This window comes from Anopheles merus, unplaced genomic scaffold (genome assembly GCF_017562075.2).
Source record: "Anopheles merus strain MAF unplaced genomic scaffold, AmerM5.1 LNR4000291, whole genome shotgun sequence".
NCBI classification, from domain to species: Eukaryota; Metazoa; Arthropoda; class Insecta; order Diptera; family Culicidae; genus Anopheles; species Anopheles merus.
In genome coordinates this window covers 1-55648 of record NW_024427871.1, presented here as the reverse complement: position 1 = coordinate 55648, position 55648 = coordinate 1, and the positions used below count along the sequence as shown (strand labels likewise).

At 43.0% G+C, this 55648-nt stretch overlaps 2 protein-coding genes across 2 annotated transcripts; both read left to right on the top strand.

Moving 5' to 3' along the window:
- The first annotated feature begins 33057 nt into the window (after window positions 1-33057).
- Window positions 33058-33512, top strand: LOC121602080. The gene is made up of 2 exons (XM_041930844.1): window positions 33058-33214; window positions 33278-33512. Exons 1-2 carry the CDS (start codon window positions 33093-33095, stop codon window positions 33510-33512), a joined length of 357 nt encoding a protein of 118 aa, XP_041786778.1. The 5' UTR covers window positions 33058-33092.
- On the top strand, window positions 33342-34185 carry LOC121602081 (putative nuclease HARBI1). Its single transcript, XM_041930845.1, has 2 exons — window positions 33342-33724; window positions 33794-34185. Exons 1-2 carry the CDS (start codon window positions 33557-33559, stop codon window positions 33896-33898), a joined length of 273 nt encoding a protein of 90 aa, XP_041786779.1. The 5' UTR covers window positions 33342-33556; the 3' UTR covers window positions 33899-34185.
- Window positions 34186-55648: the final 21463 nt, after the last annotated feature.

The following is a 55648-nucleotide window of genomic DNA, read 5'->3' as shown; positions in this document are numbered from 1 at the left end:
TTTAATTTAAATTGTGCTCCATAATTTTTTTCTTCTTGTTAATTCATTAACATTATGTTTCCTTTTTTCGTGTTTAACCATTAGTATCCTGAAGCATTTCCTTTATTTTTAATAACAGCAGCACACCTTGCCGGCATAGAATCAACTAATGCCTGGCAACGGGAATCAGTATACTTTCCATGAGTCCCGAAGTACTTTCCATAAATGTTCCAAATTTATAGGGTTAGCTTCAGAAACCGTGTATTTTATGTCCTTCCATAAATGCAAAAAGGATTGAGGTCTGGAGACTGCGCTGGCCACTCCATAACATCGATGTTATTCGCAATAAACCAAGACTTAGCTCGTTTGCTAGTATGCTTCCATCCCAACATCCCCAAGCCATGATTTTTGCTCCTCCGTGTTTATTTTTTTTACAGTATACTGGGTGCGACAGGCAACCTTTGGTGGACGTCTTACATACTCTCGACATCCTTTTGATCCAAATAACTATTTTAGACTCATCAGTCCACAAAATGTTACGCCATTTCTCCTTGGGCCAAGCAACACGAAGCTTTGCAAATTTCAGTCGATTTGAAACGTTTCGTTTTGTTAATAACGGTACTCTCCGAGGGCTTCGGCCTAGCAAGTTAGCTTCTATCAAACGTCTCCTAATAGTCCACAGTGCTTACCGGTAGCTCTAGGTCATTTTTTATTTTTTTTAGATTTCGTAAACGGATTTTGCTTCCCATTTTAAAGCTTACTAATCATTTTTGCTGAACATTGTAACGTATCCTGAATATCTGTATATGTGTAATGATTAGACTTAATTGAATTAATTCAATCAACCGATGAACTCAAACTGAGCACAATCCGAAGGCAGAAGAATAAAGGTAGAAGAATAAACCGACACAGAAGTAGACTGAAGATGTTGCCGGTATGACGATCCGTAAACGAATGACGTTTATTGTTCATTGCCGCGCGCACGATGATCATAACAGCGGTCATGATCAGTTTGACACACGAAGCACAGTGGCCCCATCGTGGTCATACACTCTTAAAAATTTTTGCCGAATCTCAGTTGTGCAGATCTCGGCAAAGATCTCGGTTAATTTCTGTTGCCGACATCTCGGTTAATGTCATTTTGTTTTGACGTTTACGTTTAACCGAGATATTCGGTTAGAACAATCGAGATTTCGGCAAAATATAAAAACATTTTATTTTTATTTTAGTGATTTTATTTGCGTATCAAATGGGTTTTTTTATGTGATGGAAAGCGTTGGGACAGGCGCCGATTCAACCGCCGGATGGGGCACAGCGTTTGGATGTGGTACCGTTACAAAAATGAGCCGGACAAGGAGCGGGCACTGTTACAGGCACGGTTCTGTAAAGCGGGCAGAGTGAACAAGTCTGAGTAAACCCTTTTTAGATTTCATGTGATCGGTGTTGATACTTACCTCGTGTAGGTGACCGAAATGAATCCTGGAGGTCTGAACGGTCTGGCAAAGGTTGAACCAACCGGATTAGCTTCCACATCTGATCCTTAAATAGGGACTGCTCCGAGCGACGCTCTGAAGAGCACCGGTTGCGTGCGCTGATGGAGTTTCCTAGCCCCAACCCCGCTTCATACCTGTGCTCGATCGCACGCGACTGATTCTCTTTTTTTCACGCGAGAGACTCTTTTTCACTTTTTTTTTTTACATTTTTTATTTTACATCAATTCTTCACACTCACTCCGAGGTTTTCGTTTCATTAGCCGAAATTAACAGAATGGCGAATGACAGATAGAATACCGAGCCTCGGCTAATCCAAGTAGTAAAGCTGAATTCTCGGTTATTTTGACGGATTATCTCGGTGACAGCAGTGTTAACGTATGTGCTCGGCATGTTGTGTTGCCGAGTTTCGGAACAAATTTTTATTTAACAGATATTTCAGTTTTAAATGGTACTGATTATCGCTGTACTGGGTTTTTTCAACTGACATATCAGCAAGAATCGAAAGAGCCGACGGATTTCGGCAGTTTTTTTTAACCGAGGTCGTGAAATATTTTTAAGTGTGTAAGATATTACATATGTTTTACCCTTTACTCTCATTCTTTTTATCAAATCTCTTTTCTCATCAGAGCAATGTTTACCTCGTCCCATTCCTGTTCATTATTGAAATTTTTGTTGAACTAAGCGAACCATTGAATGATAATATTGAACTTGCTATACGTTTTAAACACGTTCTCAGCACGTAACACAGCACAAACAGCTGCTTTTCTAGACAACGAACGATACTTATCGATCAAATGATAAGCACTGCTATTATAATGATCAACTGCAAACCTGTTTCAATAAGCAAACACGAGCCCCACCCAACGAAAAGAGACGGGAATATAAATGATAGTACTTCTTTGAAACGTGAGATGACACTACTACATTCTCAGGTGATAAGAGATCAAATCGTAGATCATATATATACAAAAACCGGTATCAGTATTCTAATTGTGTGGCATACTGCTATTTTAATGAACACAATTGTAGTATAGTGTACGGCTTCTAAAATATAATTATTACATTATCGAACATTATTTTGAATAAAATACACGATATCATAGATTCCAACTCTTCAACTTCGGTTATAAACTTTATATTCATAAATATTCACATACGTCTTTTTTGGACTTACGCCTTGCTTTGGGACATTTTTTCGGTCCTAAATGTAGAGAATGGAAATAGCATAAGAGGAGCGAAAGAAGAGAGAACGTAAACTTGTACTAAAACATCAGAAAGTATTAATTTTACATAGAAGAACGTAACCGGCTTTGCGACGTAACAGAGATTTCAAAAAGCCGGCGAATCAGAAAGATGGAATGGAGAAGCAGAGAGAGAGATAGCAATATCAGGCGAAATAAAACCCATACGTAGGAAACGTCAGGCTAGGAAAAGGAAGAAAATATCAAAGAAGGAAACGGAGTCAGTCTTGTGTTTAGAGAAGTCGAGGACAGACGTAAAGGAAGAACAAGCTAATTATAATTAAAGAACCCTTTAATTAGAAGGAACTTATATGAAATAAAAAGATGTCTAAAAGACCTTAAATCACGACACCAAATACAGTCGTATCTCGGGGACACCTGTATGTTGATTTAAAAAAAAAAGATAGCTTCTTGTAATATAATTGATATAGGCAAACATTAAAAAAAATCGCGCTCCTTAATGCAATTGAACCGCATATAATATCCATTCCAGGATCCGATGGTGAAGGACCAACGAGTTCAAAACATTGCCTTCCATATCCAAAGCTAGGACCGTAGAAATATCTGAACTTAAGTGCATTTATATCGAAACTAGTAAATAATTTGTTTGAAATGTTTACTAACTAATCAGGCGCTATATCCGCTTTGCCGTCCTAGCTTGTCCTGAAGACCTGTGTTGCGTACGACCTCATTATGAAGTAAAGCATATATGCGGATGTAGCAAAGTAAACACTTCAAGTTAAGACACTTCAGGTTAAAACAAAGTTCAAGCAAAACACGGCTCAAGCAATAGCGCGCGCTTCAGAACGCAACAAACGCGCATATAGAGATGAGAACCTAAATAAAGTAAGCGCATTCGAACACAAACCTCAGATCGCTCGTTTCTTAATAGTCGGAGGCACTCTCCTTTCGACGAAGGAAAAATATACCCGACTAGGTGTAAAGCACCGGCGTTGGGCGCTGCGACGGAGCAACACATCCGCCAGCATATTAACCTGAAAGAACTTTACGGGGTATTTTGTGGCTAATGGCATGAGCTAAATACTACCAGCACTTCGAATTCTGATTTGTATGATTTAGAAACCGAGATCTTTTTGTTTATTTTTTTTTACAGTCCTCCCATGTTCTTCCAATATTTTTCCATATGTTTCTCTTGTCCTATTAGCTTTCGCGGCTAAGGAAGTTTCGTCAGTTTTAAACAGGGTTCATGTCTCATTAGTAGTTGCCCCTTTCTCCTAGGAAATAGTATTTCCACCTTTTGATCACTTATCACATCCAATATCCTGTAAAACAAGCAGGTGCCCCGGACTGGGATAACTGCTCCGGCACCAGTTCGTCAGACTCTTCAAAACGGCGCTGGTTTTCTTGCAGGAGCAGGGTTTGCTGTTTCCTTAGTCGTCTGTAGATCTCCACGTTTCCAGGCGCAAGCTGCATGCTGCATTCTTCTCGGATAGTGCTCGTCTGCACTCTTCGTCGAACCATTCCTTTTCTCTCGCGACGCTTACTTTTTTTTACTACATTTCACCATACGCCAGTGGTCTGCGAAGGGCATCCGGCAATGTTTTAGTTGGCCGGGAGCGCTTCCCCGAGTGCTGTCACGTTCCCCTCCGCCACATCTGCACACTTCAACCGGTACACGTTGAGTCTTGGGGTAGGCTGGCTCCGTTGGTTATCAATCACGGTGGTTTTCTGGCGCAGCTTCACCATGACCATGGCTGTACGGCTAATTGAGCATCCTGACGGAAACGAAGACCGACAGGATACAATGGCTGGGGCATGTTATGAGGATGCCGGACTCATGTCTTATCAAGAAGGAGTTCAACAGCTCAGCAGGAAGCGCAGGACACACAGCACATCAGGTGAAGCAAGATCTGTAGGAGATCCGGTGTCTACATCGATGGGAGGCTCTGCTTGGAAGTCTGTATCATACACCCTATGTTATGTTTAAACACTTTTGCTTTATTCAACACTTATTAAACATACGATATAAATAAAATACTAGATGACAAACACTTTAAACGCATACTGTATGGCCGCACACCAGCCGCACCGAGCGCCCCTGCCGAGAGCTCCTGCTCGATCGGCTCGCTAACACACTCTAACTGTGCGCTCGGCACAGTGAAATAATTTTATTTTTTAATTTCTCGTAGAATTTCATCACACGAGATTCTTTCCGTCCAAGAACATCCTGTGATCTAGTGATGGGCGTTTCGGAGCGCACCAACGGCTCCGGACTAACGGGTCCGGAGCCAGCTACGCTCCGACGGCTCCGTAGCCGCTCCGCTCCAAGGGCTCCGCAACCGGTTCCGGACTAACAGCTCTGCACTCACCTCACGGCTCATTCCAACAACTGCGGAGCCGGCTGCGAGTCCACTGTTCCAGAGCCGTCGACGAATCAACGGCTCCGAACTAACGGTTCAATAGAGACAGCATTGCATGCTAGCCTAATCAAAAAACGAATATATCTTCTCGTGGAAGCTAACACACGATGTGATTGCAGTATTGACATGTATGACGTCATAATATTTTTCATGTTTGATAGAGGCAGATAAACCCTATCCACATTATTTCACTTTTCATACAAATATATATGATAAAGAAGGAGAAAGAGATGAATATGAGGGTCACCGAGAAGAGCACTTGTGAAGGAAGAGTAGTGGCTGAGCCGGGGAGTAAATGTTGAACGGTCCTGTTGTAACAATTATAATTAGGAAATAAACTATAAGTATATTTGTGCTTATGCATAGTTTGTTATTTAAGTTTATTGTCCGCGGTTCCATGTCGGTTCGTTGCAGTCGTCATGTTCGAGACGATCGTCTATGCTGCCACTGTTGCCGTTCCAGTTCAAGAAAACAAATATTCATTCCGTTTTGGCTGCAGCCTTATTCCTGTGGGGGACGATAATGCATGTCACCTTGGGTGTAGCTTAAGCAGTGTTTTAGTAAGGACATACCACACAAGCTTCTACCTTATCATCATCTCAGCACCGCAATTTCGAAGGAGGGATACGCATCATCATCGCTGCCGCAAGTTCGTCAGTGCCGTCACGGTCCTAGTTCGGGTCAAGTGCAATAGCGGAACGAAAGTGTTGCCGGTAGCATTTTTTGCACCAACTCATCACAGGTCCCTGACCAACATAGTCAAAAGGGTGTCATCACATCGATACTCTTTCACTGAATTGTTCCGTGTCCGTTCCAATCCGAATAAAGGACGAGCTGTTATGCGCGAAGCGACATGGGATCTGGCCACTTCTCATACGAGGGCAGCATCTGGGACAGCACAATAACCCAGTTTGGACACTGTGTTGCTGCTGGACGGCATGAACTCTCGTCCACTGAAGCTAGGACAGCAATACCAAACCTGTAGAACAATTGAAACTGATGAGACAATCCGACGATATCCAGGGCATGTAGCAAAATTGACTTAGCATTAACCAATCCAACATAGAAGTCATATTCTATAAATGATATAACTAGTTAGCATGAAGAATAATTGTAGCAGTAATTTCGTCTTCTGTAAAGTTATTTATGTTGCTCGTGCCAAGCAACAGCTGGTCGGCATCTATTTTGACAGAAAAGTTGTAAACAAGGTATCCATAATGGTGACCCTCTCAAACGCTCTGTCGTAACCTGTATAGAGTCTAATAACCTTGATGCTGTGATGATTCTGCTGTGCCGCTCCCTGGGACGGCGGCAATAGTGTGACGACGATGATGATGACGATGATGATGATGCCGCGATGATGATGGTGCCGCGATGATGATGACGATGATGATGATGCCGCGATTATGCTTGCCCCAGGGCAGCAGCGATTTATCTTCGATGACGGCGGCAGAGATGAAAATACTCGGGCGGCATTGTTCCTCGCCCTCCTACGATGCGTTGGCTGCAGCCGGGGGAGAAATATGTATCCCGTTGGAACGGGGCTGCAGCCAGGGCGGCATGGCACATCGCCCTTCATTTATTCTGTGGCTGCAGTCGGAGCGCAATTGGCGACGCCCGTTCAACTGCAGCCGGGACGGCATGCTACCTCGTCCCATCTGGACACTGTGGCTGTAGCCGAGGCGCAATTGGCGACGCCTGTTCAACTACAGCCAGGGCAAAAGCGTTCGCGCCGATGTGGGCTGCTGTGTTGCAGCCGATGCAACTTGTGCGTTGCCGATCCTTCTGTGCTGCCGAGGCGGAATGTTACGTCGCCGTGGTGAGAGGCAGGGCTCGAGCCGCGGCGGAATTGCTGCCTCGCCGATGATGCGCTGAGCTCGAGCCGGGGCGGTATTGCTCGTCGCCGATGGATCGTTGTTTTGCTGTGTTGTGACGAGTAGAAAACGCCCTTAGGCACTCAGGAGCCGCGCGCCTCGGAACGTGAGTGTGTTCGGGTTTAGCCAGGGATACAAACGTGAGGACACTCTCGGATAAGCGGTCAAGCTAGTAGGAACGCGATTAGGAAGTAAGCGGAATAAAAAGTATCCTGTTAGCTGTATAAGTAAACGCGTGTTGTTTAACGTTTGATATTACGACACCACCCGAAAACGTAACAGTGGCGACGAGTGATAAAAAAAAGTGATGTTAAAAGAAAATTGTATGTGTATGTGAACATTAACATTATTCCGTGATAAAATTGGTGTTAAAGACAATATAGCAGCGAGTGAATTGTACGAGAAAAAAAAAGAACTATCAGTGAAAGAAGTATTGTGAAGAAAAGTGGACAAAATTCCGTCTAAACGCAAGCGCAGCAGAATGAATCCAAGTGGCAGCGAATCATCGGAAGAGGAGCAACGACGGCTTTCGCAGATGTTTGGCAGCAGAGCGCAGCAGCCGTACTCCAGCCTGCAAGCGGATCGTCCAGTGCGTTCGTGTTGGGGTCATTGGACCAGCAAGCGCGCGGTCAAGTGGCGTCAGTGCAGAATCCGCCATCGCTTGTAACAGCGCCGGCACAAAAGGCGGGGTGCCGCCATCGCTGAGTGCTGCTCCCGGGCAGAATGCGACGATATCGCCATCGTATAATACGGGACAAACGCTTTCTTCCCAACCACAAAATGCTTCGTCACCCGATCTAATGCAGATGATTTTACAATTGCAGATACAAATGAACCAGTTGATGATGCAGAAACAACACCAGCCAGAGCGTCAATCTGTGTCCGTTCCAGTGCTTAATCCGGAGCAAATACTGGATTCGTTAAGTTCCCATGTAAGAGAATTTCAGTATGACGAGGAAGCTAAATTACTTTTGCGGCTTGGTATGCACGATATGAAGATTTTTTCGCAAAAGATGCATCGAGGTTGGAAGATGAAGCGAAAGTGCGTTTGTTAGTCAGAAAGTTAGGTGCTGCGGAGTATAATCGTTACGCTAATTTTATATTGCCGAGGTATACGCGAGATTTCAGTTTCCAAGAAACGATAAATAAGCTAACGGCTCTGTTTGGTAATAGGGAATCTCTATTAAGCAGAAGGTATAAGTGCCTCAATACAACAAAGGCTCGTGGGGAGGATTATTTGTCGTATGCGTGTCGTGTAAACCGTGTGTGTGTAGATTTTGAAATCGGCAAGATAAGTGAGGAACAATTAAAATGCCTAGTGTTTGTATGTGGAATTAAAAATGAAGAAGATGTGGAAATAAGGACACGTTTGCTATCGCGTATCGAAGATCGTACAGATATAACGCTAGAAAGCTTGACCGCCGATTGTCAGCGTATTATCAATTTAAAAGAGGACAGTGCTATGATAGAAAAAGTTCACGAGGGTAATGTTTATGCCGTAAAAAAATGTTAAACAGCAACAGGGGTTCCAGCACAGGCAACGAAGCAAGCAACAGTTAAAGTTTTACCGATCATGCTGGTCATGCGGAGGACAGCATTTACAACGTGATTGTACTAGAAAGCGTATTGTGTGCAACGTGTGTGGTAAACAAGGGCACATAGGGAAAAATTGCTTTCACCGAAGAAAACCGTTTGGATTCCGTCGAAGGAATGATAGTGCAGATCTACGTGTGGTTCGAGTAAATGCTATGAGCGTATGTGGTCGGCGGAAGTTCGTGCCTGTAAAACTGTTTGTTATAAGGTTTGTTACTGTGAGGTTACAATTAGATACAGCTTCGGATATTACGGTTATAGATCGTCAGTTATGGAAAAGAATTGGGAGTCCATGTTTAAGGCCAGTGACAATAAGAGCCAAAACAGCATCTGTGCTAGGTTGCAGCTAAACGGAGAATTTAGAGCACAAGTTGGGATTAAAGAAAAAAGTCTAGTAGCAACAATACGAGTGGCTGATGCGAATTTACGATTGCTTGGTACAGATTTAATCGATCGTTTCAATCTGTGGTCTGTACCGATGGATAGATTTTGCTATTATATTTCGGAAAATCGAGAGAGGCCAGCGGAAGTGTAATGTAGATAGAGCAAATTAAAGAGAATTTCCGACAGTTTTTCGCAACACATTGGGATTATGTACTAAGGCAAATATAAAGCTGAAGTTAAGAGAAGGTGTTGCATCTATTTCCGTCCCAAGCGGCCTGTAGCTCATGCCATGGAGAGTGCCGTAGATGATGAGTTGAATAGATTAGAAAACTCGGAGTTATAACACCTACAAATTTTTCTGAATAAGCGGCTCCCATAGTAGTAGTAGGAAAGCAAATGGGCAAATTAGAATATGAGGCGATTATTCAACAGGGTTGAATTCATCTTTATGTGCTCATGAATACCCGCTTCCATTGCCCGATGACATATTCGCAAAGCTATCAGGATGCCACATATTTAGCAAGATAGATTTATCTGATGCGTTCCTTCAAGTTCAGATAGACGAAGATTACCGACATATTCTAACAATCAATACGCATCGTGGCCTATACTACTATAATCGCCTCCCACCAGGCATAAAGGTTGCCCCAGCAGCTTTTCAGCAACTGATCGACACAATGCTAGCTGGAACTAAGAGAGTGTGTGTGGGTATATGGATGATTTAATCATCGGAGGCGCAACCGAAGCAGAACATGATAGGCATTTAAAGGATGTGTTAAAGCGAATCGAGGAATATGGATTTACGATCAGAAACGAAAAATGCGAATTTAAAACGAATGAAATAAGATACCTGGGGCACGAAATTGATAGTCAAGGTTTAAGACCAGATCCAAATAAGATTGCAGCGATAAGGAATTTACCGGAGCCTACAAACCTCACTGAGATTAGATCGTTTCTGGGAGCCATTAATTATTATGGAAAATTCGTGCCGAATATGCGACAGCTCCGATTTCGCTTGGATGAATTATTAAAGCACGGAGAGCGTTTCCAGTGGGATCATAAATGTAAAGAAGCGTTTGATCGGTTTAAGAAGATACTTTCATCAAATTTGCTCCTCGCGCACTATAACCCTAATGAAAAGATAGTGGTATCAGCTGATGCATCCTCAGTTGGGTTAGGAGCTACATTGAGCCATAGGTATGCGGATGGTAGTATGAAAGTGGTTCAGCACGCTTCGAGAGCGTTAACAGAGCAGAGAAACGATATAGCCAAATTGACCGTGAAGGGTTGGCAATAGTTTATGCAATAACAAAATTCCACAGAATGTTATATGGACGGCATTTTTTTACTGCAGACGGATCATCGACCGCTATTGCAAATTTTTGGCTCTAAGAAAGGCATACCGATTTATACAGCAAATAGATTGCAAAGATTTGCATTAACTCTGCAATTATACGATTTTGAGATCGAATACGTAAGAACTGAGCAGTTTGGCAACGCGGATATATTATCCAGATTGATAAAAAACCGTTCGCAACCAGAGGACGATTATGTTATCGCCAGTATAGAGATGGAAAGAGATGTAAAGGCTATGGCGATAGAGGCTATGAGTAATTTTCCTATAAGCTTCAGGGAAATAGAAAGGCATACATCGGCAGACGCGATGCTACGTAAAGTGCGACATTATATACAAGATGGTTGGCCAACAAGCGTGTCTTACGGTAATGAGCTAGCATGTCTTAATAGCAGAAAGGATGCTTTACGCTTATTGATGGTTGTATTCTTTTCGGGGAGAGAGTGGTGATACCACAAAGATTGCGAGAGCGTTGTTTGAAGCAATTGCACCAGGGTCATCCAGTATGCAAAGAATGAAGTCAGTTGCACGAAGTTATATAAATTGGCCATTCTTGGATAGAGATATAATGGAGTATGTCAGAACATGTTCATCGTGTGCAACTGCCGCAAAATCACCACCACATGAATCTCCACAGGCTTGGGGTAAAACTAACACTCCATGGGAGCGCATACACGTAGATTATGCAGGACCCATTGATGGGGAATATTTTCTGATTGTAGTTGATGCACACTCTAAGTGGCCGGAAAAATTCAAGACACCAAGTGGTACATCAACAGCTACGATAACTATGTTGAGAGGATTATTCGCCCGGTTTGGCATGCCGGTGACTTTAGTAACAGATAATGGTACGCAATTTACCAGCGAAGCATTCAGTGATTTTTGTTTGAAAAATGGTGTGCATCATATGAGAACAGCGCCGTTCCACCCTCAGTCAAACGGCCAGGCCGAGCGTGGATTCGTTGTGGATTCGTTTAAAAGGGCATTGCGGAAGATAAAATTGGTGGCATGGCGTTACAAGAGGCAATCGACATATTCCTGCAAACGTATAGAACAACTCCAAATCCTCAGGTAGAGCAGAACAAATCACCCGCAGAGCTCATGTTTGGAAGACATATTAGAACCTGTTTTGAGTTACTGCGCCGCCACCAAGCCTAGAGAACCAAGCCACATACAACAGCACGAGATTATTCAAACAAAGCGATCTAGTATTTATCAAAGAGTATAGCCGAAACAATTGGAAATGGATACCTGCGGTTATAGTTAGAAAGATTGGCCACGTAATGTATCTGGTGCAAACAAATGATCGGCGTACTAGGAGGTGTCATATGAACCAGATAAGACAACGATTTTATGAAAGCACTGAAAACAGGTCATTAGCTAGCATTCCTCTAAGGTTTTTTTGGAATCATGGAATTTACCGTTACCGCCGCAACCACGATCAATCCTAGCGAGACAGAGACACCCGTTGCATGTACGTCTATACCTCAGACTCCTTCGACGTGCATGTTACAGCCAGAAAGCGCGTCACAGCCAACAATAGCATCATCAAGGTCGACGCAGCATACCCCTTGTCATCGCGAAGCCCAACAGCCACTTGCACCTCGTCGCTCTTCTAGAAATAGAACGGTACCACGAAGGTTTGCACCCTATCGTATGAACTAAAAGGGGGAGATGTTGTGACGAGTAGAAACGCCCTTAGGCACTCAGGAGCTGCGCGCCTCGGAACGTGAGTGTGTTCGGGTTTAGCCAGGGATACAAACGTGAGGACACTCTCGGATAAGCGGTCAAGCTAGTAGGAACGCGATTAGGAAGTAAGCGGAATAAAAAGTATCCTGTTAGCTGTATAAGTAAACGCGTGTTGTTTAACGTTTGATATTACGAACCACCCGAAAACGTAACATGCTGCTGCTGCAGCTGGGCGGAATGCGTCCTCGCCCGATGAAGCTGGGGGCTGCAGCATGGGTGGAATGACCCCATTCGATGTTCCAGCAGCAAGGCGGAAAGCTGCCTCGCCTGTGGTGCTGCTGGCGTTGCTGAGGCTGCAACCCGACGACCTTCCTTGTCGCCGAGAGTGTGTGTTCGGCTGCCCCTGTGGTCGCCAATGATGGGACGGCAGCCGGGGACCTCGGTGTTGGCGGCGGTGGCGACCCAAACCGTTCGCGGTGTCGCGTAAGCACGGGGACTGGTGCCAACGCGATGGCCGCTGCGATGATGCAGCAAAAACGAGATGGGCCCGATCGCGATGGCGTCCGCGGGTTCTTGTTGGGATCCCCCTTACGCTGGAGGATCCCATCCTCGTCGCCACTGTTATGTTTAAACACTTTTGCTTTATTCAACACTTATTAAACAACGATATAATAAAATACATGATGAACAAACACTTTAAACGCATACTGTATGGGCCGCACACCAGCCGCACCGAGCGCCCCTGCCGAGAGCTCCTGCTCGATCGGCTCGCTAACACACTCTAACTGGCCGCTCGGCACACACTAAGCCTTGCGCTGCTTAGTGTGTGCGGCAGTGTGCGTGACACACTCGCGTCCTCCTGGACGTTGACTGGTGGTAGCGCAACTGCCACGGCAAGTCCAGGGGTCGGCACGGCTGCCCACAACACCCTATGCTTTCTCAACGCTCTTTGATTTAAATTAAATGTTTTACATTAACCAACATTTTTCGATCCCTCTCAACAATACAGGGTTTCGAGGATTATATAGACATGTTCAGCGAGTTGTAGATTCGTTCAGGCATATAATAGACTCTTCCAGCGAGATATAGAATTGTTCGGAAGTAGGCGTAGACATGTTCGGTTATACTGTAGAGCTGTCACTTTCGTACCCCTTGGACTGCAGCTTGGATCATTCTCATCAGGAGGTAAACAAACAGTTTTCGAAAAAATAAGCTTTTTTCAACTAATTTATGTATTAAACAGCTTGGGTAATGATTATTAACTACTTTTAGGACTTTTAAGAATGAAAAATTGAACCCTGCGGCACAGTGTGTAAACAAAACAAATGACAGCTCTACAGAATCGCTGAACATGTCTACGCCTACTTCCGAACAATTCTATATCTCGCTGAAAGAGTCTATTATATGCCTGAACGAATCTACAACTCGCTGAACATGTCTATATAATCCTCGAAATCCCTGTAATATCTGATGTTTGTTGCTATGCAATGTAACTTGAATATAATGTATGACATGGTATATTTTTAAATTATCACGGAAGTAGTGAGATTTATCATGTGCCACACCCATAGCATTTACTCGTCATAATCCCAGTTAATTTATTAACACATCTAATTTTGTTCTGCTTTTCAGATGAAGACAATATTTTTTCGAACGACAATGCGAACGAATCAGTAGTTAATGTTTCAAATGAGCAGATGGATTGTTCTGATGACACAGGTACAGTATCGGACATTAAGATAGGACCCTGTTTTTTCATCGCACCGTGCACTTGTTTTACCACGTTACTTGTGTTTGTTCTTTGTTTTTGTGTGTGTGTGTGTGTGTGTGTGTGTGTGTGTGTGTGTGTGTGTGTGTGTGTGTGTGTGTGTGTGTGTGTGTGTGGGTGTGTGTGTGGTCTGTCTGTGTGGGTGTGGTGTGTGTGTGTGTGTGTGTGTGTGTGTGTGTGTGTGTGTGTGTGTGTGTGTGTGTGTGGTGTGTGTGTATGTGTGGTGTGTGTGTGTGTGTGTGTTTGTGTGTGTGTTGTGTGTGTGTGTGTGTGTGTGTGTGTGTGTGTGTGTGTGTGTGTGTGTGTGTGTGTGTGTGTGTGTGTGTGTGTGTGTCTGTGTGCGAGTGCGCGGGTTTGTGTCTGAAAAACGTAGCTTGCCATGATGTCATATTGCGTTGAAAGTATTGATAATGTTTGTTATCATGTGAAACAGCGTGCGTACACACTTGGATAAAAGCTAAAATTTGCATCGACAGCAGCGCTTGTTCCTTGGACGAAAACGCAGGTGTGCTGATTCATGTGCATGCGACATCGATGCGAAATGGACACGCGCACAATAGCAAAGAACTCGGCATTCCCTCACAGGTGTTTCTCCAGTGCAGGCCATTGAAAGGCCTGCGTGCATCTCTGCGTTGAAGCTCGTGTGTGCATAGGAAACTTTGTGCGTGCCTTGAGCTTGCGCGCAGTTGTTCTTTTCAATGGGCGTTTTGTTTCATGATCGCGGCAGTATTCTGTTCTCGATTTAAATGGGTAGAAGCTCACTCACTTACTTATAGATAGTTTTATCCATACACTTTTTTCGCTGCTCTACAACGATGTAATTCATCACGTGTAGAAGCGGAACGCAGGCTGAGCACGGGATCAGCCGTATCCAACTTTTAACCAGCGCGTTCTTGACGGTCCAAGCAAGTAATGTTAGTAACAATAGGTCGAGGTAAACATTGTACCGATTATCAGCGCCATATGATAAAGCGAATGGCTGCTGCTGGCATTAAGCGCAAAACGATCGAGTTCATAATGGAACGATCGCGCTTTTGTGGCAGACGCGCTTCGGACAACCGAAACGTGCTTAGACAACCAAAACGCGCTTGGACAACCGAAACGCGCAAGTCAACCGGACGTCCTCAGAAGACCACGGTGAAAGAAGACCGTAAAATTGTTAATATATCGAAAAAACACTGATCGCGAGGGCGGTGGTCCTGCTTATTACATCAAAAACCTTACCCAAAACACAAAAAAACAACTACCAAATCTATCCGAAACGACATACTTGTGAAACAAACAAACACACACACACACACACACACACACACACACACACACACACACACACACACACACACACACACACAAACCTGGCCCAACGGGTGCATGCTGCGTTGAAAAAACCAGGGTCCTATCATTTTGTCCGATACTGTATGCCTTAACTTGTTATTTTCATTTAAAATGCTTAACAGTTCTACGTGCGTTTTAATTAAATGATTATCGAAACAAAAAAAAAAAATTAATACATTGAGTTTAAAACTATGAAAAACATATTATATATGGTCCACGCAAAATTTGAAATAATGGATGGTTAGACTCTTTTAAAACGTTTATTGCGTTATTAAGAAGACTAAGACAACTGATTAGCTAGCTTGCTCAAATTACCATTCGACGGAACCGAATGCTTGTGGAAGTTCAGATATAAAATAGGGATACATTACATATTTATAAACGCTTTACGATATGATTTAACGTTTTGATCATATTTCTCATCAAATTGTAAAATTTTTTGGTCTAAGAGTATTAGGCCGAAAATACACGGACTTGAACTTCGCGGCCGCGGAATTTCGCATGATGAAAAAGGTATGAATATGACAGTACGGAAAAGATGCTGTTGACAGTTTGTGTATGGGTTTGACAGCATTTCCGCATCCGCGGTCCGCAATTCCGGTTCGTGTATTTTCGGCTCTGTAGAGAGAGGTCTTGCAACCGAAATTCATAAGAAAAAAGAGCATTCTAATCTAAATGTGTTATTAACACTATTATTAGGTTATTAGGATATTTGTTGAAGTATGTTTCTAATAAAACATAGGGGCTTAACAATTTGATTCCTTCCCATTATTCCTATCATTCCATGTTTTAAAGTTTTATTATTCTAAGAACCGGATTGCTGGTTCGGATGCGACTGGGTGTCAACTGTAACAATGCTTCTAGAAGACCCAAAAAAAATTCCGTTCCAATTTTTGGCGACACTTTCTATGTGTCAAACCGTCCTTGTTTTAGCATCAATGTACAGTCAGTCCAAAAAGTATTCGTCTAGCTGAATATTTTACAGAAAAAGGCGAATTATGGCTGCAATACGTATGGAGCGATAAAAGTAATGATGAGGTTTGATAAAGGGACCATCAATACACACGTTTTGCTAAAAATAAGCATTTAAATAGTGCAATACCACCAAAAATACATAAAAAACTAAAAAAGTCGTTTGATGGGCGCGCAAAAAGTCCATCTAGCTTTTTAGTTATTTATGCTGGGCAAACACTACGCAGACGTGAATAAAATTTATTATTATCAATCTGCTGGTGACTTCCTTCTAAATTAATGTATTTCTGTGTTTCAATTGCACTTCAAGCGATCAGAGAGGCACTTAAGGCGGGAGAGTTAAATGATTGGAGCATGATGACGAAAATCATATCTTTAACTTATGCATAACCTATCCTACCCATTTTTGAAGGTTACAAAATGTGTGGGAGGCCTCGTTCCTTCATTTTATCAGAGTTTGGCCATTTTTCTGACACTAATAGTGTGACAAACTGCCATGAAATCAGTTATCCTTGACGGTTAATCTAACGAAAGAAGCGGGCTAATGTCAAAAAAATCAAATATTACTCAGTATTCAGTGCATTTTTTAATGGCCAATACGATCAGGAAAAGAGATGGGTCACATTTGGTTGATGGGTCATGCTGCATTTCATCGTAGCTGGTCATGTAATAGCTTGAATGAGTGAGTTGTTACAAACATGTTTTTTTTTAATAATACCATACACAGAAAGTGGCCAAATCTGTTAAGGTCCATCAAATAATTCAGGAATTTATTTCAAATTAGGCTCTACTATCATATTAAAACATGTTTAAATCGCCAAGGTCATACGGCCGACGTCTACCATAACGAAAACAGTCTACTATGATGCAGCATCAAAATCTCGTGTAACGGTAGCTCTATGGTGTCATGATACTAGGGCTCAGTGGGGAAACGTGAGCTAGAAAAAAGATTCAAATTGATAGGAGACGAGATGGGGAAACATATTCTTGCAGTTTTTAAGTACTTTGGGTGCCAGTTCTGAGAAATTGTACATAAAAAGTATCACATGTTTCAAGACCAGTCGAGCTGGAGAACATACAGAGCATTGTCATTTGCCCAACACACCAAACCTGCAGAAACTATACTGATGAAAACGATTTGGTAGGCTCTCAATGTGATATCAAATGCTAATTTTTCAATGGAACTAGGCCACGTGAACCGGAAATGCAATATTTCTCCCTGAGAATAATTGGAACAAGTCTTGTAGGATGAGTGGGTCAAAAGTATGCCTTTTTTGAGGTTCAAATGAGTTCATGCGTTATGCAAGTAGTCATCAATAGTCATAAATGCAATAACAAACAAGATCAGGACATTTTTTGATTCCATAACCTTTGTTTTCACACGCATATTACGCCAAAATCCTGATAGACGAATACTTTTTGGGCACCAATCAAATGACTTTTTAGTTTTTTTAATTTAATTTAGTTGTTTTGAACTATTTCAATATTTATTTTTAGCAGTACGTGTGTATTGATAGTCCTTTCATCAAACCCCAAGATTGCTTTTACCACCCCATGCCTATTGCGGTCATAATTCGCCTTTTTCTGCAAAATATTCAGCTAGACGAATACAGGCGGTCCCCGAGATACACGGTACCTCTTATACGCGGATTCGGTGATACGCGGTTTTCCAAATTTGACAGTTCTTTGAGCAAATTGTACTGATTTGACACATCCATTGTGAAATACCAAATAATTTCCGTATTGATCAAATGTGAAATACCATTTCAAAACGTTTAAAACTGTTCAATTCAGTAGAAACATATCAAATAATTAATTTGGTGGCTTAAACAACCCCCTACTTGCAAAATTGCAAGTACGAAAATTAGTGATAATATCACGAAAATTAGTGATATTTTGGCTGGAAATCACGAGATTCGACTTACGCGGAAATTCGAGATACGCGGTATTTTGCGGCCGTTTTCAGTCCCCATTAACCGTGTATCTCGGGGACCGCCTGTACTTTTTGGACTGACTGTATGGCCTACTTCGATCGTAATGTCACGGGCGTTTCATTTCTGTGAAAAACGCACCAACCCGCGACAATCACGGCTGCCTTTGATTTTGTTGTAAAACTTTTACGTTTTTTGGAACAATGAGCTCGCAGAAAATTTGTTGCGGTACAGAAGTTGGAAGCCTACCAAGGGATCGAGCAGGCGGCAGAGAGCCTCGGATTGCAGATAAACGAGGCAAAGACCAAACTGATGGTGGCAACATCAGCGGGCCCACCAACAAATAATCAGAATCTACGTAGGCGTGACGTGCAGATAGGTGAACGCACTTTTGAAGTCGTCCCACAATTCACCTATCTTGGGTCAAAGGTCAGCAACGACAACAGCATGGAAGCTGAGGTGCGCGCAAGGATGCTGGCTGCCAACCGGTCATTCTACAGCCTGAAAAATCAGTTCACCTCAAAGAACCTGTCGCGACGGACGAAGCTGGGACTATATAGTACCTATATAGTACCAGTACTCACATACGCCTCTGAGACATGGACACTGTCCAAATCTGACGAAACCCTCTTAGCCGCGTTCGAGAGGAAGATGCTCAGAAGGATACTTGGCCCCGTATGTGTGGAAGGACAATGGAGGAGCCGCTATAATGACGAGCTATACGAGATGTACGGCGACCTCACTGTCGTACAGCGTATAAAGCTCGCCAGGCTCCGGTGGGCTGGCCATGTTATACGCATGGAAACGGACGACCCAGCCCGTAAAGTCTTTTTAGGCCGTCCACAAGGACAGAGGAGGCGTGGTAGGCCCGAATTGAGGTGGCAAGATGGCGTGGAGGCGTCAGCCATTAAGGCCGGGATAACGGACTGGCAGACGAAGGCGCGAGACCGTGAGCGGTTTCGGACACTCCTGAGGCAGGCCAAGACCGCAAAGCGGTTGTAGTGCCGGATAAACAAACAGAAGTTGGTCGTCTAGAAGCAGTGTAAAACAAATATTCTCTAAGCAACATATGCAATTTGGCGGCATAAGCGGGGAATTGAAAGGAAATTGATTTTATTTCATTATTTCAATATGTTATACAGACGGAATAGAATTCGGATTGTACATGACGGTCAAAATTGATCTCTCGCAAGTGGTCAATATGTAAAGTTGCTCATACAATGTAGTACAGTCTGAACTCATTGGTTGAACTTCGATTCCCTGCCAACTATTGAATATGTGCTTTTTAGTTGGCACGTTTCTCCATACAAAAAAATCTGAAATTTTTCTCGGCATGCCATGAGATTTTTGTGAAATTTTCAAAAACCGGGGTTTCCATACAAACGCATGCATTTTAATTGAACTGTCAGCCAACTGTCAAGCGTTCAACTAAAAAGCATGCCAACTAAAAAGCGTTCAACTATTGAATTCGGACTGTACGAGTATTCTTCTTCTTTTGCACAACAACCGTTGTCGGTCAGTCAAGGCCTGCCTGTACCCACTAGTGGAGTGGAGCTTGGCTTTCAGTGACTTTTTGTTACTGTAGCATGATACTCAGTCCTACGTATGGGGGCACGGTCTATTCGGGGCTTGAACCCATGACGAGCATGCTGTTAAGTCGTTCGAGTTGACGACTGTACCACCAGACCGGCCTGTAGTACTATTTTTTTTATTCAGCATGAACGGTCCGAGAAGGCCGTATTGCTATACAGTAAGTATTCGCTAACTGGATGCTTTTTAACTGAAATGATTTTTAACAGGATGTTCGCTAACTGAGATGGATCCCAGTTAAAAATCACTTGTACGTCAAACGTACAACATCCGACATCCTACGCATGCGAATGGAAAAAGAAAAACCATGGGAATGGTTTTGATTTGATTGATTTGATGGTTATAATTTTCATTTCAAATAACGAACATCGTCCCCTAACAGGAAAGTAAAAATATCTCAGTAAGCGAACACTTACTGTAGTACTATATTAGAATAGTGCCAAAATATGAGCATATCTACTTATTTAATAACGACTCAATCAATAACATATTTATTATTTTGCATTTTGATCTTTACTTCATTAAATTCTAAAAAACAAAAGCAAAAAAGAAATGGATCCAAAAATACACAAGTCATTGGGAGCAAAAATTACCACGGGAAACAAGAAGTAAGAAAGGAAAGACGTTTGCATATTGCTAAATATGTGACCAGGATGTGAGAAGCACCGGTGGATTAGCCGACTTAAAAAAAAAAACATGGAAAATCCACAAAACATATTAATAATAATGGAAAATTATCGGCCTCAGTACAATTTTTCGATCGAAAAAATTCGATCGATCCGGCTGTCATTTTGGTGTCATTTGACACTCATTTCGCCGCCAAGGTGTTCATTTTACTGGTCTTTTTGAAAACTGGTATACCATGACACTCACGAGCAAAATGAACTATGCTACAAAAATTCGATCGTTCCGCTTTGTATGGGGAAAAATCCGCGACGCATTGAGCTGCGGAAATTTTCGAATATCAGAATAATTCCATAAATCCATAAGGTTGATGGTTTTGAAAAACGTTATGTAATAGCAAGTTGGTAATTGTTTTGGGTCTTTTTCAATATTTTGTGTGATAAAAATTATTTGTTAAATATTTAAAAAATGGTTAGCCTACACTAAATACTGAACTCGATGGGAATCGACTTCATATAGGAGTATGAAAGAAATAGTTATACTGTCTGTTTTACGTGAGCGCCTATCGAATTTTTTCGATCAAAAAATGGTGCTCAGGCCAAATGTCTCTGCTAGAGATTTAGAAAGTATTGTTGATCTTTCTAAACGCATTTTAAAGACTCCAATATAGCTCAAAATTTAAAATTAGATAGAACGAAAATTCAAGCTATTCAAACCAATGTTATCGGTAAAGCTGGATTCTAGGAGCTTCTACATATAATAAAAACTAACTGCTTCAATTTACTAGTCGATGAGTCAACAGACCTTTCGGGAGTGAAATCCTTGGCCATGATCTTAAGAACGAGCATGTGGCAGACCGATCAACTTATTGTAAACGACTTTTCTATCATATCGAAACGGTAGTGGATGCGAGCGCGGTTAACTTATATGAGATGATCAAAAAGAAGTATGAGTTGGATGATGTTCCATACAAATTTAATATGATCGGATTCGGTTCCGATGGTGCAAATGTAATGATGGGCGCACATCACTCAGTGGCTAGTATGATTAAGCAAGATTGCCCAAATGTCTTTATTATAAAATGCATATGCCATTCCTTAGCTCTTTGCTCTTCATATGCTTGCAAACATATCCATGAACGGTTGAGCAGCTATGTCGAGATGTGTATAATTTTCTAAGCTCTGGAGGACAGCGTGGGAGTTATTTTAAGGAACTACAAACAATCGTCGCACTGAAGCCTCTTAAAATGCTGCATCCCTCTGCCACACGATGGTTATCGTTGGAATCAGTAGTAGTACGCATGTTGGAGAGGCATGATGTACTTTTGATGTACTTTAATTTGGTGGATGTTCGCGCCGACAAATCAACAAAAGAAAAAATGAACGCGATCCGGATAGGTCTGGAAGATCCAACAGTCAAGTTATATCTAACATTCTTGAAGTATATCCTACCAATAATCAACCAGATAAATAGATTCTTTCAATCAGAATCACCTGAACTCTGTCGGCTCCACGGCGACATTACAAGATTATACCGAACAATTCTGGACAACTTTTTAACTGCTCAATATATGGACGTCTTAAAGATGTGAGCAAAGTTGTGTTCTGCCAGCAAAATTACAAACCAATAGACAAGTTGTACATCGGCACAGAAAGTATGCAGCTAATAGAACAACTCCTACACAACCACATCATAAGTCAACAAACAGCAAGGGAGGTCACAACAAATATGATAAACTTTTATGTAACATTATATAACCAAATCACAAGCCGTATCGATTTAAGTGATCCTATTCTTATTCATTGTGCAATATCGGATCCAAATCATGTAGCAAACAAGAAATTTGAGGCAATATATCCATTGCTAAAAATGTTCCCTAACTTGATATCAGTAGCAGAGCTACAAGTCGTCGATATGGAGTATCGGGAAATAAGGAACATAGGGTTAAAGGATTTTCAACCAGAGGAGTTGATTTCTAGTGTAGCTTTTTGGAATAAAAGAATAAATGCTTAATCGTACGGCGCTCTGATGGAAATTTTGCATTTTCTGTACTGCGAAGAGTCGTACCAGCTTTGTTATCTCTTCCACATTCTTCGGCTTGCGTGGAAAGACTTTTTACCCAGTATAACCTTAATAAAAACAAACTAAGGAATCGTTTGTCACCCGAGGCATTGGCAGGATTATTGGCTTCCAAAGAGTATGTAAAGTTACATAAAACATCGAATGGAGACATCGAAATCACCAGTGACATGAATAAGAAGTTTAACAGTAACATGTAAAACATGAAAAATTGGTAAGATGTTTGAAAGAAGATATATTTTTGATTGCCATTCCATTAACTAAACTGAGTTTTCGCAAAAAAACAAAAAAATTGCAGACATCCGCGAGCAAAATTTGCCAAAATGTTAACCCTGTGAATTTGAAAAGTAAGTTTTGTTGCTGTTTTGATTTTGATAAACGAAAGCAAAGAGAAAAACTAAATAAGAAAGTTAGATAATTGATAAAACAATTCTAATCCATTCCACAGGTCTCAAACGTTTAAACGTGGTATTAATCTGGGATACCGAGAACTATGATTTACATTCAAGTTATGTAATAAATGATTTCAAATAAATGAATTTATGAAGAGAAACGAATAAGCAATAAATGTGTTCAAATGATGTGCGGTATATAATAACCCTCCCCCCCCCTCCGCTCATCAACACTTTCTAGCAGGTTTTCAAATGTCAAAACCTACCGAAAAATACCGAATGTTTGTAAGGTCCTACCGAAAAACTTCTTCTTCTTTTGGCTCAACAACCGTTGTCGGTCAAGGCCTGCCTGTACCACTTGTGGGGTTGGCTTTCAGTGACTTTTGGATCACCCCCCCCATAGCAGGATAGTCAGTCCCACGTATGGCGGCACCAGTGGCGGGTCAAGCCTCTCCGAGGCCCTAGGCGTTATGGTAGACGGGGCCCCTTCACCAAATCCATCGCGGGGGGGGGGGGGGGGGGGTTTGGTGTACGAATCATACACTGCAAATTGTATAAGTTTGCTGCAGTTACATTTTTGACTGAAAGCTATTAAGTAATACATGGTACTGAATATCAGTAAAACAAATTACTGAAAATGCAGCTATTTATTCTACCAAAACGACACGTCTGAGCTTCAAAGGAAAACATACTGCGAAGCCCACTTGCTCGTGATGAACAAAAATTTGATTTGGTAACCGCTTACAGACACCCCGATAAATTTTAGGTGCGTATTCGGCCAAATACCCATTATACCAAATCAACAAACTTCTTTCGACAAAATACAATTCACATCTGTATAAAACTTTATGAAACAGAGATGAACATAAGCAGAATGGACTGCCACCCGCGCATCATTAAAAACCCCAATTTTAATACTTTTTTCGCCAATTTTCAATCGATAGTAATGACTTAACAATCATTAATATCAGAAAGGCTTTGTGGTATGTTAAAATTTTGGGTACTGTGGATACTGTTTCGAAGCGGACTTTCGACACTTGATCGTCTAGGCCAGGGGTTTCCAAACTACGGCCCTCGAGAGCCTATAATGCGGCCCGTGATGATGTTGTAAAGGATAATGTAAATATCATATATGTTTGACAGTTTCCATCATTTTTTTAATTTTTACTAAACCAAGACAAGAATCAAGTTACTATAAAAGAAAAATGCAGAACTTTAAAACATTTATTAAGTATTTTCTTGTCAAAACAAGTTTTAAACGTTCTCATTACCAAAAGTAACGCGTAAATGGCCCTCAACAACGATATTTACGAAGAAATGCGGCCCGCGAACTGAAAAGTTTGGAGACCCCTGGTCTAGGCGATCATAAAAACCTGTAGGACGTTGGAGTTTAGAGGGCTTACCTTGGGTAGGAGGACATAAGTAAACTCCTTAAATGAGAAGTCGATAGATGATGGATGGGCTTAGTCCTATCCTGACAATCCGAACAAATCTGACCTGCCATGATCGTTGTTGTTGGTTTTATCTATACTCAATAGAAGTTAAAGGTCGGAAAGTTATCGTTTTCGCTAAGCTAGTTACGTTTGTCTTTTATGGACAAGAACGATGGTTCTAAACGATATTTTCTTTCCTACTAATAATACGGACGATTTGATTTAAAATCGTCATCGTGAGCATAACATGAAAACAATATTTTGCTTTTACGTTGGTTTACCTTTACAATGAATACTGAAGTACCGTCTGGCTTCGAATTACGGCCACTTCATTTTCAATCGGTCAAAGCGATAACTTCTTGCACGCTGGAAAAACAATATTTTCATTCGAAAGTAACTGGAAATACCTTGTATTGCAGTATGTTTGTCTCAAGTAATCCACGGACCACAGGTTGGAGACCACTGCTTTAGATCAGCTGCTTTCTAAATGATCGAGCGGTGAGGGCCAGGAGAATGCATTTGTTTTACACATACATTATTATATTATTACAGTTAATACACAAAATGATATGATATTTATGTTATTAAACAATGCGATTGGTTATTGGTTTTCTTAGATTATTATATCATCCAAGCAAGTTTTAAATTCATTTTATTAAATTACAATAACTAAAATTGATTGTAAAGATTCTTCAATTAAGAGTCTGCAGCATAGTGTGCAAAAGTCATAAAAAGCTCAAAACAATAAAGCAAAATCGCAATATCGCTTCTTAACGTACCCTTCCTTCCATGTTTCAAATTGTTTTCTAGGATATATCTGGAGATGGTACAAAATAGTTAACAGCTGAAAAATATCGAGACAAACGTACAATCGTTCAGTACTATTATGAGGCCACGGACAAGTAAGGCCAGGTCAGACGAATTGATAGTGCATTTCTTAAAAAAAAAAGCTCCAAGAAAATCGTTGCATCCTTAAAAAGCAATAGAGTGTAACCATTGTTCTCGTAAAATCAACAGTTAGGTTTTATGGAATTATTCGTTTCTATTTTCTAATTTCTCCTCAAATTTGACCATATTGATTGGTCCGACAATCCATGTTATGGTGATCAAATTTGGAATAGTTCAACGATATGAATTGTCATATTAAAATATGTTCAGTTAATTTTTAATAAATAGGATCTTCCTATCTTTCAAAATCGCGCAAATATTTTCTCGGGCCTGACTGCATATTGTGGTGGGCCGGACTTTGCCGATAGCTTAATTAGTTCAAATTTTACGCGATCATTCATATCGATATTTCCTTTCCGTCGACCCTTCCAAATTTGACCCAAACCCTTCAACAGCTTGCCTTTCCACCATCACTTCGTCCAGTCCACAATTTTAACTGGGGCCCCAAAGGTTAGCCGGGGCACGAGTTCTTAGTTTTTGCGTGATAACATACACACAGGCCAAATTAAAAACGCACACATCGACATCGGAATCGATTCTTGAATGAAACCTCAACAGATAAAAAGAGCGTGCTTGGTGTCAGCCAATTTTTCTTGCTTATTTCTACGGCTACGAACCGTTGTGTTGAGATCGGTTTCGGAGCCTTTTAATGTCGTATGTGCATGTAGTTTGTGTGAGGCATCTCTTGTAACGGATTTCGCTTTACCCAACTCGCGCGTAGCGTTCAATGCATTTGATCCAACGCTTTGGGCCATCGATGATGAAATGATATTGTGTTGAGCTCTGGGCATGTATCGCAGCGTTCTACGCTTCCAACTAAGGTGCACATGGTAAACAAAAATATTGCACATGTTAAAAAGGCAAATGTTTTCTGCTTCTGATAGTAAAATGCTTCTGATAAGTAAAATAAATATGCTTCTGATAGGTCTGGTAGTAATAGTAAATCTGATTGTAAACATAACCCCCGGGGGAAAAATGGGGATATATTAGGTTGACAACATCAAATGGAAGGGGCCCCTCAATCGACCGAATCATCAACGGGGCCCCCAAATGGCCGAGGCAATGGAGATTGTTCTTCGTATTATGGCTGGATGTAGATGCATCTGTAACGGTTTTTGGTCTTGTTGTATTCGCAAAAATTGAAATAGTCGATAAAAACCATATATAAATGAACATGGTCCATAGGTTCGTTGAGTATTTTTATACCCTTCCCACCTTCCTACTAACTGAAACCTTTCCCATTTCCCCTTCTCTTCGGTCCACAAACTTGATGTGTTCGATTAGGGCCAAGAATGAAAATTTTAGTTTTTGCATTAAAAGACACACACAATCCACTATCCCAGGCCAGGAATGTGAATACCATTTTTCGTGTGAAACAGCTGTCTGCTTTCGACACAAAATCGCAAAGCGGTAGCAGGGGCCCCGTATACAAGAACAAGACGGTTCATCCCAGCCAAGAGTGCACACAATGACATCGATTTAACCATTTCTCGAATGAGACCTCAACCCACTGAAGGACCGTTGACCAAACGATCTTCCTAGACTTTTTAAAGCAACGCGAGCTTGGTGTCAATTTTTCCTGCGAATTTCTCCGGCTACGAGCCGGTGTATTGAAATTTTGTTTAGGGGCCTTTAAATTTTTGTCTGTGTATGATTTGTGATTGTGGCTGTTTCAACGGGTTTTCTTTGTGGTTAAACGCAGCGCTGTCCTGTGTTCCGTGCATTGGATTTTAGCAGCAAGTGTCTCCGCGTTTTTTTGGTGAGCTCGAGCACAGACCATCCACACCAAGACACCAAATGGACGGGGCCCCTTATTGATGAGGCCCCTAATAGACGGGGACCCTTATTGATGGGGCCTCCTTACCGACGGGGCCCTTACCGACGGGACCCCTTCATCGAAGAGTCCACATAATCGTTGAGGCCCCGTAAACCACCTTTGAGTTTTGGCTTCAGTATAGCTGTAACGGTTTTTTATTTTGTCTTCACGCAAAAAGTTGTATGTAAATACAACTATGTTCCTTTTTCGAGTTCCTTTTTGGACATATGAATACCACCCCTTCCCGATTTCCCCTATTTGTCAGTTGACCACAAAAGTTGAGTAGGACCCCGCGTGAAAATTTAAGGTTTTCGTTAAAAGCAGGCACGCTCCACGATCGCAGGCTTGAGATGTGAATACCATTTTTCGCGTGAAAACAGCTGTCTGTTTTCGGCACACATCTGCAAAACAAGTATAGGGGCCCCAGACAAGCGCAGGCACGTTTCATCCCAGCCAAATTGAAAAGCGCACACATCGATATCGATGGAATCGTTTCTCGAATGAAACCTCTACCCACTGGAGCACCGTTGCTTGCTTGATGTTAGTCAATTTTTCCTGCTAATTTTACCGGCTACGAGTCGGTGTATTGATATTGTGTTTCGGGGTCTTTAAATTTTTGCTTGGGTGTGTTGTATGATTGTGTTGTGTAACGGGTTTTCGGTGGTAGTTAAGCGCAGCGTGCTGTGCATTCCATTTTAGCAGCAAGTTGCTCTGCGTGGTTTTGGGTTTGGGTGCTCGTGCACAGGCCACCCACACCAGCAAAAATTAACGGTTTCTCGCTCTGTCCAATACTTTGCGACAACGATGATGAGGTATTGATTTGAGCTGTGCGCGCATGTCGCAGCGTTCTTCGCTTGCGACTGTGATGCAAGTATTGGCAGATTTCTTAGAACATTTAATGTGCTGCTTTGAGTAGTATGGGGCCCCGGTATTTCGGTTCGGGCCCTTGACAAAATACAGTGAGTGAAGCGATGGGAAAAATGCATTAATTAAAAATGAGTCTTTTTGAAATAGATGGTAAAAGTCCCATCCAGAGGGGGGGGGGGGGGGGTAGAATCGATACGATGTCGAACATCCACAATGACGGGGCCCCCTAGATCGCCGGGGCCCCTGGCGGCCGCCCAGTCCGCCCACCGTTTAACGCGCCACTGGGCGGCACGGTCTAGTTGGGGCTTGAACCCATGACGGGCATGTTGTTAAGTCGTACCGAAAACTACCGATAAAAATATAGAGCTCCTAACGAAATCCGCATAAATAATCTGGCCGAACTGATGATGTTGCTATGGTTATTGAATGATGTTTGCTCCAATCTGCTATCTTGTTCGCAGTTTCCTATAGAGTCTGTTCCCGAGTTACGCGGTTTCACGTTTTTTGACTTAAATACTATTGGCAGTAGTGCAAACAACCAGCGTTTTGTATGGTTAGGAAGGGAATTAATTTATTTCAGATAGAAACTTATAACCACAGTGAATCATAGGTTACTATGATTAAAGTTATTCGTTATACAAAATATCGGCATACTATCAACTCATAACACTCCTCCTTAAGCCGATTATTTTGTTATACCCATCAATGTCCGGCTACGTTCTAATTTGATGCGTTGTAGGGGTTTCGTTAATCCATCTGCAACCTGATCTTCGGTATTCAAATAATCGAGCTGCACAATTTTTCGATCCAACGCATTTTGTATAAAATGATGTCTAATATCAATATGTTTGGTTCTTGGTGTGTATCCACCATTTTTAGCAATACATATTGAGCTTTGATTATCACAAAACAACTTGATTGGGTCATGCTTACCAAACTGCGTTAAGAATCCCTGCCACCAGGACACTTCTTGTACAGCTGCAGATAATGCCATATACTCTGCCTCACATGTGGACAACGTCACCGTTGCTTGTCGTTTGCAACTCCAAGAAACCGCTCCTCCTTGGATTTTGAATATACAGGTGTCCCCCGAGATACGACTGTATTTGGGACCGAAAAAAAGTCCCAACGCAAGGCGTAAGTCGAAAAAGTCGTATGTCGAATATCTGTCAATGTAAACTTTATAACCTAAGTTGAAGAGCCGAAATCTATGATATAGTGTTTTTTATTTGAAACAATGTTCGACAATGTATTAATTGTACACAAAAAGTCGTTTACACGATATAGATATAGGTAGTTGTGGTATCTTTGGAAATGTGTGTGTAACGGTTATCAGCTCTACTTCTTCTTGTTTGGCACAACAACCGATGTCGGTCAAGGCCTGCTTGAACCCACTAGTGAAGTGAGCTTGGCTTTCAGTGACTTATTTTTACCATAGCAGGATAGTCAGTCCTACGTACGAGGGCACGGTCTATTCGGGGCTTGAACCCATGACGGGCGTGTTGTTAAGTCGTACGAGTTGACGACTGTACCACCAGACCGGCCCGGGTTATCAGCTCAGAAATTCAAAAATATACATCAATTGCTTCTCGATGGCAACTTTTAACTGTCAAAATCAAAATCGTCGTATCTGCGAATCGTCGTAACTCGAGGGGGTCGTAACTCGGGGTACGCCTGTATATCCACTTGTTGATTTACGATCATCTGCGTCAGCGGCCCAATCAGCATCTGAATAGCCGACGATCTTATTATCACCAGATGAGAAATACTTCAACTTCATAGAAGATGTCCCTCTGAGATACTGCATTAAATGTTTGACGGCCTGCCAGTGACTTGATCCGGGGTTGGTGTTGTACCGACTCAGCTGGTTGACAGCAAACAGGATGTCAGGTCTGGTACATTGAGCAAGATACATTAGGCATCCTATGGCTTCTTGATACGGTATATTCGCCATTTGTTCCAGCTCTTCTTCCTTTTGAGGCGACATTTTCGATGTAAGGCAGTGTTTATTGGAGTGGACGTGGCTTTTGAATCTTGCATGATGAACCTAAAACTGTTTCAATATAGGCTTCCTGATCCAGCGCTATTCCATCTTCCGAATACGTAATGCGGATCCCTAGGCAACTTTTTGCTGGTCCGAGATCTTTCATTTTGAACGTATTTTGCTCAACTGCACCTTCAATTGAATTTTCATGTCCACGTTATTTGAAAAAATCATCAAGTCATCCACATACATTGCAACAAATAAAATTTTGCCTTTGTCAATCTTGAAGTAGACACACGTGTCGTATTTTGATTGCTTCATGCCTAGCTTCTTGAGCGCTGTGTCTAATTTCACATTCCACACCCGGCTTGATTGTTTTAGCCCGTATAGAGCTTTGTTTAGGCGGCACACCATTGTTCGCTTATTATGCTGCTCAAAGAATGGGGGTTGCTCCATATATATCTCCTGGTCTAGATCACCTTGGAGAAAAGTGGTGATGGCATCCATCTGATCTACCATGAGATTGTGTCTAGCAGCGAGCGCAAAAAGGTATCTCAGTGAACTGTGACGTACCACTGGCGAGTAGGTTTTGTCGTAGTCCACCCCCTTTCGCTGAGAAAATCCTTTTATCACTAACCGTGCCTTGTGGCGGTCGATGTTTCTAGCAGCATCATACTTGGTCTTGAAAACCCATTTGCACTTAATTGATTTTCTTCCTTCTGGCAGCGCTGATAAACTCCACGTGTTGTTTTCCATCAGCGCCTGGTACTCTTTTTCCATCGCTACCTTCCATCGTTCGGAGCCGTTATGCGACAAAGCATCCTGATGGCTAACAGGATCGTCATCTGTAACTTCCCTCCTGGCGTTGGATTCGGTCATGGCAATACCACTAAATTCTCTAGCTGCTCGTGAACTGCTTTCCTCTGTTTTCTCAGCATTGTTCCTTCCTGGCTCCGGATTGCTGTCGATGAACCACTAGTTTGGCAACTGTTGGATTCATGCTGAGAAGGAAAGGAGCTAGGCAGTCCTTTTGTTGAAATTATGAAATCATTATAATTGCCTGGCAATCTGTGCTCCCGACCGCTGCGCCTCAACACCGGCGACCTTGCTGAATATGAATCTTGTCGCGGTGGGAGCACGGGGGTCACGTCGATCACAGAATTATCAGCAGCATCATCAGAATTAACCAATTTTCCGTCGAAATCTTCGCTAATATCTCCAACCTCATTGGAAAATTCATTGAAGGCTTCATCGTTATCGCTATCTTCTTCACTCGGCGGTGTTTAAGTCGAAGGATAGCTCGGTGCAAGAGAAATCGTCTCTTCGTGTTCCAAAAGGATCATCTTTTTTACACCTGTTTCCAGCTACGTTCGAATCTCGTGCCGTTTGTATCGAATCACAAACCGCCTGCTTCGAATCGGATGCCACTACGATCGAATGCGTGCATCGCCTTCAACTACGGTCGAATCGTGTGCCACTACGATCGAATCGTGTGCCGCTATCATTGGATTTCTGAAAGGTAAAGCATAGTAAACGGTTTGTTTACGGTTGCAAACTGCTTCCTTCTTTGCGGATGGAAATTAGTTTGTAAAATTTTAATAAAAGGTAATTATTCACTGATTACACGTAAAATACTTGTTATCAACGAATATCGTGGTCCCTTGTTGATGGTAAAATCCTTGTTTTCAACTAATATTCGGTGTCAGTTGTTGATGGTAAAATCCTTGGTTTCAACCAATATTCGTGGGGTTTACCTATAATCAGAGAATAAATCCCTTTTATTAGTATTTTACCAACGAAATGCCGTTGGCGAAGAAGGAAACAGCTTTCAAACGTATACAAACAGTTTACTATGCTCTTGCTTTCAGAAATCCAATGGTAGCGGCACACGATTCGATCGTAGTGGCCTACGATTCGACCGTAATGGAATCCCGCTGTGCAAAGCGACGGAAGAAATCATGGCGTTCGGAGAATTTTATCATGCCTTCTTTTTCCCTCCAACGGCAAATTTGTCAAGCAGCTCGTCGAGCTACCCGTCCCTGGCTCCGCCTCATACCCCTCGCCTGAGCGCGCTGTCGAAGGTTTGGATGTGTTGGTGCGTCAGCCGGCCAATCGCTGTCAGCCGTCGTCCGTGCTTTTTCCCTCCATAGCGCTATCTCTTTCTCGCGTATGGCCAATGCTCGCGAGCTGTTATGGCGCTTACAAAAGCCGTTCACAATCATTGCGGTGATGAAGTTTAATTTTTACAAATCAAACCTAAAAAGCGCAATGAGTTCAATCGCTGGAATGTAAAAATGACTATGGAATGAATACGCTGAACCCTAAGTCGCATCAACACGTTCGGCATTGGCAGTCCCTGGGACATGTCATGCTTAATGCTTAACACGTTCAGCTCGATAACTTTGTTACCCTAAGCTTTTGGTTTCGTATGGTGTAGATTACACAGATATCTTGAGCCATCTGCGCGTGGGTGTGAGCGTGCGTGTGTGTGCAACACTTTCGCCAAATGTGTTTTCTTCCGCAATGTTATGATCCATCGGTCAAAGAAAGGAAGGTGTACATGAAAGGCGGAAAGACGAATTGAGGCCCCTGTAAATGGTAACTGATGAACGGGGGGGGAGGGGGTACTGGCACACAGCTGTTGGGAGATTGAACAGTATACTTAAATTGCTGGCGGGAGGGGAGGGGGCATGGGAACCCTACGATCATCGGAAACAGGCCCTAAAATTGTTGTCGCCATAGGGGTGGGGAGGGGGAGGGGGCAAATGATTCTCCAGCCACGGGGCCCCAACGACCATCTTTCCGCGGGCCCTTGTCGCTAATACTCTGTCCACTTGTAAACATACGGCATACTACAGACTAGAGATCTTCGGCGACCGCCTAGACCGCCTACCGTTTGATCCGCCGCTGGTTCATGACGGTGTTTCTTTTGATAGTGAGGTGCATCCTTCCCCTGCCTGCTGCGTATGCATCGGGCAGGAGACAGTGTGGCAGTATGCAAGTTGCACGCTGGATAGGAGCGGTCCCGCGGCACCGCCATCATTCCGCACATCTGCATGCCCGTCGTTGGTTCTAACCGGTCATGAACAGTCCGCCGTAGCAAGAGCTGACTATAGGCCCGATTATTAAACACAAACGGAAATGACACAAGACAAGTTCGTCAAGACAAACGGAAAATAGACATGCATTTTGAAACCGTTCTTGTCATAGACAAGTTTCGTTAAATTTTTTCTTTCGTGAAAGCTGTGTCAAAGCCTTTGTCGATGTGTCAAAATGTTCAAAATCAAAATAAAAAAACGTAAACAAGTTTAATTAAGATACAGACGTTTCGCAAGCTAACAACAATCCTTGTTTTAAAAATCGAAATGATTTTCTCCCACTTCGTAAGTGACGATAGCAGCAGTGATGAAGAAACAACGGTTGATCTGGCAAAACAGCGCCGACTGCTTCGAAGTGTTTTCGACCCGTTACAGCTTTCTAACCAAGCGTGAGTTAAGCATGCAGCTCATTTGTGTAAACCGTGTTAAACATATGTGGTTGTTCTTTTCAGATTTAAGAAAAATTTTCGTGTAGCGAAGGAAATTTTCCTTGACATTCTGGCGGAGATCGAGCCCAAGTTCCCACCGGTTAAGGGAAAGGGGCTTAAGCCAAATGAAATTTTGGCTGCTGCTCTGCGATTTCTAGCTGAAGGCAGCTACCAAAATGGAACCGTTAATGATTACAAAATAGCTATTGCCCAGCCTACTTTCTCGGTAGCCTTTGCAAAGTGTTTGCAAAGTGTTTGAACATTATCGAAGAAACTCTTGGGAACAAATGGATCTCTTTAGCGATGGAACCAAATGAGCAACAAGATGCACGACGATACTTCTTCTCAAAAAGTGGCATTCCTGGTGTAGTGATGTGTGTTGATAGTACACACATAAAAATTATTGCACCTGTGGACGATTACGATCAGCATTATAACCGGAAGGGCTATTACAGCCTAAACGCGATGATTGTAAGTAAAGCTTTAAGTTTTTTCGTGTGATGTTGTGTACTTCAATATTTTTTTTCTACGTACCGGTAGATTTGCGACCATCTCATGAAAATTCGGTATGTGAATGCCAAATTTGGAGGAGCCAATCACGATTCACATATTTGGAATGTAAGTGGAATGGACAACTTTTTCTAAACAAAACATCGAAGCGGAGAAACTGCATTCAAGCTACTAGGTAATACATTAAACCATCCTATGGTGTTGCTTCCCGCAACTGGAATAGTGCTCGTTCGAATGTTTTGATTAAAACAATGCGCGGTTTCTTATAACGTCGTAACTTGTGTATTGCTCGTGATGTTACAAAAAAATCCGTACTTGTTCGAAAGAGACTTATGTTCTCCGCGGCCATCCCTTTTATACTTTTCTACTTTCTCCCGAAGACACACACATTCTCTCTCTCTCTCTCTCTCTCTCTCTCTCTCTCTCTCTCTCTCTCTCTCTCTCTCGTCCTAATCCCGAAGAAAGGTCGTTTCCCTTAATTCCATGTCTCTTTACCTATGGGGCTCCCTCTCGTGGACGGTATCGTAACCTATACGCAGAGGCGGATTTATCCATCTCGGGGCCCTAAGCGGGGGATATAATTGGGGCCCCTGGTTTCCTTAAAAGTCCACAAAATTATATCGCATTTTTTAAATATCTTGTTACGAATACCAAACATGTCATCCTGATTTCGTTAGGGATTAATTTTCTTCTGTCGTTTTTTTATGGCAGTTAGTTAATTACTTTAATAGCATCTATCTTTTTCTTCTTTTATCTTTTAGCCGGTCTCATGGTACAGTCGTCAACTCGTACGACTTAACAACATGCCCGTCGTGGGTTCAAACCCCAAATGGACCTTGCCGCCATACGTAGGACTGACTATCCTGCTATGGGGGGAAATCAATTAGTCACTGAAAGCCAAGCCCACAAGTGGTACAGGCAGGCCTTGACCGAAAACGGTTTATGTGCCAAAGAAAAAAATCTTTTTCTTCATTGGCATAACAACTGTTGACGGTCAAGGCCTGCCTGTACCCACTTGTGAAGTGGGCTTGGTTTTCAGTGACTTTTTGTTACCGTAGCAGGATAGTCAGTCCTACATATGGAGGCACGGACTATTCGGGACTTGAACCCATGACGGTCATGTTGTTACGTCGTACGATTTGACGACTGTCCAGACCGGCCCAAATAGCATCTATAGCCTTCGTGTAATCAAGCTAACATATTTTGCATATTTTTAGGATGTGCATCATCGTTGTTTCCGGTAGTGCAAAAATAAGAACTATATTCACATACCAGCTATACTAGTGTTACTAGTGTTTGGTGTAAAGAAGCATTTCATTGTATGTAGTAGTTTTTCAACACAAGAACGGATAAGGTCGTTTTACTAAGCTAAGAGTCTTTTATATTGAAATGAATCAATGAACAATAAAATGATAAACTGTAGTTATCAAAACTCCAGACTTTCCGAATTTCAGTACAGATCTAGGCATATCTAGATAATGGCTTATCTGGAAAACCTGACAAAAAATCTGAATTTTACTTCTTATACTTTTGTATTTTTAGAGCAGAGTTTGCAATACATTTGTTTGCTCATTCATGTACATGAGCAGTGAAAGCCACTATACAAAACTTGTGTGATTTCCTGTTTCACAGATAAATAAAATGTGCCTGAAATCCAAGCGTCCGACAATGATTATCCTGCACGTATTTTTAGTCTTTTCGTCCTTCAGTAGATCAGGAGAGGATTTATTGTTTTTATATGGAAGAGTGCAAAGGTTTATAAAATATGTTTTGGCCTTCAAAAATTATCTCCAAAGTTCGTAACAACTTTTAATTGCTATAAACGTTATCAACACATTCCACACACTTACTTGTTAGAATGTACTACTTTGAGAATGATTTAGTTTTCCGTCCATTTGTGCATAAATAACAAAAAATAAATCGCTTATAAAAGTGAACTAACATGTGGAAGTTTAGCTCGGGGCCCCCTTTAGGCCGGGGCCCCCCGCGGCCGCTCAGTCCGCTTATAGGAAAATCCGCCACTGCCTATACGGTATTTTGTTTGTTTACATTTTGTCGGACCGTTGTACTGTCACAACACTCCCCCCCGTGTTTTGACGTGTCAATACACGCTAGTTTGGTCCGACCTCTATTTTTGCAATCTTAACTGCTGGTCTTTCTAATAATCGCCCACTTGCCATTTGTACGAGCACGCGCCTAACCTCACCATCAGGAGCTTGGTCTGCCCTAACTATTCGTCCTTTTGGCCAACTGCCCCGTGGTAAATTTTCATCGATAACTAGCACTAAATCGTCTACCTTTAAAGGATTGCATCTTGTAAACCATTTACTGCGCTTTGTTAACGTCGGCAGGTATGATTTGATCCATTTGTGCCAAAACAGATCCGCGTATTGTTGTGACGTTTCCCACGTGTTTTTAAGCGCGATCGCTGCATCATTAAACGCAGTGCAGGGTTTAACGCCCGCTGAGCTGCCTATTAGAAAATGGTTAGGAGTAATAGGCGCATCCTCCTCCCTATCAACCGGTACCTCTGTCAACGGACGGGAATTGATTGCGTTCTCGACTTCCATCAACCAGTTGCGAAAGATTTCATCGGTGGGGTTTCGAGCAAAACGAATTCCGTACAGCGTTTTCTTTACGGACTGAATTAGCCTCTCCCAGGCTCCTCCGAAGTGTGGCGCACCTGGGGGATTAAAAGACCAGTTAATAGAAGGTATATTGATCTCGTCTATAAGCTCATCCTGATTAATCTTTTGTAGGATCTGTAGGAGGAAATCTTTTTCTTCATTGGCATAACAACTGTTGTCGGTCAAGGCCTGCCTGTACCCACTTGTGAAGTGGGCTTGGTTTTCAGTGACTTTTTGTTACCGTAGCAGGATAGTCAGTCCTACATATGGAGGCACGGACTATTCGGGACTTGAACCCATGACGGTCATGTTGTTACGTCGTACGATTTGACGACTGTCCAGACCGGCCCAAATAGCATCTATAGCCTTCGTGTAATCAAGCTAACATATTTTGCATATTTTTAGGATGTGCATCATCGTTGTTTCCGGTAGTGCAAAAATAAGAACTATATTCACATACCAGCTATACTAGTGTTACTAGTGTTTGGTGTAAAGAAGCATTTCATTGTATGTAGTAGTTTTTCAACACAAGAACGCATAAGGTCGTTTTACTAAGCTAAGAGTCTTTTATATTGAAATGAATCAATGAACAATAAAATGATAAACTGTAGTTATCAAAACTCCAGACTTTCCGAATTTCAGTACAGATCTAGGCATATCTAGATAATGGCTTATCTGGAAAACCTGACAAAAAATCTGAATTTTACTTCTTATACTTTTGTATTTTTAGAGCAGAGTTTGCAATACATTTGTTTGCTCATTCATGTACATGAGCAGTGAAAGCCACTATACAAAACTTGTGTGATTTCCTGTTTCACAGATAAATAAAATGTGCCTGAAATCCAAGCGTCCGACAATGATTATCCTGCACGTATTTTTAGTCTTTTCGTCCTTCAGTAGATCAGGAGAGGATTTATTGTTTTTATATGGAAGAGTGCAAAGGTTTATAAAATATGTTTTGGCCTTCAAAAATTATCTCCAAAGTTCGTAACAACTTTTAATTGCTATAAACGTTATCAACACATTCCACACACTTACTTGTTAGAATGTACTACTTTGAGAATGATTTAGTTTTCCGTCCATTTGTGCATAAATAACAAAAAATAAATCGCTTATAAAAGTGAACTAACATGTGGAAGTTTAGCTCGGGGCCCCCTTTAGGCCGGGGCCCCCCGCGGCCGCTCAGTCCGCTTATAGGAAAATCCGCCACTGCCTATACGGTATTTTGTTTGTTTACATTTTGTCGGACCGTTGTACTGTCACAACACTCCCCCCCGTGTTTTGACGTGTCAATACACGCTAGTTTGGTCCGACCTCTATTTTTGCAATCTTAACTGCTGGTCTTTCTAATAATCGCCCACTTGCCATTTGTACGAGCACGCGCCTAACCTCACCATCAGGAGCTTGGTCTGCCCTAACTATTCGTCCTTTTGGCCAACTGCCCCGTGGTAAATTTTCATCGATAACTAGCACTAAATCGTCTACCTTTAAAGGATTGCATCTTGTAAACCATTTACTGCGCTTTGTTAACGTCGGCAGGTATGATTTGATCCATTTGTGCCAAAACAGATCCGCGTATTGTTGTGACGTTTCCCACGTGTTTTTAAGCGCGATCGCTGCATCATTAAACGCAGTGCAGGGTTTAACGCCCGCTGAGCTGCCTATTAGAAAATGGTTAGGAGTAATAGGCGCATCCTCCTCCCTATCAACCGGTACCTCTGTCAACGGACGGGAATTGATTGCGTTCTCGACTTCCATCAACCAGTTGCGAAAGATTTCATCGGTGGGGTTTCGAGCAAAACGAATTCCGTACAGCGTTTTCTTTACGGACTGAATTAGCCTCTCCCAGGCTCCTCCGAAGTGTGGCGCACCTGGGGGATTAAAAGACCAGTTAATAGAAGGTATATTGATCTCGTCTATAAGCTCATCCTGATTAATCTTTTGTAGAGATTCCCGCAATTCACGTTCCGCTCCTACAAAGTTTGTGCCTTTATCCGAGAGAATAACATTGGGAATGCCGCGCCGGGCAATAAAGTTTCGAAAGGCTAATATGCACGAGCTCGTAGTTAAGGAATGTGCTACTTCGATGTGAACCGCACGTACCGTAAGACAGGTAAATAATACTCCCCATCGTTTTTCCGTCTTTCTACCGTTGGTGACGTTAAAAGGACCAAAATAGTCTACCCCAGTGTAGGTAAACGGTCTCGCAAACGCAAACGGCGAGTACTTGGTAGATTCCCCATAATTGGTTCCTTAGGTTTAGCATTTCTTATACGACATAGTTCACACCTTGCCTTTACCCTGTTGCAGACTGATCTCAAAGCGGGTATGTCGTATAGCTGTCTTACTTCGTTCATAATCGTTCGCTGATTCGTATGCCCATAGCGCCAGTGGTAGCCTCGAATGATCAACTCAGTAACACTGCTATCGTTGGGGAGAATGATTGGCCGTTTAGTATTATCGCCTACGTAGCGGCATTCATCGATTCGCCCCATGACCCGTATTATTCCATCGCGTTCTAAATACGGGCTACGTTTGGCCAGCGGATTCTTCTTTGCTAATATTGCAGTTCCGTCACCAGACTTTTGAATTGTTCGATACTCTTCGGGGTATGCCTGCCGCTGTGCTTCAACGATGATAGTCTGTTCAGCTAACATTTTCTCATAGTTTGTCAACCGGCCTGTCGATCGGCTGTGCACGGGTGAACTGGCGTTGTTCATGAATCGCCACATATATGCTACCATGTTTACTAGCCTCCTCCAGCATGAAAATCGACCTAGATTAAAGAGAGCTTCTCGTGTGCAATGTATGTTAACGGATTTGCGTTTCTCTTCTTCAGTGCCGTTTCTTGTAGGTTGCTCTTGAATCCAGGATGATTCGGGATTAGATAGAAATGGTGGTCCCGCAACCCAGCGGCTGGTTATAAACTGACAGTCGATGTTCGACCACTTAGTTCCTTCATCGGCAACATTATCTTTCGTTGATACCCACCGCCATTGACGTACAGTCGTTTTATCTAGAATTTCTGCTACTCGATGGGCTACGAAGGTGTGGTACTCGCGGTGATCTGCGTTCAACCAGTGTATTACATCTTCAGAGTCGGTCCAGAATGTTGTGCTGTTAATGGGCTCCCGGTGTGCAGATATTATGTTGTGTGCGAGCCTGGTGCCTAATACTGCTGCCTGAAGTTCGAGTCGAGGAATTGACACGTATTCTAAGGGCGTCACTCTAGTCTTTGCCCCTACTAGAGATACTTCGATTACTTCGTCTTGCTCGTATCGGAAGTATGCTACTGCGGTGTAGCCATCACGGCCGGCATCTACAAATATGTGTAGTTGAAGGGCATTTACCTTTAATATAGAGCATTGCCTATAGAATCGCGGAATATATAGTTTTTCAAGCTTTGGCAATCCATTGATCCATTTTCTCCATTTAACTAACAGATTTGAAGGTATCGTCTCATCCCATTCTACTTTTGCTCGCCAAATCTCTTGCAGAATTACTTTTAGGTAAAACAAATAACCAGTAATTAGTCCGAGTGGATCGTACAGTGACATCAACACACTAAGGATCTGCCTTTTGGTTGGTACTATTTCTTCCTTTAGAAAGGCTTTAAGTGCTTCGGGGACCTTGAATTGGAAAGTGTCTGTAGAGGGATTCCACAACATTCCTAATATTTTATGTGACACTGCAGTGGCTTCAAGGCTGAGATCTTTACTTTCACAGGTGCTGCTTCCTACGATGTCCAAAACCTCCTTAGAATTTGACATCCAGTTGTGAAGTGGAAATCCACCCTTCATGTGGATATATTTTACTTGTTTAGTGAGTTGTACAGCTTCACTATCCGTTTCCACACTAGTCAAGAAATCGTCAACGTAATGATCTTCTTTGATGCATTTTACCGCGAGTGGGAATTGATCACTGAATCTTTCTGCGTTCGTATTTTTCACATACTGAGCACAACTAGGAGAACATGACGCACCAAATGTCATCCGTCGCATAATGTACTCTTGAGGTTCTTGCTCTGGACTCCAGTGCCATAAAAATCGTTGGCTTTGCTGATCTGTACTATTTATGCAGACTTGATGGTACATTTCGCTTATGTCTGCAGCTACGGCAATTTTATATTCTCGAAACCGAAATAAAATGTTAGGCAATGGGGAGAGAAGGTCAGGTCCAGTTAAACGCGCCGAATTCAACGAAACACCTTTAAACTGCGCTGCGGCATCCCATACGATCCTTAACTTATTGGGCTTGTTAGGATTGAACACCGGAAATATTGGCAAATACCATTTTCTAGGGTGATAGATTTCCTTTTCGCTTTGAGATAGTCGCTTAATGTAACCCTTTTCGACATATTCTCTTAGTTTTGTGTTCATGTTGTCCCATAGATGTTTTTCTCGATTCATTCGTCGTTCGAGGCAGTTTAGTCTCTTTAGGGCCATCGAATAGTTGTTGGGCAGTTTTATTTCATCGCCTCGCCACAACAGACCGGACGTGTATCGGTTCCCTTCCAACGTTGTTTTACTATTAAGTATTTCCAACGCACGCTCATCGCACTTCGAGCGAAACTTTCCTTCTTTAGAAATGACTACGTCATCTAACGCAAAACATCCTCTCATTGCAGCATCTATTCTTTTATCGATGTCTTGGCATTCACACGACACGACTCGGTGCACCGATACACTTGAAGTGATTCTATTTTCGTCGTGAACATCGCACTTTCCCGAGACAACCCAACCTAGGCGAGTCTTGGTGGCTACCGGCTCCTCCATAGACCGTTCAATTGTCTTAAGCGGTGTTGTGAGGAAATAATGATCCATCCCTATAATTAGTTTCGGTGCTGATGGATTGAATGATGACAGCGGGAGGGATTTCAAATGCTTGTACTTCGCTGCCAACTGGTTGCAGTTAATCGATTGTTCGGGTAGATCTAATTTCTTTACTGTGCGAACCAACTGCATACGGTATGAACGTTTATTGTTGCCGATAGCCAACACATTAAGGCTAACCTCCATAGACTCGTTTTCCTCACGTTGTTGTCCTCCTGTCCAACTGAGGCGTAATGGCTTCTTGGCTCCTTTTAATTGTAACTCGTGGCACAATTCATCTTTCATTAGTGTTATAGAGGAACCTTCATCTAATAATGCGACAGTATTTACTTTGTGCCCGTTGGCCTCTAATGTAACCGGCACATAACGAAGCATAATGTTATGTAGAGTGGTAGAATGCGAAAGGTTAGTACTTTGTCTACTCGTACTTACATGTTCTGCATTAGCCGTGCTTGGATTAGCTCGATATAGATGAAGGGACGGATGGTGTTTCCCGTTACATCCTGCCTTGCCGCATATAGTGTCCTGGGGGCATGGGCCATGGTGCTTTTTCAAACAGCTGCGGCACAGGTGCTGTCTTTTGACGTAATTCAGACGGTCCATCTGATTCATCCTCCAATAGGCAGCACAGGAAAGCAGGTTTGAACAGTCTCCGTTGCAAAGGCATGTAGTACCTTCGTTAACCATCGACTCACCCACAGAGTGTGTATTAACGTGGCGTCGCACTTGTGGTTCGTATTTCAACGGTTTCACGTACAGAACCGATTCCTTTATCCCCACTATCCATTTTCCGAACTCCTGCAGGGTTACAGCTGGTAAGGTTCGACAATGCATACCCCATAGCAACATCACTGTCGGGGGCAAACGGTCCACAAGCTCCTGTAATATCGGGCCATCATAACTAGTTTTGACCCCACTCGTCCTCACTGTGGCGCAAATCTTTTCAACTGAAAGAGAGAAATCGATTAGATTTTCAAGGCGATCGTGTTTAGGGACGGGTTGGCGTCGTATTTGCTCGAGGAGCGTAGTCACTACTGTCATCGGACGCCCGAATGTGTTCCGTAGTGTTTCCATGATCTTCGAAAGGTGCTCTCCCCTTCTCAATCTGCTTTGTACCGCTTTCAGCGCCTTTCCCTTCAGTGCTTGGCGCAGACGTGCTACATTTTCTCCGTCAGAATAGCCGCATAGTTTTGTAGTTTCCTCGAAACATGCTTCAAAGTGGGACCAATCTTCGGGGTTTCCGTCAAACTCTGGTAGATGCGCGCTTACGGCTTGTCGCGCTGATTTCTGGCTGCGGCTTAGGTCATGTGTCTGCTCTTGATCTTCGTAAATAGTAGAGCTAGGATGATATAGACTGGCACGGCGTCGCCCTCCATCCGGTTCGTCGCTAAGTCGTTCTAACACCGCTTCCATCAGCCTCTCAAGGCGCTGGTATCCCACTTCCTGTCTGGCTCTTGGTTGCGGTGTACCTATACCGTCCAAGATTTGGTTGAAGCGTCTGTTGAGTTCCCTCAGGGTGTCTTCAGTTACGGGATGGTCGGTCGGTAAATCAGTTGTTCGCGAAGAGGTACACGGATTCTCCAAATTAATACTGACCGGTCGAGCATGATGGATTGGCATAAGTGGGCGAAATGCCGCGCCCGGCTCCAACGGCATGACACTGGATGCTACTTGTCTCAGGGGTATTTGAGCACTTGGGCCGGCTTCTCCTATGGTAATTTGCTGACCTCCCATTGACACAGGAGGTGCTGCACTTTGGTGGCGTACACCGGCAGGGGGCGCAGCTCGCAAGATCTGTTGAGATGCTGCAACTTGCTCTAACTGACCTCCCGTTGGCGGGAAAGGAGCTGCACTTTGGTGAGGTACACCGGCGGAAAGCGCTGCTCGCAAGGCCAGTTGAGATGACTGACCATCATCTCTCGCTGTGGGGGTTTGGTTCTCCGTTATATTATGCCCTAACGGATTGGCATAGTGTTGCGATGGTGCTCTCATGGTAGGCGCTTGGGTTAGATGTAAGGGGGCCTCTTGAGGCAGATCCCGGCGCGGAGCTGGTGATCCTGGTGTGCACATGTGACAGAACCAATGTAGGTCGTACACTGAGTCATCCACGTTAGTGCACTGTAGATGAAATGCACGAGTGCAACGGCTGCACACCACACTGTAGGTTAAATCTGCTCCATTACAAACTGCACACACGGGGTCAGCCATTCTGTTAACACAGCAGGTCGTTCACCTTTTCGTATAACGCCGAGCGCTTTCCTCAAACGCAAACTTTTGACGCACTTTCGCGAACTTCCAATTAAAATGGATTTTTTTTTGTAAAATGTTGCTTCCCGCAACTGGAATAGTGCTCGTTCGAATGTTTTGATTAAAACAATGCGCGGTTTCTTATAACGTCGTAACTTGTGTATTGCTCGTGATGTTACAAAAAAATCCGTACTTGTTCGAAAGAGACTTATGTTCTCCGCGGCCATCCCTTTTATACTTTTCTACTTTCTCCCGAAGACACACACACTCTCTCTCTCTCTCTCTCTCTCTCTCTCTCTCTCATCCTAATCCCGAAGAAAGGTCGTTTCCCTTAATTCCATGTCTCTTTACCTATGGGGCTCCCTCTCGTTCGGTATCATAACCTATACGGTATTTTGTTTGTTTACATTTTGTCGGACCGTTGTACTGTCACAACATATGGGTATTTGTTTATGTAAATAATCTTTTAACTTCTCACAGGTGATGCTGGATACCCGTCAAAATCATGGTTAATAACACCAAAACGTAATCCTGCTCCAAGCACACCAGAAGCTGCCTTTAATTAAAACCATTCTTTAGGTAGAGAAATAGTGGAGCGCATGATCGGGTTGCTCAAAAATAGATTTAGGTGTTTGTTAGGTGCTCGACAGTTGCACTACACCCCGTTAAAAGCAACTCAAATAACGAACGTATGTTGCATCTTACACAACATGTGTATTGCGTATGGATTGGAAGAGCTAAGCTCAGATGAATAAAAGGCAACGCAACTCAGCTAGTGGTCAAGTTCATTTATTTTTTTAAGTCCATCACATATGTTTGCATCACAAAAAGAGTTAATTCATCACAGTTCGCATAATTCACTTAATAAGTACATTAAACGCTAACTAACAACTAAAATCTTATCACAACAACTAAACAACTAAAATCACAAATCGGATTTGCGTTCAGCAGCCTCTTTTAACAAATCTGTGATATTTTCCAATATCACAACTGCCCTATTCAACGCGGCTGTGGACTCCTTTTGAGCTTGAATATTTTTTTTCATTAGGTCAAGAAGCTCCTGATTTTGACGCAACACCGCTTCCGTGTTCTGCCGCTTCCGACTTCGTTTTCTCTTTGCTTTTTCCGTTACAGTACTCTGCTCATTGTTTGGCGCCTCGCTGCCGTTGTTTGGCGCCTCGCTGCCGTTGTTTGGCTGATCTATGCTAATTGGCAACAATTGGTTGTTGTTGTTGTGTTGTTGTTGTTGTTGTCGTCGTTCAAATTTCCAAAAGAGCGGCCTGCTTTGCCTTCTATTGTGGCCTTCAAATTAGTTAAATCGGCCACTCTTTCTTCTACGTCGTTCAATGGCCTTTGCTGGAACGGACCGCCACCAGTGGCCAACAGAGATGCTTTATTCAAACGCAATTTTTTTTACCGCACATTTGTAATCGAACCACACCTGTAAAACAAACAGCGAACATTAAAAGCAACATGTAAATATGTTGTGTTGCTCTTTTAATCTTACCCGCTTCCACGTTGCACCCGTTCTTATCGGCGGTCCCAGGGCGTTAAGGTGCTCAGCCATTTCCTCCCAGAAAGCGGTCTGGTCACCTTTGTACATCCCTCTGGCGATGTCAGGGACCTTTTCCAACTCATCTACCATTTGTTGGTACTGGGTTCGCGATGTCCGGGCGTCCTTGTTATTCCTAAAAGTGTATACAGTATTAGATGTGTTAATAACATTTGCTTATGCTGTTGGTTGTTGGAGAAGTTGCTAACTGAAGAAGTAGCTGGGATCCATTGCTGTCGAACGCAAATCAGGTGCGCATGCCCTTCAGCTTTCGACTATCATCGAACAACAGCAGAAGAAGGAAATACCAGCAGCTTCTTAAGCCGTAAAAGCAGCACGTTACCAGTATATTCAGGATATCACCATTTGTATGGATATGGCGGTATACAAATTTTTGTTAAAAATGATAAAATTTGATTATTTCTGAAATAAAATACTTACATTTTGTCGTGAAAGCAACAGCACCCACTCTGACCGACACAACACAAACAACAAACAATCTGAGATTGGCGCCTTTCCGTGGCAAACAGCTGACGGAAAGCAGTTTGACAGTTTTGGATTTCCGTTTGTGTTTCATAATAGATATCCTGGCAGTGTGCTTGTGAGTTTGTGTTTCGTCAAAACAAATTTTCCAACACACAACACAAACGGATGTCATAATACAAATCTTCCGATTTTGACAACTTGTCTTTACAATTTGTGTTTAATAATCGGGCCTTATATGGCGATGTGGTACTCAAGCCCTGAAAAGGCCAACATGATCGCGTAGACCGTAATGACATGAATAATAATAAGAAAAAGACCTTAAAACCGCCATCCATACCGGGGAAGAGTTTGTCTTGACTTTGTTGCTGCCGGGTCTACAGCCGTGGCGCGACAAATGCACGGGATACACTCGACCAAAGTGTTGAAGTTTACAATTGATTTAAGTATACTATGAGATACTGGTGTACAATTGATCATAGTACTCTATGAAATAGTGTTAACAGAATGTAGTTAATAAAATGATTATTCCATCAACCAGTAAAGGTGTTTTAGCTCTGTTAATAGGTTATGGGCCCAGTATAACCCAGGATAACCCAATTCAAGCCTTGAAGATTCTTTAAGTCATTCGAATAAATCCTCACGATGGGAGACGAAGAGAAGTTCCTCAAGATCAAGCCTTTCGACGGAACGGGTTTCAATAATTGGAAGTTCAGGATATTGGCGTCCCTGGAACAGTTGGAAATCGCGCACTGTGTCGAGAAGGAAGCGGAGGAAGAAGACTTCTGGGAAATCGTGCATGAGGATACAGCGGCTGTAAAGAAGGAGAAGGAGGAGCAGAAGGCGTTCCGAAATAAACAGGACAACAAGTGTCGTTCGGTCCTGATCGGAGGTGTCGCCGATAGTCACCTGTGTTGGGAGCCACCCTGTACAAGCCTTGACAGAGTTCGTCATGCGCCCGATGTTAGGCGACCGTATGCGTGAAAGCACGATCGACGCTCTTCGGGATAGAGAGATCGCTCTCTTCTCTCCCGACCGGCTAAGGCAAAGGACGTATCGTTTGGTCCGTGTGTAAAATATTACATTATATTAATAAAAGTTATTGTTGTTAAAGGAACTCTGTTCTTTGAAATACTTTAGAAGTTTTTTATTTTAACAAGTTTCTCTTTTATGCGACCGTTCTCGTCAATGGTTGATTTGCGACTGACTAAATGAATCGATCGTTCCTACACATATTAAAGTCTACTTCGATTACACGGCTACTTCGTTTACACCCCCTCTCGATCGTTCACTCCAAGTTTCTTCCTGAGGACTTCGAATCGACCAGCTTCTAAAGCTTTAGTAAAAATATCTGCTAGTTGATTCAAAGTTGAAATAGGTTCAACGATTATGTTTTCTTTTGCAATATGGTCCCGGACAAAATGGTATTTGATATCTATGTGCTTGACCCGTTTACATTCTAAATTTTTCGACATACCGATACATCCTCTGTTATCTTCAAATATTGGGACAGGTTTTATAAATCTTAGTCCAAGATCCTCCAAAAGTCCCTTCAACCATATAGCTTCAGCCGTAGCAGCACTTAAAGCGACATATTCAGCTTCACTGGATGATGTGGCTACAATTGTTTGTTTTTTGCTTGACCATGAAACTGTGTTTCCATAAACCTTGAATATGTAGCCACTAACTGATTTTCGATCAACAGTATCGGCTGCCCAGTCTGCATCTGCAAATCCAACGAGTTGTTCGATTTGTTCGTTCCTTTTCAAAGTCAGTACCAAATTCTTTGTTCCTTGGAGATACCGTACAATTCGCTTGAGCGCGATCCAGTGTTGGTGTCCAGAATTCTGTTGAAAACGACCCATATATCCAACAGGATAACAGATATCCGGACGGGTGGACATCATAACGTACATGAGACTTCCCAAAAGCTCACGGTAAGGTTCTGTTATACCGGCATCTTCTGTTCCAAGTTTCAGACCTTTCTCCATAGGTGTTCTTGAAGAATTACAATCTGCCATTCCAAATTTTTCAAGAAGTCGATCGATATTGGCAACTTGTGACAACTGCATAATTCCTGCATTTTTATCGTAGTCGATCTTGATTCCCAAAAAATATTTTAAAGTTCCACAATCCTTCATCTCGAATATTTCCAATAGTTTAAATTTCAGCTCCATGATGGTATTTTTGTTTGTGCCTGCTATTATCAAATCATCGACATATAGTACAATATATATGAAATCGTTACCTTCTTTGTTGAGCCAAGTGTAAAGGCAGTAGTCATGCTTGGAACGAACAAATTCTAGCTGCAACAGTGCGTCATTGAATTTTTCATTCCAGCAACGGGGGGATTGCTTTAGCCCATACAACGATTTTTTCAAACGGCACACCATACCCGGAGCAGCTTCTACGCCATGTGGAACTTCCATATAAATTTCTTCTTGAAGCTCGCCGTGAAGGAATGCTGTTTTGACATCCATTTGATGAAAATAACATCCCTTTTGGATACCAACGGCCAGTATTGTTCGAATTGTTGTTAGTTTTGCCACCGGCGCGTATGTTTCGTGATAATCCATTCCAGGCTTCTGCAGAAAACCCTTCACTACTAGTCGGGCTTTATACTTCACTGGATTACCATTCTCATCCTCCTTTACACGAAATACCCACTTGGATTTCAATGGTCTACACGATGTCGGTCGCTTCACTAATGCCCAAACATCGTTTGTTTTCATTGACAACAATTCATCCTCAATAGCTTCCATCCATAATGTACAATCTTCCCGATCCACGATTTCGCTGTACGCACATGGTGGTTCAGTTGACAACTGTCTATTTCTTCCAGCTGTTGCACTAAAGCCAGTGAAATAATCACGAAATTTTCTCGGGAGCCTTCGTTCTCGTTCACTATGTCGTGTTGCTATTGATTGTTCGCTTTCGCCAGTTTCGCGAGATTCATCATCACATATTGCATCGCGATATTCCTCGTTATTTTCATAAAAATCATCATGCGGTGTGGTTTCGTTTTCATCATTACGTGCGACATCTTGAAGTGCTTGCGTGATATTGGCGGCGTCATCGTGTTCATCCATGTTGGTGTTGATTTCTTCTACGTTAACAGCATCATTATTATTATCCTCCGTTTCCCCCTCTTGCTGAAAACGGATAGAAATAATTTGTTTATCGTGATTTTCAACATCCTTCATTTGACAAAACGGGAAGCACTTCTCATCGAACTTAACGTCTCGCGCGATGATAATCTTCTCAGATCTTCGATCCCAAATACGATAACCGTTCGGAGCATAGCCGACCATTATTCCTTCAACACACTTATTGTCCAGTTTCTTTCTTTTCTGGTCCGGGATCCAAGTAAAAACCTTACATCCAAAAATTCGCAGCTTTCTAAAATCTGGTTTTACCTTCAGCCAACATTCAGCAGGTGTCATATAGCCCTCTAACGCGCTTGTTGGGCTGCGGTTTATCAAATATGTAGCCGTCAACACCGCCTCTGACCACATTCGCTTTGGCATGTTAGAATCAATAAGTATGGTTCTGACCTTCTCAACCAACGTTCTGTTAAATCGTTCTGCAACACCATTCTGTAGTGGAGAGTAGGCTACCGTACACTGCAATTGAATTCCTTTTTGCTTGTAATATGTTAGCTGCTCACTGGAACAATATTCTCGGCCCTGATCTACGGTTATTTTGCTTATTTTTCTCTCGAAGTGAGCTGTTGCCATTGCTTCATACTCTTTGAATCGCTCAAATACCTCAGACTTTCTTTTAATTGGATATACTACCGCAAAGTGCGTGAAATCATCTACGAAGCTAACAAAATATTTGGATCCTTTCCATGCAACAGGATCAATAGGACCACACACATCTGAATGTATCCTCTCTAGTGGGCGCGTGGCTCGTACTCGGTTGCCATCAAACGGTTCTCTACAAAGTTTCCCGAGAACGCACGTGTCGCAAAAACCAACCTGCTTAGGCTTTGGATCTAAACCAACTGCCATATTATGCCGCACTAAAGTGTCCATAGAGTGTTGACTTGCATGTCCAAGACGACGGTGCCATAGTGTACTCACCTCAGATGTACACATACTTGCAGATGATCCAGTCGTCTCCAGCTCTAGTTGCAACTCGTAAAGGTTTCGCCGCATATGAGCTACAGCAATCACTTCCTTCTTGTGTTTCATTATAGCCTTCTCACAGCCATTTTCGCGAGTGAAGAGAACATCAATTCCAGCTTCCGACATTTTCTTGACAGAAAGTAGGTTACTTCTCAACTCCGGTAGGTAAATTACGTTCTTGATTTCCACCGTAACGCCTTCATTGTTTTTCCTGTAACGCTACCTTCGTATTCGCCTACCAAAGTTACACCGTCTTTGGCAACGTCCACGACGAACGGTTCGTTAAGTTTCCTTATATTCTTCAAATATTTTCTGTTGTTGATCAAGTGGTCACTGCATCCAGAATCAACGATGAAAGAGTCTACTGCGAGCTCTTTTTCTCCGATTTGAAGCTGCGATTTCACCATAAAACTTACAGTTTTCTCTGCCAAGACAGAGTTGGCGTTTCTGTCTTGCATTTGGATCGACAATCCTTTTGCATGTGGCCTACTTTTCCGCAACGATGACATTTCCCTTTGAACTTTTTCTTCTGAAAACTTCCACCGACAAAAGCTGTTGATTTTTCTTCGCCACAGTAGTCTGCTCGATCTGTTCTCTATGCTTCTTCACCTAACAACCGATGTTTCACAATTTCTAGGGAGAGATCTTTATCGTCCATGTTTTCTAGAGCTGTCACTAATGGATCGTAACTGCTCGGCAACGTTATCAAGAGTTGAGAGACCAAATCGCTTGTTTCCATTTTTGCACCTGCAGTTTTCAACTGACGCACCAGGTCGTCGAATTCGGCAAGATGGTTTCGCATTGACGATCCTTCCTTCATACGTAACGTGGCCAACCGTTTGCGCAAGATCGTCTGACTTACCCCCGACTTCTTCGCAAAAGTGTCTTCAAGGGCTTTCCACATTTCCTTGGCTGTTCCCTTTTCTTCGACTATGGCTAGACAATCGTCTCCAACAAATCCAACCAGCAAGGATTTTGCCTTCCGGTCCATTCGCAAAAACTTGTTCCGCGGTTCTCCGACCGCCTCAGGAACGTCTTCTTCGAGCGCCTCCCAAACTTCCGAAGCTTCCAAGAACAAACGAACTCGAAAACGCCATTTTCCGTAGTTCGTTCCATTCAGCTGGGGAATGCCAGCACCTTCCTTTACTGAGGAGCCCATAACCTAAAGGAACTCTGTTCTTTGAAATACTTTAGAAGTTTTTATTTTAACAAGTTTCTCTTTTATGCGACCGTTCTCGTCAATGGTTGATTTGCGACTGACTAAATGAATCGATCGTTCCTACACATATTAAAGTCTACTTCGATTACACGGCTACTTCGTTTACAGTTGTAGATCGAAGATACAAAAACCTGGAATACATAAAGGACAAGAAGAGTCCGAAGGAAATTTGGGATGGACTGAATGAAGTTTTCGAACGGAAGAGCTTGACTAACCGGTTCATGCTCAAGCGAAAACTTCTGGAGATGAAGCATGACGAATCTTCAAGTCTGGAATCTCACTTCCTTTGTTTCGATAAACTGATTCGAGAGCTCAAGTCGACCGGTGCGAAAATGGACGAGGAGGACATTGTGTGTCACCTAATGCTGACCATGCCGGTTTCATACGAGTCTGTGAATTTCGAAAATTTTCGACGTAAGTTTGATGGCAGTGTTTATTGGAGTGGACGTGGCTTTTGAATCTTGCATGATGAACCTAAAACTGTTTCAATATAGGCTTCCTGATCCAGCGCTATTCCATCTTCCGAATACGTAATGCGGATCCCTAGGCAACTTTTTGCTGGTCCGAGATCTTTCATTTTGAACGTATTTTGCTCAACTGCAACGGCTCCGCCTCATACCCCTCGCCTGAGCGCGCTGTCGAAGGTTTGGATGTGTTGGTGCGTCAGACGGCCAATCGCTGTCAGCCGTCGTCCGTGCTTTTTCCCTCCATAGCGCTATCTCTTTCTCGCGTATGGCCAATGCTCGCGAGCTGTTGTGGCGCTTACAAAAGCCGTTCACAATCATTGCGGTGATGAAGTTTAATTTTCACAAATCAAACCTAAAAAGCGCAATGAGTTCAATCGCTGGAATGTAAAAATGACTATGGAATGAATACGCTGAACCCTAAGTCGCATCAACCCGTTCGGACCGGCGCTGATTTTCATCAACTTTCCTTTCCGCCGGCATCTAGAACGCAAGATGATTGTAAAACCGGCATACTGGAAAGTCCACTGGCAGTCCCTGGGACATGTCATGCTTAATGCTTAACACGTTCAGCTCGATAACTTTGTTACCCTAAGCTTTTGGTTTCGTATGGTGTAGATTACATAGATATCTTGAGCCATCTGCGCGTGGGTGTGAGCGTGCGTGTGTGTGCAACACTTTCGCCAAATGTGTTTTCTTCCGCAATGTTATGTTCCATCGGTCAAAGAAAGGAAGGTGTACATGAAAGGCGGAAAGACGAATTGAGGCCCTGTAAATGGTAACTGATGAACGGGGGGGGAGGGGGTACTGGCACACAGCTGTTGGGAGATTGAACAGTATACTTAAATTGCTGGCGTGAGGGGAGGGGGATGGGAACCCTACGATCATCGGAAACAGGCCCTAAAATTGTTGTCGCCATAGGGGTGGGGAGGGGGGGGGGCAATTGATTCTCCAGCCCCGGGGCTCCAACGACCATCTTTCCGCGGGCCCTTGTCGCTAATACTCTGTCCACTTGTAAACATACGGCATACTACAGACTAGAGATCTTCGGCGACCGCCTAGACCGCCTACCGTTGATCCGCCGCTGGTTCATGACGGTGTTTCTTTTGATAGTGAGGTGCATCCTTCTCCTGCCTGCTGCGTATGCATCGGGCAGGAGACAGTTTTTTTTTTTTTTAGATCACGGACAGGTTTATTGTTCTTATTGGTTTACACATTATATCCCCTGTCCTCGCCCACTCCCTTCCCTCTGCCCCGCGAGGGGTCTATGAGGAAGGGCTTTTACTGCTCCTCGGAGCCTCTCTTTCCCGTGCGCCAGGCACCTAACACATGTTTATTTCCCCCCTTCTTTCCCTTTCATATTCGTTTTGTCCTCCCTGCCGCTCAGGATGCGGAGATCGCCCTTTGACCATACTTTGGTCCTCCCTAGATCCTCCACAGACCACCAACATCATCTAGCGTGATGCCACGTCTGCCTCAGTCGCTGCAGTCTCTTCTGCACCGTTCATGCCTTGTCGAGACGCCTCGACCAATGTTCCATCCTCCTGCGAGATTACTCCACCGACACTGTGGCCGGATATTCGCCGACGCTCTTCAACTACCAGTAGCTGCCTGCGATAGCGCTCCTCAAGAGATCGGACTTCTGCCCGCCTCCCTACCGCTCTGGGTGGAGGTGATGGTGTTGGGTGGCGTCTACCCCGTTGCTCTTCTCTGGTGTTCCTCGCACTGTACCACGAGGTGCGGACATTCTCTTGGTTATGTTGATTATCGCCCACACGTGGGGCGCCTTGTTCGGCCAGCTCTCGCCGGGTTTCGTCCCAATCCTCCTGTAGCGCTGATGTTATCCGCTTGGTGGCCTCACATACATTACTCCAGTTCTCTGGGCTCTGGAGCATGTGTTCAAGCAGCGTTTCCGGGACGACTCCGTGCAGCAGCTCTGTTCGGGTTGAGTCGAATCGCGGACACTCGAACATAGCATGTTCTGCGCTCTCCGCAACGCCGGGGCATCGCGTACAGTCCGGGGACGACGTGAGCTGCATACCGCACAGGTGCTCCGGAAAAAACCGTGGCCGGAAAGTACCTGGGATAGGTGGAACGTGACGTCTCCGTGTTTCCGTGACTGCCAGGATCCCACGTCCGGAATTACGCGGTGTGTCCACCTGACGTATCTGCTGGCTCTTTCGTTGGCGGCGTCTGCGTCCCACGTTGCTTGCCACTCTTCCATGGACCGCTGGCGCACCTCCCTCCGTATTGCACTGTTTAAACCAGTTCCACGGCGACTGTGCACTCGAGTGTCCTCCTTGATTGCCAGGCAGATCGGCAAGAGACCCGCAAGCAACACTACAGTCTCGTAACGAACCGTTCGGAACGTTCTGGCCACGCCAATTGCCGACTTACGTTGCACCCGACGAAGTAGACAGTGTGGCAGTATGCAAGTTGCACGCTGGATAGGAGCGGTCCCGCGGCACCGCCATCATTCCGCACATCTGCGTGCCCGTCGTTGGTTCTAACCGGTCATGAACCGTCCGCCGTAGTAAGAGCTGACTATATGGCGATGTGGTACTCAAGCCAAAAGCCCAACATGATCGCGTAGACCGTAATGACATGAATAATAATAAGAAAAAGACCTTAAAACCGCCATCCATACCGGGGAAGAGTTTGTCTTGACTTTGTTGCTGCCGGGTCTACAGCCGTGGCGCGACAAATGCACGAGATACACTCGACCAAAGTGTTGAAGTTTACAATTGATTTAAGTATACTATGAGATACTGGTGTACAATTGATCCCCCCATAGCAGGATAGTCAGTCCTACGTATGGCGGCACGGTCCATTTGCGGCTTGAACCCATGACGGGCATGTTGTTAAGTCGTACGAGTTGACGACTGTACTATGAGAACGGCTAAATTAACAGACCGGCTAAATAACCTATTAATAGAGCTAAAACACCTTTACTGGTTGATGGTTGAAAGAGGAATAATCATTTTATTAACTACATTCTGTTAACACTATTTCATAGAGTACTATCTATGAAATAGTGTTAACAGAATGTAGTAATATAAATTGTTGTTGTGGATATCTCCTTTCTACCTCTGTAAGACTCTTCGATGCGCATGCTATAATCCTTCTTTCTCCGTCTTAATAACCTTCTTGTTCCAAAAAAAGCGCCTAACCCCCAGGGTGAGCATCAGTGTACAGAATGGTTTTCTTTTGCATCGAAAATATCCTCTCTTAATCAAATCATTTTCTGTTGCAATTTTCAACTCCTCAAACGCATCCTGTGTTTTTTTTCCATTCGAATTTTACTTTTTTTTTTAACAACAAATCCCTTAAGGGTTTGTCCTATGCAAAAATCCTTTTATGAACGGGCTTATAAATGTTATCATGCCCAAAAAACTCCGCACCTTGGACACGTCTTTTGGTCTATCGAACTTTAATATGTCTGAAATCTTCTCTTTGTGGGGAGAATAACTCGTCCGTCGATTGTGAAACCCAAAAAATCAACTTTCTCCTGATTATATAAGATTTTCCTATTGATCGTTAGGTGATTTATCTTCATCACCCTTTTTACTTCCTTCACTAATTCTCTAACTCCTCTAAAGATCACCCATAAAAAACTAGAACGTCATCCATGTATACCACTAAATTCTTACAATCTGCAAATAACATCTCCATAACACTCTGAAACAACTCAGGTGCACACGACAACCCAAAAGGCAACCTCGTGAATCGCATCAAACCGTTAGCCGTCATAAAAGTGGTTAAAGGGCGCACCTCTTCGTAAAGTACTATATGAAAATATGCATCCTTTAAGTCTATCTTAGTGAAAAATAATTTTCCTCCATTATGAGGTATGTCAGCCCACACTTTCTCAAGCGAACGGCATTGGTTAGGGCTCACGAACTATCGCCTTGTTCACCTCCCGATATCTATAACCATTCCGAAATCCCTGACCCTTCGGAACTAGCACCATTGGTGATACAATGATATCGTGCTACGTCTCCTATCAGCCTTTCTATAATCTGCCTTCTCTCCATGTCTTCAAGTCTTTCATTAACTGCTTTCTCGAACGCAATTGGGACGTTAGATCTAATTATGCGCTTGGTATCACTGATGTGTCTATTGGAATTTTACCAGTTCCCCACCGATTTTCGGAAATTTGACCCACTGATCAGCCGCACCTGGCCCTGATCATGTTGCCGATGCTTGTGTTTCCCAACTAATTTGGCACAATTATCTCCTTCTTTAGCAGCCCTAGCCCTATCCGTATTAATTTAATTACTTGCCGTTTGAAAACCGAGAAGTGAAATCTCGGTACCGTTCACTACAAAAAA

Bases quoted from the DNA above. Each gene is read 5' to 3' on its own strand.
- LOC121602080 (XM_041930844.1), top strand. From the start codon at position 33,093: ATGATTTTCTCCCACTTCGTAAGTGACGATAGCAGCAGTGATGAAGAA. The intron at 33,215-33,277 runs GTGAGTTAAGCA...TGTTCTTTTCAG, and splicing joins TTACAGCTTTCTAACCAAGC to ATTTAAGAAAAATTTTCGTG.
- LOC121602081 (XM_041930845.1), top strand. From the start codon at position 33,557: ATGGAACCAAATGAGCAACAAGATGCACGACGATACTTCTTCTCAAAA. The intron at 33,725-33,793 runs GTAAGTAAAGCT...ACGTACCGGTAG, and splicing joins ACAGCCTAAACGCGATGATT to ATTTGCGACCATCTCATGAA.